At 42.4% G+C, this 72,089-nt stretch overlaps 1 protein-coding gene across 1 annotated transcript; it reads left to right on the top strand.

Annotated features, from left to right (window-relative positions):
• Positions 1-959: 959 nt before the first annotated feature.
• Positions 960-31,898, top strand: LOC149467810 (uncharacterized). The gene is made up of 10 exons (XM_089671164.1): positions 960-1,055; positions 4,037-4,077; positions 6,595-6,660; positions 10,500-10,565; positions 12,325-12,378; positions 13,340-13,372; positions 19,890-19,961; positions 22,070-22,135; positions 27,826-27,985; positions 31,426-31,898. Exons 1-9 carry the CDS (start codon positions 1,007-1,009, stop codon positions 27,973-27,975), a joined length of 597 nt encoding a protein of 198 aa, XP_089527290.1. The 5' UTR covers positions 960-1,006; the 3' UTR covers positions 27,976-27,985; positions 31,426-31,898.
• The last annotated feature ends 40,191 nt before the right edge of the window (positions 31,899-72,089 follow it).

Below are 72,089 nucleotides of genomic sequence, written 5' to 3' on the forward strand. Positions count from 1 at the left end.
GTGTGAAATTCAATGGTACCTCTAGTTACATTTGTAGGAGGTGGTATCATATTAACCCCAAGACGCAGAGCGCATGCAAATATGCGGCCTCTCGGCGTCTGCACCTTGACGACGAGCGGCTGCATATTTGCGTACCATATGAAAATACATATTTCCTGAGAGTATGCGCCTTGCACGCTCAAAGCACATATGTCCATGACTCACGGAAAGGTCCCGATCTCCCCTTGCGATCAGGACCTTTTCCGATCATGTGACCGCCGTGACAGTGAATCACGGCGGTCACATGACCCTAAAACTCTGCCCTGCCTCCCGGCTTCTGAAGCTCTTAAAGGGCTGGGAGGCGCCGGCACAAAAGTGTTAAACACCCCATAATGATATCCCCCTTTCCTTTGGTGGTCAGTGGTAGTTGTATATCCCTTACTAAAAAGAATGACTTGATGGATGACATTTTCAGAAAACTAAAAAAACAAGACTGTATTTAAGGATCTTTCTAAAAACAACATTAACATTGTAGATGTAGCTTCTACAAGAACCTGACAGGCCCCAAAAGCTTGCAGCATTAATTAGCCAATAAAAGGGGAATACTTAAACTTCAAACTCTCAATATACATTGATGGCTATGTTACAAGACTTTACTGCAGTCACTACTTTTCTTTTTGCGGACCTATTCTCACCATGGACCTGTTGAGATACAAAGCAAACTTATTTGTTCAGTTTCATAATCATTGTTTATAAAAAGGAAAGTTGACTTAAATAATTAGATCCTACAAAATGAGAACAAATGCATGTTCTTTGAATATACACATAAATGTCACAACATCCTTTTCATAGAATGCTGGAATTCTGACAATAATTTATTCCTTGCCAATCAACAAATAAGGAAGATGACAAGCTCTTCCTTAAGCATCATTCTGGATGTATATAAAAGGGGTGGTAAAAGCTTTAGTTTTCAGAGAGCAATTCAATTCTGTTAAGTTGAATAGCTTTACGCACATTTACCGCCATCATGAAGATTGCTTTGATCGTCCTTCTTCTGGGCATCTCCAGCTTTATTGGTAAGTATGTCTTGACAATGTATCTTTAAATACTTTTTAATACTTAAACCACTGTGTATAGTAAGCCATTGCCATGTTTTTTTTGTAAATAAGATAGCGTTTTTGTATTTGTTAATTCTTTATTGCACATCAGCACTGATGAATTCCTACAGGGCCCTTTGCATTAATTTCCTGTCTGTAAGCAAGCACTTTAGGAACTGCTGAATGTCATTTCACTCTCCTGATAATAACAATAGAACATGCCTTTGCATTTTACAGAGCTGCCTATAGTCCACTTTAGAACAATGGTTCTCAACCTGTGGAACCTCAGGACCCACATTTGTCCTTGGTCATTAAGTTGCAACCTAAAAATAATTTAATTTCCGAAACATTATAATTTATTCCACAAAACAACTTGTGACGTATTCTATAATGTACATACATTTACATAATAAAAAACTGTTTTTAGACTTTTAAAATAAATAACTATGTTAATCATACATAAAATATCAAAAAAACATCAATACCCCCTAACTTTAAGCAATGTCCCCTCTACCTCACACTAATATCCCATTAAACTGAGCAATGCCTCCTCTACCTGTCACTCTCTCAAAGGCACACTAAGTTAAGAGTATTAATGTCTTCAGTGGCTTTTTAAATAAGCAGTATAATTTGTGCACTATTTGTGTGAGGGTTTACAGTCCCCCCCCCATTTAATGCACTATTTCAATTCCCCTTCCATGCCCTGCTTTAGCCCACCCTTTCATGACCCCCATCCTTTCCCTTTCTATGCTCTTTCCTTATCCCTCTTTCACACTCTCCTTTAATACCCACCTTGACCTCCTTTTCATGCCCTCCCCTTTCATGATTTCCTTCAGTCCTCCCCATCCATGCACACTTTCAGTACCCCCAATATCACCATCACTTTCCTGTTTTCTTTCACTCCTTTCAAATTGCCCTCTCCATCATCCTTCCACAACCCAGGAAAAGTACCTAGCGAAGTCATCTCCTGGCATCCAGCGGTGATTTTCTTCCATCCTGTGTGGCTGGCTGGAAGGAAGTATAGGTATATATTACTTCCTCTCAACACTCCCAGGAGGAATGAGCACGAGGCTCATGGGACCACTTTGTAAGTGCACTCTGCTTCCCACTTAATGGGATCAGATGGCCACAATAATACAAATATTAGTGCTGGCAATAGTTGCAGTCCCAGCCGTCTTAACACTTATATTAGTGCAGCTAGCTGTTTTTATTAAGCTATGATGTCAGGGCTCTGGACGTTTTATTGGGGCATTAAAGAGGCCTGAGGGACATTTGCCCCATGGCTCTGTCCACCCCTGGTCGTGACCCACTTTTGGGTTACGACCCATTACTTGAGAAACATGGCTTTAGAAGAACCTGTGACAGGGTGGCAATGCAGCAGCACACATTGCAGCCTATAACAGTGTTTGCAAAAGGACTTTAATGGCAAGATCAACAGATGCAGATTTTTCAGAAGCTTTAGATTAAAAAAAAAAAATACTTTTGAAATCACTTTAACATGATAAAGCTTGTATGAGATTTCAGTGAATATACTTCAATAAATATGGTTTTTCAAGCCCATCTACAGTACTACAAACAATGTCTGTATTCCAGCTCTCTTTGAAGATCACAAGTCAAAAACTAATAAGGGAGTATAACTAGATGCATGATGGTCCAAAATATTCACTGTTTGGTCTAATGCTAAATTGTAGTTACAGGATCTGCATTAACATTTAAAGCCTAAGTTTGCTTATAAACAAAAAAAAAAACAAAAAGAAAAATCAGTACAAGAGATATTACTCACCCTCAGTAAGATGAGTCTCATGCTATGTCCTGATTTACCTGGTTTATCAAAAATATTCCTCCTCCAATGCTCACACCCTCCACCTGACCACCACCATAAACATGTTGGTGCAGCAGAGCCAAAAGTTGTTCTAAAGGCAGAATATTGTTCTGGTGGAAGTATGGAAGTATTAACCCCCCCCCCATACTTACCTAAATCCTATCTCGATGCATTGTGCTTGATGTCAGGGGTGCTGGTATTTTTCCCCCGCACAGGACAGGAAGGCAGCAGCAGGGGCCATTGGCTCCTGCTGCTGTCAATAAAATCCTGTGAGCAGAGAGTGGGAGGTGAGGCTGAGCCAGGCTGTGTGTGTCTATAGATGCACACAGCCCGGCTCAGGAGTGGGCCTACAGGTGCGCATCCATAGGAAGAGACTTGCTATGGAGGTGCACTGAGAAGAGGAAGAGCCTGGAGCTACAGCAGGAGACCCCAGAGGAGGAGGTTTGATGCTGTTATACCACTGCACAGAACAGGTAAGTATAACATGTTTATTAATTAAAAAAAACCCAAGCCTTTACAAATGCTTTAATTGAACTGAGGGAGTTGAGACAGGCATTAATTAAGAGTGCACGACTATTTGCACCCTTTCCACCCAGCTATTCAATTCATAGAAGCCATTACCACAGCTTCCATGAATGAAACAGGATCTATGAACGGAAGATGCAAACCTTTCAATTAATCATCCATCCTACATTCATAAATCCTGTTTAATTCAAAAGCTGTAAAGCTTATTTATATTGTTACAGATATTTATATATCAATATAAATTTGTGCAGTGCTTACATACTGTTCATTCACATCAGTCTCTGCCCTCAGGGAACTTACAATTTAGGGTTTCTATCTCACAACCACACATACAGTATATAGGGGCCAATTTAGACAAGAGCTATTTAAGCTACCAGTGTGTTTTTGAAGCGTGAGTTGACATTGGTGTACCCAAAGGAAACCAATGCAAGCACAAAGATTCAAACTTCTTGCAGATAGTGTTCTGGAAAGGATACACACCAAGGTTTCCAGTGCTGCAAAAGGCAGGTGCACTAGCCACTGTGCTGCTCACATCAGATACTGACTAAAACATATTCCCTTTCTCTTAGTATGTTTTCCATTATTAATACATCTTTCAATATTTCTTTTTTAGAAACAAGTAATGGACAGATCCCTACACTGAAACCTTTGGATGTAAGAAACCCATAGATTAGTGTGATTTGTTTTTCTATAATGTATTGTATAGTATTTATTTAGTGTGTTACTACTTAAAACCTATAAGTATAACAGAAAATTCATCCTCCTGAACTGAAGTATTTTCATTCACTGGATGATTTCTAATGGGTGCTTATAAGTAAGTATAAACTGTGTTCTGCTGTCCCACCAGAGAAACTCAAGATTCCTATGTAAAGTCTAACTTTCTGAAAGTTAGTATTTGTATCCACGTAAGCATGCCCCCCCCCCCCCCAACCAACATTACAGTGTTCAGACAGTAAGCTGCATTGTAGGATGGGAGAATGGTTCTGACTACTTGGGTTCTTGGGTTTTGACACACTTTACATTAGTAGAGTCATACTTGATATATTAAATAAACACTAATTAAAGCGGAGATCCACCTACAAAAAAATACAGACACTTACCTGTAACTCGGTCCAAAGGTGTCGTCACCACCACTGGTTTCACTGACCGTCTTCTCTTCCTGGTGCCGGGTGCTTGTAGCTTCACAGCCGGGTGCCCACTGCACATGCATGAGAAGCGCTGCACTTTGTGAATAGTCCCGTAGTGTTCTGGGACCTGTCACGTGTCCCAGAAGACTACAGGGAGGGAGGGGGGGAGGACAACCTGTCAAATTCGGTGGAGCTCCACTTTAACCTCTTTGTACAGAGAGCATGCAAATATGCAGCTGCTCGAAAGTTGGGTCTTGACAACAAGAGACCACATATTTGCGTACCAAACAAACCTGTGCCAAGAGCAGTCGCCCTGCACGCTCCAAGCACAGTTATCGGAGCCTATCGGAAAGCTCCTGATTACTGCTTGTGGTTGGGAGCTTTCCTATCATGTGACCACTGTGACAACCAATCATTGCTCACACAATCATAAACCCTGCCTCCCGGCATCAGAAACCACTTAAAGGCTACCGATGTTAAGAAGCTAAACCCAAATTCAAGATTTGCCTCAAACATTGTTCTTTATTATTGTCTGGCTGGTAGAAGGATGACCAATAAAGACTCCATACATTGCCCTCCAGCATTGTGGGTGCCCTACTATAAAATGTCATACTGTAGTGTTCACCAATAGCTTTTTACATTGTGACGTTTCTAACCTTATTTTTTCACCAGTGCACTTATAAGTTACTCCTCTAATTTGTTTACCAGTATTCTGTGAGCCGCAAGGGAAGATGCAACCATAGTGGTAAAAAGCCACTTTTACCTCAGCATCTTCTTCTTCCAACCATAAGTTCTCAAGGACTTTGCTGTTCAATGGCTTTGACTGACAGGAATTAAAAAAAGCATAGAACATTGTGTAAATTATGATAAATCTCATATAGTTTTGCCACTGAAAAATGTGTATTTAAATAAAGAAAGGATTTAATATTTCAATCAACGAATCTCCACAGGATGAGCAAAAACACATGTATATATTTAAAGAAAATTACATTTATCAGTCCATATTTTTCTTTCATATTTTTATATTATCTGATAAATGTAATTTCTTTGAATTTATTTTTTTTTTGTCAACCCATGAGAGTATTATGAAAATGCAAATAAATTATATCTAAGGGTTGGGATAAAAAATACTGATTGATGTTTTTAAAATTTTAATATGGAGAATGTGGGTGACCAGTTATTTTTTATTTATTTATTTATATTTATATGGTAAAGCTATATGTAAAGTTCAGAAGTGTGGGGCACTGCTTGAGGTATTATAATTAAAGCATTACAAAGTCCAAGAGCAAAAATATAATATATTGCAGCTTTCTAGTCCTACGATGTGGTAGAATTTTTTTTTTAAGGCTAAAGCCGGCCATACATGGATCAAATCTTGGCCGGTTACACATGGATCAGCCGATATTAAATACATCTATAGGCAATCAACGAATCTCCACAGGATGAGCAAAAACACATGTATCAAATCTTGGCCGGTTACACATAGATCAGCCGATATTAAATACATCTATGGGCAGGCTGGTAGTACTGAAGATGATCCATTGATCGACTTCAAAACAAATAGCCTGTCAGATCTTTTACAGGTTATTACTGCTGGTGACTATAGACTATAGCAGCAATCATTGTGATCTGCCGGCAGGGAAGGTTCCATACTGGCAGAGCACAATAGTGCTGCTGGAGGCATTCCCCCATCAACACATAGGGGTAGATTTAAATCTGGTGCAGCTGTGCATGGTAGCCAATCAGCTTTTAACCACAGCTTGTTCAATTAAGGTTTGGCAATAAAACCTGGAAGCTGATTGGTTTCTATGCAGTTGTGTCTCCTGTTGTAGTTATCAACCCTTTCACTGTCTTGATGGGTAGAAGTTAAGAAAACTGTATAATCTATGGCTTACTTTGTTCCTGCTAGAACTATAGTGTCTCTAAAGCTTTATGTGAACTGAACTGAATCTCAAACAATTTTATCAGCCCTCTGAGCTATATTTTGTTGTTTTTGTTTGTTTCCCTTATGTTGATATTTAATGTATTTACAATTTGTTTTCAGAAAAATATGGCTCAGTACTATGTTCGTTGTGCAGAGTCCGTTGCTCAAAAAATTACGGTTTTACAGGTAAATGTCAATATAAACATTTTATATTAAATATAAAGAAGGTTTATCACGTGTTACCACAACACATGGCACTTGGTGAAGTGCCATTATTTTACAATGATACTTCAATGCACAACAGCAACTGTTAACAACACAACACAATGGACTGCAAATGTTTTGAAAAGGGAGCTCATGTTGTTGAGTTTTGTCTTTCTTAATGTAAATCTGTGGTTTCACACTTGCCTTCATTGGGCATTAGAACATTTCCTAATGACCTTCTTCTGTGATGGTGCATAAATAGCTCATTTCACACTCTTTGCACTGATCAGACCACAGCTGCTTATTGAATTTTAGACATCAGCCATGGGTAGAGAGCCCTGCCTTTAGAAAAACTTGAAATTGTGCCTGGGTTCACACTGATGCGGTGCAGATTTCGCAACGGTTTCTGTGTGAATTCCGCACCGTATCACAAGCACACCCTGCTCATGCGAACCGCTGTGGGTGTGTATGTTAAGTTAACAACACCCCAAAATCGGTTTGCAAAATGCAGTCCGATGTGCAGAATTGGATTGCATGGGTGTGAATACCCATGCGATCCGATTCTAGTGATTCTAGTGCGGACCAAAAAAGAGTCCTGCACCCTTTTGGTGTGGGTGCGGTGCGATTAGAGCCATACAAAATGTATGGCTCAAATCGCACACACATGTGATTTGCAAAGGAATGCGGTGCGGTTCCTGTGCGAATCACATGCATTATGCCACACCGCAGAAGTGTGAGCCCAGGCTGAATGTTGTCCTGCATAAAATACAATGTGAACAATCTCTAAAAGCCTATGTACATGAACGTTTGTTCACATCAGATCTGCTTCTCTACCAGTCAATGGGAATGCAAAAGCAGCTTAAAACTGGTTAAAATACCCATGTACCGACTCATTGCTGCATGACTTTATAAACTAAAAAGAAAATGAAAGATGGTCTGGCCATATAAGTAGCGAAAATTGTTTTCAGCTGTTTGGTACTCTTTATGCAGACATAAAACTCCACTGAGTGCTTAGATGACAGCTATTGGCAGGATGATGAACATCCATGTGGACATAATAGGGGTTGACTTGATGAGAAGCTTACCTGTATGGATGTTGCCTTCAAAGTGTATTTTCACTTTGTAATTTGAATGTTAGTAAATAAGGCATGTGCCCACTTTGAATATACCATTTAGTGAAAGGAAGAAATAAACAGAAATTTTGCTAGCAAAGGACTGGTTGAATGAAGCTAACACAGTTTCACCTTATTTACTAAGTTCAGAGAATACTCATTTTGAAAACAATGTCTACTCCTTTGGAAAATCAAACCCGATAAATAGATAGATAGCAGTGTACTTACATCTTCATATAGCATTCCCTGTATACCCAGTATAGCCACTTGCCATCCAAAAGATTTACCCCCCCTTCATGACCAGGCCATGCTATGCGGTGCTGTGCTACTTTAACTGACAATTGCGCAGTCATGCAACACTGTACACAAATTACATTTATTTCCTTTTCTTCACACAAATACAGTTTTCTTTTGGTGCTATTTCATCATCACTGTTTTTTTTTATAAAAACAGATATATAAAACATATATACGTATAAAACATATCCAATATGAAAATAAAATTTCTTCATAAATTTAGGCCAAAATGTATTCTGCTACGTCTTTGGTAAAAAAAAATCCCAATAAGTATATATTAATTGTTTTTTGTGAAAATCATAGCATCTACAAACAATGGTATAGATACTGGATTTTTTTTTTAAACTAGTAATGACTGATAGTGGGACTGTGATGTACGGCAGGCATTCTGATACGGACACTGGGTGGGAACTGACCAACTGCCACTGACATTGCCAGTGGCACTAATACAGTGATCAGTGCTAATAAAATGCACCGTCACTGTACTAATGACACTGGACAGGTAGGAGTTAACATCTGGGGTGCTCAAAGGGTTATCTGTGTGCCAGGGATTGTTATTACTGTGTAATGTATGTTGTTGTACTAGGAGATGTGCTGGTTTTTATCTCCCTGATTTGCTGATAGGAGAGATCTGTGTTGTTTACATTCACAGATCTTTCTCCTGTCAGTTGCTCCACCGATTCATGGTCAGAACCTAGTCCATATATACATACAGTCAGTTGTGCTCAAAAGTTAGCATACCCTGGCAGAAATCATTACATTTTGGCATTTATATTGAAAATATAACTGATCATGCCAAAAAACTGTCTTTTATTTAAAAATAGTGATCATATGAAGCCATTTATTATCACATAGTTGTTTGGCTCCTTTTTAAATCATAATGATAACAGAAATCACCCAAATGGCCATGATCAAAAGTTTACATACCCTGGAATGTTTGGCCTTGGTGCAGACACACAAGGTGACACACACAGGTTAATATGGCAATTAAAGGTTAATTTTCTACATATGTGACTTTTTACATTTGCAATTAGTGTCTGTGTATAAATAGTGAGTTTGTTAGCTCTCAGGTGGATGCACTGAGCAGGCTAGATAATAAGCCATGAGATGCAGGAAAAGAACTGCCAAAAGACATGGTTAAAAAGGTAATGGACCTTTATAAAGATGGAAAGGGATATATAAAGATTTCCAAATCCTTGAATATGCCAGTCAGTACTGTTCAATCACCTATTAAGAAGTGGGAAGTTTGGGGATCTCTTGATGCCAAGCCAAGGTCAGGTAGACGAAGGAAATTTGCAGCCACAACAGCTAGAATTTTTGGGGATACAAAGAATAAACCAAAGAAAAGGTAACCTCAGGAGAAATACTGGCTATTCTGGAAAAAGATGGTGTGGTTGTTTCAAGGAGCACAATATGACAATACTTGAATAAATAGGAGCTGTATAGTCGAGTTGCCAGAAAGAAGCCTTTACTGCACCAATGCTACAAAAAAGCCTGGTGAGGCATGTCAAGATGTCAGGCATATTGTAACTGGGCTTTTTTGTGGCATTGGCCCAGTTAAGGCTTCTTTCTGGAAACTCAACCATACAGCGTATTTTTGTTCAAGTATTTTTGTATTGTTCTAAAACCACACCATCTTTTTCCAGAGCACCCTATAATTTATTCTGAGGTTACCTGTGGGTTTTTCTTGTATCCTGAACAATTATTTTGGCAGTTGTGGCTGCAATCCTTCTTGGTCTACCTGACCTTGGCTTGGGATCAAGAGATCCCTGAACCTTCCAATTCTTAACAAGTGCTTGAGCAGTACTGACTGGCATATTCAAGACTTTCAATATCTTTTTATATCACTTTCCATCTTTATAAAGTCCCATTACCTTGTTGTGCAGGTCTTTTGACAGTTGTTTTCCACTCCTTGTGGCTCAATATCTAGCCTGCTCAGTGCATCCACCTGAGAGCTAACAAACTACCTGACTATTTTCTATACACGGACACTAAATGCAATGTAAAAAGTCACAAATGTGACAAATGAACCTTTAATTGCAATTTTAACCTGTGTGTGTCACCTTGTGCGTCTGTATGTACCAAAACCAAACATTCCAGGGTATGTGAACTTTTGATCATGGCCATTTGGATGATTTCTGTTATCATTATGATTTAAAAAGGAGCCAAACAACTATGTGATAATAAATGGCTTCTTATGATCACCAACCTTAAACAAAAGACAGTTTTTTGGCATGATCAGTCATATTTTCAATATAATTTCACGATTTCTGCCAGGGTATGCAAACTTCTGAGAACAACTGTGTGTATATATGTATATATACATATATATCTATCTACATGGGCCAGTCCGCAACTGCATAGTACACAGCGTGTGTTTACAAAATTATTTTAAACATGTATATTTTTGCAGAATTGTCCTGAAAAGGAAAGAAAAACAAGAGAATTATGCCTAACAGAAGAAATGTTGAATATCGTGGTAATTTGGATTACTTTTACTTTTTGATTTTGCAATAAACTGTATGGCTAGGTTCACATCTGTGCAGGTCAGGAACCCATGCACGCATTCCTAACCCACAGGCAAAACAAGCTGCTCTTTTGCAGGTCTTAATAATACCCTCACTCACTGAAACATGGTGTGCTTTTGATAGCACAAAACCACATAGTTTTAAAAAAGGGTTGGGGGCTTTTTCCCTGAGTTTCCTATAGGTGCCCATGCAAATGCGGCACAAGTGTGAACGTAGCCTTATACATTTCTATTCTGAGTAATTGATGATATTTCAATTCCTATGCTATCTTCTTTCACCAGAATACATAGTTTCAATAAATTTCCATAGCAATTGAAAAACCAAATGATAGTTTAATGATTCCGATTTATTCTTCATCATCAGCAAGGCAGAATATATCTGTGAGAAAAGGACATTTTTTGACTTGTAAGAAGAGATCTTTGCCAAAAGATAGGGTATTTTGACCAAAAATGCTTGCCAAAAGCTAAAGTACTAGTTATAAGTGGGCTTGACCTTTAGTTTAATAAACAAGGTATTTTTAAATAAGTAACAACTATCTATTAAATGGTAATATTGTAATAAAACCTACGATTTTAAGAAATAAGTTGCACTCATTTTAATACTACTATAACTTAAAAAATGCAGATTCTTTTTTAAGTATTAAAGAACAAAGAAAGGCTAACTACTAACCAAGCTTTTAATGTTGCATGCACGCTGTCTTTAGTAATTCTCCATACTGTTTGTAATAAATAGTAGTGTGAACACCTTTTTTTAAATCTTTTTCCTAGCAAGCATGTGACTATGCAGTTCTGGGTCATAGGTTGCTCCTGCGGTGGGAGGAACTCCAACAATGCTCAGGGCACTGGCACTTAGGACACATTGCTACTCTAGGAATTCAGTGCCATTGTCAGATCTCACCAAGCAGCTCAAGACCCAGAGTTGTGCTGTCAGGTGACTACTAGGAAAACGATTTTTAAAAAGTATTTACACTGATATGTATCACGAACAGTATAAAACATTACTAAAGGCAGTTGATAGGCAACAGTTTAGGCTTACCTTGTTCTTTAAAGATGACCAATACTGTGAACATGGTGTCCAAAACAAGGCAAGCACAGAACAAAGCACTAGTCACTTGTATTGCCAGGTGTCTCTCTACAGCTGATCTTTTACCTATTTCAGATTTACCAGTGACTGTGTCACTGTTATCTTGGTAGAAACAGAACTTGGATTCCTTATGTCATAGCTGCCCACCTGATTGCTGGTAATCTGATTACTGGTAGAAGCATGGTTAGGAAGCAGTAGAACAGGTGAAGGAAGCGCATATCCACAGGATTGATGAAGCAAATGTAGGGAGGTCCTTGCCTTGCAGGTCTTCATTTACAATCTCTACTCCTGCAAGCTAACAAAGAGTTGCACAGTAGTGGCATCAGTAAATCTCAAATCTTATGATAATAGAGACTTCAGTGATCTCTCACTGCAGATATACAGCAATGGGATTACAGAAGAGTGCCTAGGCAAAGGAAGTGATTGCTATTTTTTTTATTCCAGGCAAACGTATATTTTTTAAGGTACTGCTTAGACAGCATTTCCATTTCTAGATGTTCCCTACAACAGAACAAATCTTTACTTTTTGAGTTCAGGTTTAATGTTAACTATGTTTTAAAAACATGTATGAGTAACAGTGTATAGTTTACCTTTAAATCACGCACTTCTTTGTAATTCTTTTTCTAGCAATTGCTATCCGTAGATCTTAATTGCAAAATGGAAGACCTCCTAGGACTAATGGTATGGTTAATTGGATTGGTTTGATCAACTTTCAACATGATTTAAAGGATAAGTTCACCTTTGGGGTGCAATGTTCAGGTGCAATGCTCTGCAGGCTCCTAATAAATGCACGTTTTACCTGCAAAAAGATGTGTATTTATTATTTTTGTAAAAATTAAATCTTGTCTTTTAATTAGAGTTATTTGTGCTATGTTACTTTTTCACTTACAAGTCATATCAAAGCCATACTACTGCTTTTCAAAAAAGAAAAAGCTTCTGGCACATTCACAAAACTGTGCGCTTTACAAATGTGTTTTCCAGTACCCTTACCTATGTACTCACCCACCAATTGTCAACATTGGGAATGCTACACGTTCCACAAAAAGCTTAATAAAAGTAAACAGACTGTGTCTACTAAGCCCCTCTTCTTCTGTCCTCCCCTTCCTGCCTTTGCCAGCAATTGCCAGCTGTCAAAATGACAGCCAGGAGTTGCTGTTTGAATACTGCAGCTAATACAGGTGCTGCTGTCAAAAAACAGACCTTCTGGCACAGAGTTTAAAAATACTGTTCAGACCTGAAATAGAGAGATACAAAGTAACATTGTTACATTTGTATTTACTATTTTTCATTTTTCTGCAGATCAAAGGATAAACACAAGTAAACAGTGATAAGTAAAGAAAAAAGCTTTTTTTTTTAATGTGTTCCTTCATAACCCTGTATTACCTTTAGCTTACCCTAATAAGCCCTACCAAACTCCTACTACCCCTACTACCCTTTCTTTTATATCCCTCACAGCTAGCTAGGAATCTTTTTTAATTGTTATTCTTTTTGTTCATTAAAAATAAGTAGGAAATCACAGCCAGCTAGGATATTCTAAATCTACCCCCCCCCCCCCAAAAAAAAAAATATTGTTTATTTGTAACCATGCAAACATGAGATGTGTTCTGAATAGAGGATCACTATGTGCTTACTTTTTTTTCAGAAACTTCCAAGTAATGCTCTACAACTCATACAGGTAATTCTGTATTCAGGTTAATAAAAGAGAAGTGTTTTTTTTTTTTTGATGCTGCATCTGTCCCCCAATGGATCTAAAGGTGAGAACTGCTTGTGTCTGCTCTGACCCCCCCCGCCCATGCTCACTGGAGCACTGGGCTGTAGAGGGGGAAGAATCTTCTGGCTCAGGCTCTTAGCAGATCACTGAGAGGCAGAGCCAGGTACCAGGTTTTCCCCAGCCTGGATCAGCTGAGTGACATCAGCCGGCAGTGGGTGTCAGCCAACAGCGAGCTTTAGCCCACTGTCAGCTGAAAACAGGTCACAGGTCACAGGACTGCAGTATGAAAAGAGCTTTGGCTGTACTTCTCCTTAACAAATTTAAATCATATAAAACCTAAAATGCAAAATGTGCATTTATCTTTTATCGTGAAGAAAACTTCTTATTAAAATGCTACTTACTTGGCTGTCATGCTGATCCAACAGCTTTATTATTCTGGATTAGTGACTGAGAAAGCAGAAAAAAACTACTGAAAGCCAGGGAAGTATTATTTTGAGAAGGGCTCAGTATTGGCAGCCTAACTATACACTGTTCAAAAAAAATTAAAGGAACATTTTTTAATAAGAGTATAGCATCAAGTCAATTGAACTCCTGGGATATTGATCTCGCCAGTTAAGTAGCAGAGGGGGTTGTTAAGCAGTTTCAGCTGCTTTGGTGGTGCACTAGATGGGCAACAATCAGACGATCCCAAAAACAGGAATGGTTTTACAGATGGAGGCCACTGACATTTTTTTCCCTACTCATCTTTTCTGACTGTTTTTTCTAGTTTTGCATTTGGATAGGGTCAGTGTCACTACTGGTAGCATGAGGCGACACCTGGACCCTATAGAGGTTGCACAGGCAGTCCAACGCCTCCAGGATGGCACATCAGTAAGTACCATTGCCAGAAGGTATGCTGTGTCTCCCAGTACAGTCTCAAGAGCATGGAGGAGATTCCAGAAGACAGGCAGCTACTCTAGGAGAGCTGGACAGGACCATAGAAGGTCCTTAACCCATCATCAGTAGGGCCAGTAGCTGCTCCCTTGTGCAAGGAGGAACAGGATAAGCACTGCCAGAACCAGGGGCGGACTGACAACTCACGGGGCCCCCGGGCAATAGGGGATCATGGGGCCCATGTGTCCTTGCCCAAACTCAAAAAAACCTACGAAAAAGGTACCAGGGGCATCTCATGGGGCCCCCTACTGACCCCGGGCCCTTGGGCAGTGCCCGAGTTTCCAAATGGTCAGTCTGCCCCTGGTCAGAACCCTACAAAATGACCTCCAGCAGGCCACTGGTGTGAATGTCTCTGACCAAACAATAAGCAATAGACTTCATGAGGGTGGCCTGAGGTCCCGACATCCTCTAGTGGGCCCTGTACTCACTGTACGGCACCATAGAGCTCAATTGGCATTTGCCATTGAACACCAGAATTGGTAAGTCCGCCACTGGCATCCTGTGCTTTTCACGGATGAAGCAGGTTCACCCCGAGTACATGTGACAGATGTGAAAGGGTCTGGAGAAGCCATGGAGAACATTATGCTGCCTGTAACATCATTCAGTATGACCCTTTTGGTGGTGGGTCAGTGATGGTCTGGGGAGGCATATCCATGGAGGGATGCACAGACCCCTACAGGCTAGACAATGGCACCCTGACTGCCATTAGGTATCAGGATGAAATCCTTGGACCTATTGTCAGACCCTACGCTGTTCCAGTGGGTCCTGGGTTCCTCCTGGTGCCCAACAATGCCCGTCTTCATGTGGCGAGAGTATACAGGCAGTTCCTGGAGGATAAAGAAATTGATAACACTGAATGGCCCCCACACTCTCCTGACCTAAATCCAATAGAACAGCTCTGGGATATCATAATGCGGTCCATCTGGCGCCACCAGGTTGCACCTCAGACTGTGCAGAAACTCAGTGATACCCTGGTCTAGATCTGGGAGGAAATGCCCCAGGACACCATCTGTCGTCTTATTAGGAGCATGTCCTAACATTGACAGGCATGCATACAAGCAAGTGGGGGCCATACAAACTATTGAGTACCATTTTGAGTTTCTGCAATGCAATTTCAGCAAAATGGACTAGTCTGCTGCATCATTTTTTCACTTTGATTTTCGTGGGTGTCTGAATTCAGTCCTCTGTAGATTGATAATTTTCCTTTCCATCAAACAATGGGGCATCCTTACATTCCTAACACATTACCAAGTCCATATCAGTATAGATATCCAGCATGATATTTTTCCCCATTGAGATCTGATGTGTTTTCAAAGTGTTCCTTTATTTTTCTGAGCAGTGTATATTTTAGCACAGGTTTCTTTTAATTGTTAAAATTATACTTAGATTGCTCAAAGAAAGTTACTGGATATGGCATGAACAGCACAATTCTAAAATTGGATGTTATTTCTATTAAAAGACCACTATTAAACCCAATATTCCTTTTATGTGTTTCATGTGCATATGTTTTCCCCACATTTACACACCTTTACATATAGGCCAAAAGTGACAGTGACTGGTGTTAGGATAAACAAAAATATGGACAGGGATGCTTACAGCAGTTCTCTTTTACTCCCATTGTTTGAATCTTTAAAATTGCTTAAGCACTCCTGGGTTATACTGGCATGCTATACATAAATATGGTAAATTATATTTAGTTTTATAACCTTACTATTCCTGCAATTGTATAGTAATAAATAAAGTCTGTTCACTTAGCAAAGTTATTGTTCACTCAGCTTAATAAATTGAATAAAGTCATGTTCACTTGAACTAACCAATCATTTGCTAGGAAAAATTATGTTTTTGTTTTTTTTATCCCTCGCACATGATTAGGTATTCAGAGTGAATGCATGTTACCCTTTTTTTATTATCATTCGCTATGCAAAGTGCACATTTCAAAGTGAACATTTACTGTGCTAAGCAAACAGTCTCTACGCCCTATAATATTGAGCTGCATTGAACATTATGTTCATCTTGTATGATGTGGCTGCAATTTAAACTGCCATGTGAAAACTTTGAGGTGTTTGGTTGTATTAAGCAGAATTAAAGTGCACCTGGGGCCATAATATGGACATTACAGTTTTTACATATTCTTAACAAGCATTGAAAGCACTTTAAACATAATCCTGCTTTGGCTGCATGTACTGAGAAATACTTCATCCTCAAAGATCACAACATAAACTCTAAAGCAGTTTGGTCAATATGTTTGATATAGGGGGCATCAAGTGTGGGCCTTTTTTTCACCACAGGGCTGTACATGTTCATTGTATGTAATGGTACCAAAAATGGTCTTGAGGCTGCAGACATAATATAGGCAGAAAAATAATATACAAGAAAAAAAATTGAATGTACAGCACAGAAAGAGTAAGATAGTAATTTAGCGCACACCCCTGAAAGGGCCTGCTGATTTTCCCTAAGCTCCTTTCCCAAGTTGGTGTAGTGGCAGCCAGGCATGAAGCAAAAGTCACTCTTTCTGGCTCAGTAAACAGACTGGGGGTGTCTTTTTGATGCTTTATTACTAAATGAACTTGGATAGGGTGTAGAATACTTCAACAACACTGTACAGTAATAAGAAAACACTCTTCTCTTTGTCAAAGCTTCTTAGTACAGTCCCTTTAGTAGCAGCTATGGGAATGAGCAGCACTGAGACACCTTAATAAATGTCCCAGTTCAAGTAAGCACTGGCATTGATGCACAATGGATAGTAGAAGCAAACAGTCACTAGAATCCTAAACTCAGGTCTGTACTAACAATGTCCCTGGATACTTGGATATCAATATCAGCCAGACATTTCTCCTCTGAACTGTCCAAACCAGATCCTCAGCGAAATCTTGTGAAAATCAGAAAAATTCTCACCACACCAGCCCCCTCCCCCCCTTAGCTATAGAATAGATGAGCACATGTAGAACTTTAGCTGGGCTTCCAAGCATGACAGCAGCCCTTTAGGCTGAGATCTTTGGCTCCTGGACAAAATCAGGGCAGCTCCAGACCCCAGACTACTTATGTACTCCCTCAACCACCTACTGGGCACCCAGCTCTAGGGATTGGCTGGGACAACATAAATATTTAAGCTGTTGAATTGCCTTTTCCAGCCCACTACATTCTAAAATCCTCTAGAAGGCAGGGGGAAGCAGTCAAACTTGTAGACAGTAAATCACAGAACAGCCCAAAGCAATCATAAACTGTTCCATTAGGGAGCTTAAACAACTAAATTTACCTAACCTATGTAGCAACTTATCCAGGAGGGTGTCACATCAGGAAGCAAATAATTTTCCTTTTCTTTACTAGATTATTTTCCTTTATTAGAAGCCCCTTCCAGCTGTAGCTTGCCATACACTTTGACAGGCTGCAAACAGCGAGACTGAACACAAATATGCCAGGAGGGATGTATAGCAACTATACGAGCCTATTTGCAAGGGGCCTAAACTGCCTTAAGCTGTGAATAACGGCTCCAGAATTATTGCTCTCACTCCAGCATGCACATATGCAGTGCAATCTATGTGTTTATATGTAGGTGCCTCAGGCTTGTGTGTTATGTTTGTGTATGTGGGGGTGGGGTCGGCAAAACATTTTTGGGGGGGTTAAGTGCTTGGCAGTAGTTTAATTTTTTTACACCTTTTTTTGCTAAAACTTTATTTTTTATCACATAGGGGACCAAAAGTTCCCTATGTAACACCATTTTGTTGTGACAGGTTCTCTTTATTGAGACCTGCCTTCCATTTTAGCTGACTGCACTCCATTAGCTTTTTTCCTGGCCACAGCTACAGAGGAAAGTGGCAACCGAACGCAGAAGGGATGCAGTGCACATCACTTAAACGTTATTACTAGGTAAGGAAGATCAGCTAAATTCTGTTTTTTGGAATCCCTAGCCTCTACCCAGCAGCACCTATCAGGAAGTCCCCATACCTGTAGGTGGGAAAGTGAAGCTTAAAAAACATGGTGGAAGTGTGCTTGTGGGGGAGGGGGAATAGGGTGTGAATGAACCACGGGTGCATGGAAGCAATCATGAAGCTGTAAAATGAGTTTGTTAAATTTACATGCTTTTTCTTCTCCTTGCTGTAGCCAGAAGTGAGTGCAAAACCCCCTGTTGCTACCAGCATATGACACACATTGATGGCAGTGGAAGGGTTAAAAGAGGAACATCTAAATGCAATTGTAGCACTACCCCCTTAGGAGTTGCTAGAAGATTTGGGTCCCTCTATAATCCTGCACAGCCAGGCATCACACATGTTCACCAAGACTTGAATCCAGAGCCAGAAAATCAGTCCTTGAGCTTTGGTTTTGTTATTTTATTTAGGGGATTTGAACTGGGATAGGGTTAGGGGTGTATAAGATGCCCAATAGAACCGATGAACTAAGGACAACTTCTGGAATTATTTACAAGCCTTCAATGCAGCACAGTCTCTGTTGGAGAGCTAGCCAGAGTCTCTTTAATGTACCACCCCAGACCCTAGATGAACTTCTCTTCACCCAGAAATCTGGAGGTGTCCCTGAACAGGGGATCTGGTTCCTGTCATTTTGAGAGGTGAACAGTCATTGGTAGGTGGCTAATCTGGCTTCCAACCAGAGTGCTCCTTCCCCTATCCACCCAGGGGGTGCAGGGGTACTCACTCAGACCCTCTCCTGTACCACCGGTGGGTTGGTGGCTGCTACCAGGTTTATCAGGTGGGCCGATCCTTCCCTACCATACAGTTAGTCCTCGCACTGGGGGCCAGTGAGATCTGAGCTTTCCTCCTTTTCAGCTCCAGGCCCACAGGTAGGCCCCATCCCACTGGGCCTCCTCATAGCCTCCTGCCTTAAGCCCCACATCTTCCTCACCATCTTCCACCTGACCTCTCTTGCAACTGAGCAGACTCAACACTTTTAAGGGTGTCCAGCCCCTTTCCAAGTCTTCTGTTGGGGATTGGCTAGGATCCTTCAAGAGTGCAAGCCAGCCACTCCTTAGATCCAAACACTGTCTCTAGGCGTTCTTCCAAAGCCCTACAGCAGGGAGAAATTCCGGAGGGACTGGCCTGCAGAGCCTGTCAGCTCCTGACCACAATTTGACCTTCTGACTATCACACCCAGGCTGCTACTCAGCCCTCCTCTCTATCAATTAAACACTAGCTTCCCCTAGCTAACTAGGAGGGGGTTACACAATAACAAGTGACCTGGGAGGCATAAAAGTTGTTTATACTTCCCAAATGGCTAAACGCAGAAGTGCCAGTTTAAATGAGACCTAAGTTTAGTTTCTAACAGTTTATAAACACCTACGTTTTCATTACATTAGACGGGTGACAGGCTGCCAAGAATCTGATCTACATAAAAAGTAAAAGTACAGTTCTAAAGATACATATTTCCACAATACCTATAGATATAAAAGTGGTTTAAGTGCATTTAATATCTGTTCTGAATTTTAAATACTTTTACATGCATAGCTTGACCACAGTTTCCGTTTAAGTATATTGTATTTTCAAATTGTGATACATGATAAAGCAAAATGAATAAAATATCTATTTTTTATTTTCAGTTGAAGGATATTACAGCATTGCTGAATATAATAAATATTGACACAATAGTGTCCAGCTTTTACGGACTATTGGTAAGTAGTTAACTGCACAGTATTATTGGATCTCAGATTAAAATAAAGTGATTATTTATGATTACATTCTTTAACGTTTGTTTGTTTTTTTTTGGAGGGGGGGAGTTATGGCTGTACACAGTGTCACATAATAATACATTTATTATATCCAACTGTAGATGAAAAAAAAATGTTTAGGATAATTGTCTCCAAAAAGGTCTTTCAGTTACTGTAACATAGGTATATACTGTACAATGTTCTTTTTTTCACATTTTGTAAAATTTACCTAAGGTGGCTGATGTATGAAAATTGTGCTAACAGGAAAATATTTGTTGCCCATAGAAACTAAAGAGGAATTTTGGTTCCCTTTTGAACCTGAACTGCAGACATGACAATAGGAAGCTATGGCAATCAAAAATGCGGTTAACATGCTTTTCATACATAATTTCCATTGTGATAAGCAAAATCTGTAAGAAAGAAGAAGCAAGGCTCAACAATTAATGTCATCTGATGCTCTTGAACCAACCCTATCACAGGGTATAGAACTTTAGAGCAGCTAAGCTGGGCGCTGTGCTGAAATGTTGCTCTCATGAAGAGCTCCTGACACTCAGGCTTTCCAACACTCCTGGGTATGTGGAACAGTATGTTCCTCACAGGACACTGTGGTTCCTCCCACCATTATCCATGTATTGAAGGAAAGAAAATTGCTTGATTTCCCCATCAACACAGTCAGTGTTGATGGGAGAATTCCTCCTGCTGCATAGTGTATTCTGACAGTGGGAGGTTTCCCCACCATCAGAATACAGTGATCACTGCTGCTGGCTATAGCCAGTGACAATAATTGTACAAAGAAAACCCAACAGAATAGTTGTACTGAAGGCAATCGACTTCAGTAAAACCAGCCTGCCCATAGGTGGATCGAAATTCATCTGGTTCCTGCTGAACTGGACGAATTTCTATCCGCCGAAGGCTGAATTAAGTTTGGAACAGTGCTTATGTGATTGAGACTCAGGGTCTCTTGTGCAATTCTTACCCTGGGGCCTGGCTGTGTAAAGATACCCAAGTAATTCCTTTTTCTTACCATACTCTTTGAAGCTCTTGGTACTTTTAAGGAATGCAACTTCTGCACTGAACATCACTGGATTCCAGAACATTTGGAATTTTCTCTTTATTCAGACTTTGTTTACTAAACAATTGAAACATCTTAACTATGTTAGACAGACTATGTAAGGGAAATCCTGGAGTGATGGGAAGTTGGAAAGTCCACTTTGATTGCTGAGGCTCAAAGAAAATGAGTTTTTGCCCCTTTATTGACTTCTATGGGCTGAACAAACTGTCAAAATCTCTGATATCCAAACTCTTTGACCCCCTGAAAAGGTGCTCACCATGTCAACTTCCAGAATATGCAACTAAAAACCTATAAAGGTTAACAATTAACTTTACCAATCAGCAAAAGCAGGACCATTGGCATATGGAAGCATCTATTTCTCTGAACACCTGCAAATATACTGTATATAGCTGCAATATTTCCAGCGTCAACCAGGATTCCATGGATAGAACCCCATTATCTCCATAGCTGCAAAGAAGTATTGACTTTCTGGAAATTACTGTGGTTTACCAAAACACTTTATACTTAATCCTGCATGTTTGCTCACACTATCGATGGTCCCGTAATATCTCATTACCTACGTGCTACAATCCTGATTCTGTGAAACATCAATTTTTCTGCAACTCTGTTTCAAATGGTTAGGGAAAATAATTATTGCCTATTTAAGTCCCATGAAACTCACAATCTTTGTTTAATGTGATACACATTCTCTAAAACCAGTATGGATGGAAGCCTGTTAACCTACAAGTATGGCTTGGAGATGTAAAATTAAGCCACGGTATCTGGAAGACTGCAAAGTCAGTAAGTTCAGATGCTCTAACTCTTTTACTAAATATGTAAAGAAGTCAGTAAGCAATAAACCTGTGTCTCAGATGACAACATCACTTAACTGAAGCTGCACAATGTACAGTATGAGACTAAACTAATTTTTTATACCAATTTTTTTCTGGTCAGAAATTATATATTTTTTTAATTTGTACTCTGTGTAAGTAACAAACATACCATTATTTCTATCTTTCAGGAAGGATGTTTGGCACAAATTCAAATTCTTCTGAAGGATAAACTAGAATTCCTTGCTAAAACTCTGGTAAATATTTTAATCACTTGTTATACAGTATATATAAAATAATTTCTACTCTCAGCTATGCTTAACTGCATGCTTTTTGGTAACAATGGCAGTGCATTCCTCTCGCTAAAATCCACCTGCTTGTACATAAATAAGGAGATACAACTTTAGGGCCGGTTCACGCCACAAAATGGCAGTCTAGATGCATTCCGGATGTGTTTCTACATATGCATTTGTATGCATTTTTTATGCATTCTGGTGTGCATTTTCCAGCTAGCAGCATAAGGATTTAATATAGCCAATGTTGATTGAGAGAGTAAAGTTCCATTTTAATGTGATGCTATATAATGTATATCAGCTATACTCACTGTATAATATACTGGTTTAACATTTTTCCACTACCTTTACTAATGATCATCTTGGGTATTATTGATGACTTTGATAAACTGAAGCTCAGGAAAACATAAAAACTCACAAATCAAAAGTGTATGTCCCAATATTACCTCGGCCTCAGATCTGGTTTCATGCCTACAATCCCACTTCCCTTACAAATGGGCTTCCTCTTCTCTTGAATACCTAGGCATTCGCTTGACCCCCACCTATGGCTTGTTGTTTGCTTCAAATTATTATCCATTGCTTCACTCTGTGTCCTTTCTTATGCACTCCTGGCAATTTCCGCACCTGTCTTGGATAGGACGGGTTAATTCAGTGAAAATGACCATCTTGCCGAAATTGTTATATATTTTCGCACCCTCTCAGTGCGGGTTCCTCCTCATTTCCTTTGGTTGATTCAGGCAAAGATTATGCATTTTATCTGGGCCAATAAGCACCCCAGAGTCTCCAGAAATATGTTTTTTGTTCATAGACTCCAAGGTGGTCTTGGGGTGCCTAATGTAACTAAGTATTATCAGGTGAGCCAGATTGCCCCGCTGTCTATGTTGCACGCTTCCTCAGACGTTCCTCTCTGGGTCCTGCTGGGACTACCTAATTGTGCCGCTATTGCGACATCGACTCTTCTATGGCTTCCCCCTGCCCTACGCCCTATGACACTCAGTCAGATTTTGCTCCATGGCCTATAAGTGTGGGACTCGGTACGCTACTCCAGTGGCCTGATGTCACCTTACCTACCTTTGCTCCCAATTATTAACAACCCTCTTTTCCCACCAGGTTTAGATCAACCAAGGGCATTTTCTTGGTGGGTGGCCAATGGTTTTTCGCAGGTGCGCCACTTTTTGACTTCTCGGTCCTTCCTCACCTGGAATTCTCTTCGGGAGTCACGGGATGTCCCTCTGGTGGAATATTTTCATTACCTTCAATTGCGGCATTGGCTGACCTCACTGCGGGGCACTTCCACTTTCCCATATCGGAAATCTGCCTTTGAACAGCTTTGCCAACAGCGTCCGGCCACCCTGGGCCTTATTTCCCTTCTTTATGCAGCTTTGAACAGATGCTCAACGCATTCTTCTCTCTCATATGTCGCTCAATGGGGGCAGTCATGGATCTGGAGGACTGGAATAGGGCCTATTAGTTTAAAGCTAAATGTTCATTTAATATGACCACACTGGAGGCGGCATACAAAGCATTGTTTTGTTGGTATTGGGCTCGTTTGGCCAAGGCAAACCCTGCCTGCTGTGATCGATGCTTTTGGGGTTGTGGCCATCGTGGTGATGTATTGCATATCTGATGGTCATGCCCAAGACTGATTGGTTTTTGGTCTTGTGTGTTTGGTCTCCTTTTTCACCTTGTTCCATCTCCCCATACGCTGGGATGCTCGGTACACTTTGCTTCACTGTCCCATACCGGGCCCCTTGGCTCACCAGCAGAAGTTGGCTTTCTATTTGTTTTTGTAGGCCACTAGAAAAATTGCTCAGGCATGGAAGGGCCCGTTTTTCCCTCTTCAGAGGGGCCGCATGACCATCCCTTCTCTCCATCTTCTCTCACTGGCTCCGGCATCTCAACTGTGGGCACCAGCCTGTGACAGTTTTTGGCTGTACAGCCAGGTACCTTCTGTGCATGCGTGAGTTGCGCTGCGCTGCACATCCTGATTGGTCCAGTAGTCTTCTGGGACCTGTGAAGATACCAGGAGGCTGCAGGAGGAAAGAGTGGTCGAACTTCCTTCCGGCTCACTGCGCCACGGCAAACTGAGCTGGAAGTGGGAGTGGGTACCTGTTAAAACCAAGTATCCGCTCTCGTCAAAAGATGCCAATTGGCAATGGAGGGGGGGAGGAGGCAAACAAGTGGAGTTTCCACTTTTGTGTGGAACTTTAAGTGGCCCTCACTCTTCAAAAGGTTGAGCCCTCCTGCAGTAAAGCCTATGCTGCTGGTAGACATAGCCAAACACAGTGTACTCTGGCTCTACTGCTTAGTAAAACCATTGTTCATTGATGGATTGATAAACAGAGTCCGATCAGTTACATGTTAAATTGGCAGTACCATTTTTGTCCATTGTTTTGCTCAAACTCAATTCACAAGACAATTCCCATATACACCTACATAAATAACCAATTGCAAGGGCTACTAGGACATGTAACCCATGAAGTTTCTGTGAAATTACAACCAATAACTGATTTCTGTATTATACTTTCACAGATTGGCACTTTTTTTTTATAAAGGAGTTGCAGCATGGCATTATGTGACCCAAACTCTAAAAGGATAATTTAATAATAACTACATGTTTACTATTACAGCTGGATCCCTATGTCACTATGCTGTATATGCCTAGAGTTAAGTTTCAAGTTCAGTGAAAATAGAGCCTTGAGATGAACAGGCTTTGTCCAGGCCTTGTAACTTTCCAGTCTAGCCTAGTCTCTTTTGTTGGTAATCTGGTGATCTTGGAACATGCCAATAATGGCTCTAAATCACCTCTACAAGCTCCTTGCTGTCTCTTACATACAGTAAAATATAAATAGACCACATCCACCAATCAAATTCAGTCCTGCCATAAATTTTTTGATGTGGTTGGTGATGAGAGGAGCAGAGAGATAGAGAACGAGAGAAGAAGTTGCATAGCACAAGCTTCAGCAAATGTAACTCTCGCATGTTAGATGATTTGTAAAATGTAGGTGTTGTGCATTACAGGGAATTTAGAATAAATTAAACTTAAGACATTTTTTGATAGTAGCACACTGAAATGTTATTTAGTAAAATAGCACTACCCCCGTAGGAGACACTGATTAGGATAGGTTCTCTGCAGGGGCGTACTGACAACTCATGGGGCCCCCGGGCAATAGGGGATCATGGGGCCCCTGTGTCCTTGCCCACATTCAAAAAAAGCCTATAAAAAGGTACCAGGGGCATTTCATGGGGCCCCCTACTGACCCCGGGCCCTCAGGCAGTGCCCGAGTGCTCGAATAGTCAGTCCACCCCTGGTCCTCTGTTCTTTGCCTCTGTCTTTTTCAAAAAACCTCAGCCCCTCTAACACACCAGGTTGAGTGTACAAACATAAAATATTACAGGAAATCACTGAAGGTAATACCCAGTACTGGCTCTGTATAAAAAAAACAGACACTAAACCAGGTAGTAAAGGCAAGCTTAATATATTGTCTCCCAGTAGGGTTGGTAACTAGGCAAGCATGAAGTGGATTAACAAGGGTAATAACAACATTTAGCATACAAAGTGATTGACAGTAACAATTAATCATCAGATTACATTTGGCATCCAAATCAGCATAAACAGTAGCAAGGCTACCTCACGTGCAGCAGTCAGCAGTAGTAAGATTTAATCTACCTAGTCCTGGAACTAAACTGGCAGAGCACATTTATGACAGTGATTCTAGTCCAAAATAAAAAAAGGGTAGCAGAGAGGGTAGGGGAACAAATGGGGGTTGCAGTATAATTATTATGGGAGGAGCAGTCCTTTGAATGTTCTTCTGTTGGCTATTGTTGGGGCCATTTAAGAGCGTTGGTGCACTTAAGAAAGGTCTCAGTTAACCTGAATGCAGTATAAGTACAGCATAGTTATGGTATAGTCTTGGCACAGGTGCAAGATAGATAGTATAATATGGTAGAGGTGCAGTCTAGGTTTGGTATAACTGCTGTATAAAGTGTAGTATGAATTGAGTACACTTTATGTCTTGCTCTGAGTGGCTCAGTCCCCGCTAGCAGTATTAGCAATGGGAGAAAAACCCTCTCATCAATCCCCAGGATGCTGCGATGACCTCTTACTGTAGAAGGTGGGGGCCCCCTTGGTATCTCCCCGAAGGCCTCCAGGGATCAACTGTGGTAAACAGAGAGTGAGTGGACACACCAGTCTCCCTGAAGCAGCAGTGCAGGTGCTGTGATGTGGGAAGTACTGTGCTGCACCCAGCTGTCCTTACGCCCAGTCTCAGGCTTGGCTCTCCATTGATATGGTCTCCAACTGACAGGTGATTATTCTAACAAAAGTGCTCTCTTTCTAACTCTCTTAGTAGCAAGAGGAAGAACTTTCACGGTCATTTTTAATAATCATCTCTCCATCTACTGCACAGTGCCTATTGGGATCTGTACTGTAACCATTATAGTGTAGCCATTATATGGCTGCCGTCTCAAACTACAACTCTTAGGATTCTCAGCGTTCTGCATAGAAGTCTATGGGTTTGCTTGGCTTTAGCTCTCCCCCTGCTGGTCGAAGGAGGTTGGTGCAGCATAACACAGAGGTAGAGAAGAATACATGGTAATGTCTCTATCTCCATATTGCTGTAGCCCAGGACCTGGCTACAATAACATTGGTATTTTACTTATTCCTTTCCCCCTTTGCCAGGAACTGCAGACCTTGTACCTAAATAGGTGGGTATGCTTTTCAAGTGTGGTCCCCTCACCCTTAACACTGCATAAAACATAAAAACATAAAAAACCTGTGGAGGTGGGAAAAAGTTTGGTGGTGCCTAGACAAGAGTAACATAATTTTCCTTTCAGAAAAACCCTGAGGAATGTTGAGCAGGCCAAATCTCGCTGGTAAGACACTCCTAGCACTGTGCTGCAGTGTCTTATCTGATCTGGAAAACTAAGCATTCTCTGGCAGGGCAGAGGTTCAGGATTGCTGCTCCCCTGCATTTGCTGTGAATCCCCACAATTTACAAAGCTTGCAGGTCACACAATTTTTTTCAAAATGTTTGCAGGTTTGCTGCCAGAAATAAGGCCCAACTTAAGATGCAGTGCATAGTTTTTCTGCAGCTTTTCCCCTGATCAGCTGAGCCACAAATTTGAAGGAGTGGATTATCCAGTCCCTTTTCTATAAAGGGTGGAATCACAGCAGCCATATTTTTGGTGTGTGTGGGCGTTGTTACGGTGAGCTGACAATTATGTTTTTTTTTTTTAAATTTTGGCATTAGTACATATCCTCTATGGCAGTTCCTGGGTTCCCCCTGCCTTTTGTTTTGGCATAGCTTGCTTATTAGCAGGATGATGATGTTAACCCCCCACCCCTTCTTAACACACAAACAGGAAAGGTTGGTATATCATCTATTGTAACTTTAAGTACAGGTACTTTTATATGTTTATATATTTTTATGGCATTTCAGCAAGGGGAAGAAGACCTTAATAAAGTTCTGGCAAGTAGAGATATAATATATAACAGTTAGCATGAGCTGCCATTGTTTATTTTAAATGTGTTTTGAATACTAATTTACTGCATTATGCTACATTAAGAAGATTATGCAAAGGAACAGGAACTTCTTGTGAATATGTGTTTAAGTGTACACCATTGATTTTCATATGTGTGTTTTTTTTTCAAGGGACATACAGTGAATATGCTTGTGATACCTTTGCAAAGTACCATAGGAGCAGTTATTTCTTCCCTTCAAGGGACTGTTTTTGGAGTCGCAACTGGACTTGTTAAGGTCCCAGTCCAACTACTTGGTTCTGTACTGAACGGCTTAGGTTAACTTGATATAGGCAAGTGATTATCTTAATATGTATATATTACATAGTAATAACAATAGATAAGAACTATTTGGTGCCCATTCTTACTTCCCTTGTTACTTTCCTGTAAAACAATTTGACTATATGACTTCCTTACTTAAAGAATACAATGCTGGTTAGGAGGATTACCATATATTAAGCCTTTGTTCCTGACATAAATAAGCAGTCATGTGCAATGTATCAAAAGTCCACTCTCTCGAAAATGTACCCAATCTTCTCCCACAATTTGCAATTCTGGGTTCTAATACAACCAGTATTCTTTTCTACCATATTTTAGAAAGAAAAATGTGGACTGTGTCCCTTAAATGTTACCATTCCAGCACAATGGGCATATCGATTAGTAACCCAATAGCAAGAAGGATAACATCTCCTTGCATGCAGTTTTGCATTATGTGTTTGCTTTAACCCCTTCAAGCCTAAGGTTAAAACAAATCTTAATGCCTAAGCACAATTTTGCAACTTTGACATGTGTTAGCAAAACCGTACATATCATCACAACTACTTTGTGTATCCAGGTGGATGATACCTTGTTTTTTTCAGGACGAATTGGGATTTCATTTGATGGTAAATGGTAATGGATATCTTCTGATTGTTTTATTATCAAAGAAAAACTGTCCCAAAATAGCAAAAAGAATTTGTTTAAAAAATGTAGCTGTATATTTCTTACTACTACCAAAGAACAACCCAAAATAAATTACCCTGCTCCAAACGATTGCAGCAATACCACATACCTGTATGTGTACACTATTCATTGTTGTTTATACCAGTAGTACAGCCTAGAAACAATAGTGTGCAGTTTTCTTTTTTTTATCCTGCCTGAAATACACTGACACTAACTAAGACTAATATTTTAAATTAGTTTAAAAATTAAAGAAAAAAATCCTGACCAAAAAAACCCCCAAAACTGACCCTGACATTTGACCCTGACCAAACATTAACCCTGGAACTGACCTAGATCAAATCTTGATCCAGGTTTTTTTTTCTATTATTATTTTTATTTATTTTACTTTTTTTGTTTTAAATACAGCTGTTTTTTTTCTCTCTCTGAAAGGGCAGAGAGAGATACAATGTATCTCTCTCCTCCATTCAGAGAGAGAAAACACAAGGGTGGGCTTTACAGTGACTGATCCCTATGATAGCCAATCAGAGGCTATCCCATCAATCAGGTGACCCAAAAGCAGGAGTTCTGGGTACCGTTCATTACCATGGGACCCTGGGCTCTCATTGAGACCCTGGTCTCTGTGCTGGGAGCGCTCCCAGCACAAAGACAGGTATACAAATTAGTGGCCCCATGGAAAAAAGCCCAGTCCAGTCCATATTTGCGTACGGGTGGCGTGAAGCGGTTATTATAGAGGCTCAAAAATGTAGGTGCACCAGCAAGGTTCTTATGGGCATCATTATCTTCCACTCACTCTGTGCTGTAAGGGATGGTATGAGAATTTGGGGAATATGTTAATTTGCAGCTTATTTTTGGGCGGCACAGTGGCTTAGTGGTTAGCACGTCTGCCTTGCAGTAAATGGGTCATGGGTTCTATTCCCGACCATGGTGCCTCCTGCATGGAGTTTGCATGCCCTCCCTGTGTTTGCGTGGGTTTCCTCTGGGTGCTCTGGTTTCCTCCCACACTCCAAAGACACGCTGGTAGGCTAATTGGATCCTGTCTAAATTGGCCCTAATATGTCAATGTAAGTTAGGGACCTTAGACTGTACACTCCTTGAGGGTTAGGGACTGATGTGAATGTTCAATATATATGTGTAAAGCACTGTGTAAATTGACAGCACTATATAAGTACCTGAAATAAATAAATAAATATTTTTTCTCCATCTGATAAATCCTTTAAATTCTTTTGATTCCAATACCTTTTCTGGGCCATGAGGTGCAGAAAAGCCTTATGGCACCAATTTTCTGTTTTGAGAAAGGAACCTAAATGTTTTCACTCTCTATCATGAAATGCCACTGGGCTGGTAACTAGGGGAAAAGGGCCCAAGTACTCTTGCTTTACCTAAATACCTGATGTGTCTATTAGTTTAATTAAATAAATGAATGAATGAATGAATAAAGGAAAAAATGACAACCAGGCATTTGGACTGGTATATCTGGAACTATTTACGGATATCTGGCAGCAGCAAATGAGCCAGATCCACACAAATTGAAACCAGGGAATAAATTACTAATTTAAAAAAAAAATACCCAAAACACAAAACAAACAATGGATATAAGAAAAGGGATTAACTGGAGTACTTATTCTTCTCTCTAAGCACATATTTTGTAATGTTTTACACATTTTAATACTTGCTTTGCCATATTTTTGTTAGAGCTGATTCACACACGTGCCATGCAGATTAAAGCTCAGGTTTCACAGCTAATTGATACAGTAGTTGTTCATGTCAGGTTTACATCAGGTTCAGGACAGGATTAGTTCTTAGGATTACACATATGCGGTTTAGAAACGGTTCCCATAGAAGTCAATAGCCTGTAAGCCATACCTGAACTGGACCGCACTGCTCAGAAATCGTACATGACTCTTTTTCAAAACGCACTGAATCCGCACTGCCAATGCACCAGACATATGTGAACAGGCACCATAGGAGGCAATGTTTTTCACATGTCATGTGAATTAGATGCGGTTCAAACCGCATCCAATACGCATATGTGAACCAGCATTAATTGTTTTAAATGTAGAAATTTTTGATAAGCCACTAGTTAAAGTACTACAAAGACTCTGCCTAACTGCATAATAGCTGATGAGATATCAGTCACACAAGGCATGTTTTGATTTCAACTATAGTTAGAAGGAGTAATGGATCCCTGGTTCATATTGCATGCCCTAGATTGATTGGATTTGGGGTGTTTTTCATTAGGCAACTCTTTCAAGTGCAGGGGCTGTGCTTGGGCCTTTGGAGTGCTATGTTGAAGAATAGCAAGAAGAGAAACTCCACACCATTTTTACGATCCAGAAATGGTTTATTGTTCAAGAACATTATGCAGCACAGCCAACACATTTCTGAGTTTCAAAGGGCACCCTTCATAAGGGCTTAATACCTTTTAAAGTAGTGGAGTCTGGATGTAGGGATTATAGCCTGTAATTGAGATAAATAGGCATATTTTAAAGCAGTTAATGTGGCATTCACTAAATATTCACTGCAAGCAAATCTTCCTTGGGTGTGATTGATGAATGTCATGTTCACTGCTTTATAAAGATACCTTTTAATTAGAGTTACAAAATCTGCTCAGGTCACTGTACTAGCATTTGCATCTTAGGGTGCTAGAATCAGTGATCTTATATGGTTTGCTGAAGTCACCCTGCATAATTATACCTCTTTAATTAATTGGCAGATATTCAACTTTTGACTTAATACACTGTAACATATTCATTATTGCAAAGTAATGTTTTCCTGTATGTATATCTTGCAGGTGCTGTCTGTCATTGGATTGGATGGCTACGCAGATCTATTGCTTTAAAGGAATTGCTCTACATTTTCTTAAAATCACCACAAATTATTTTTACTTACTAAATGATTTACCTTAAGGTTCCATGCACAAATGTTTAATAAAACAAATGCTGCTTCTACAGGAGTTAAGCGCTTTTCCTGTAGAAGCAGCTCTATGTTATCCTATGTGTCCATGCACATTAGGAAATTGATAGCCATATTTTAAGCTAAGAGTTTAGAGGCAGGAAAAAAAAACCTCCTATTTTGTGTTTTTGAGAGCAGTTTTCTAGCAGAAAAAAACGCTAAATGCTGGCAGAAAAAAATGCTCATTTTGAGCATTTTTTGTACTAAGGGAACTGGCATTTTTTTAAACTACTGTGCATGGACCCTAAAGAAATTGATTTGCTGATTTTATGTATATCTGTCTACTTTTCAATAAATTATCTCTTAAGCATATCTAATGTGTTTCTGATTATTGCTAAAGGTTATGAATATAAAAATAAACTCTTGTAAAATTTGGTTTCTGGTTTGGCTCAAAGTAACATACAGCAAAGTATGCGTTTTACTGTGTATTAGCAAAGCTCATGGCAATACACATACTGCATTGAGGTGCGGTGCATTGCAATGCCATTTATTCATTTCGATTTAGTAGGGCAGGTTATGTGCAAAATGTTACTCTCTTTAAAAGTACATAGTAGGATTGATTTACTAAAGGCAAATATACTGTGTACAGAAAGTGCACTTGTTCCAAAGCTTAGTAAATGAGGTAAAGCTTCATGTTGCAAACAGCAACCACATGCAAGGAAAATAAAAAAAAACAGAATTTTTGTTTGCACATGATTGCATGATAGAAATCAGCAGAGCTTCCCTTCATTTCAGAGCTTCCCCTCAGATCAAAAACTGCATTTTCAGTGCACTTGCAGTACACAGACCAGGGGCAGGCTGATAACTCATGGGGCCCCCGGGCAATAGGGGATCATGGGGCCCCTGTGTCCTTGCCTAAACTCAAAAAAGACTAAGAAAAAGGTACCAGGGGCATCTCATGGGGCCTCTACTGACTCCAGGCCCTCGGGCAGTGCCCGAGTTTCCAAATGGTCAGTCCGCCCTTAGCACAGACTATTTGCCTTTAGTAATTCAACTCCATTGTGTTTACTTGGCTATGAGTAGAGATGAGTGAACTGGCTTGGATATGGCTCATGCGTTATTCATCAAAACTTCTGGCCATTTTCAAGGCTGATAGGCAATGGATTGTCAAACAAAGCACATGGGGAGCTGGACACTGTCATGGAGGACATGTACCAGTCCAAAACAAAGAATTATTTTGGCAGGATTTTTGAGGCACAATTCACATCATGCAATTTAAAGTTCAAAGAACTTTATTACAAAAATATAAAACATTCAGATTTCCATCAAGTCATATTCATTTGAGTATCTCCAACTACCATATTGTTATTGTTATACATTCAAACACCTCTCGAATAATTCAGATCTGGGTGACAATTGCAACCTCTTATTCATTTGCCATCTCAACAATATTTTTAAAGTTCAAAGCGTTTTTTTGTTTACAGTCCACTTCTTCAGGAAAAGGTGTTGGAGATATTTAAAAAACACTTTACAATATTTACAAAATAAAGACAGTTAGATTCCACATATCCAAGATCATTTATAATATCTGTATTGCAATTCAAGACTCAAATAATAAGGTGTTTTTAAGGTGCCAAAAATGAATACACATATACCACACTACAATAAAACATATTGTTTAAACAAAACAAAAATACTGATAGAAGTAATTCCCTTTAATCTAAATCAGTTTGCTTCATGCATGAATTGACAGAAATCCCAGATAACGGGATATATTGGTGACCACAGGAGAGGCTGTCACGTACCTGAATAGTGAGCCTGATGTGAAGAGGCAGGCCTCCCGTACAACTCCGGCTCAAGGACCGCTGGTGGTGAGACAGCCGTCGCAGGTGCAAGGTGGGGTAAGAGTGCCTGAGATCAGTCTGGTAACAGCTGGTGGGCTGATGAGTTGCAGGCCAGAGCAGGGTGCAGATGTAGCCGTGCTGGATGGATGGATGCTGGAGCACAGCGTGCTGAGGATGCAGGGTCAGACGAGCCGGGTTCGATATTGGCGAGGCAGATCAGGCTTGTAGTGGCAGGAGGAAGAATAGTCGGGTCACAGGCCAGGTCAATAATATAGGATCAATCAGACAGAAGCAGGCAGAAGAATAATCCAAGGACAAGCCAGAGGTCAGGACAGGAGACAATTAAACAGAAGTCAGGAACAGGCTGGCTTGGCAACAGGAATCAATCACGGAAGTCAGGAACACGAGCAGGGGGAAAAGATCATACGGCAATGAGACAACCAGAGCAGACAGTTTAAATAGGCCTCTTGGCGCCAGCATTAGTGACAGGCACGCACGCAGGTGCACTCACCTATGCCCAAGTGCCTGCACATCTGCTCGGCTTGCAAGGACCCTGCGCATGCGCATATTTGTGTGCCATGGAGTTTTACCTGCACTATGGGCAGGCCTTTCCTGACATTGCCCCCTCCCCCGTTGTCAGGAAGGGACTTGCCAGTAATGGTGGGACCCACCTGCCTTGTGGGCTGCAGTACCAGGGCTGGCCAGCGGGTGCTCCCGGCAATCAGAGACTCAACCCTGCAGCCAGCCAAACACCTGAAGTTGATCATGCAGGTGTATTTAAGGGATGGCCAGACCTGCAGTCTCTGCCTTGGTGTGTGTTTTTCCTGGGCCCTGTATCTTGTTCCTGCATTCCTGTTCCTGTTCCTGTCTCTGTCTGATTCGTTGCTGACCCTGCCTGATCCGGACCTCTACTGACTTCTCCTGTTTTATCCCTGGCTTGTGACCCCGACCATTCTCTGCCTGACCCCCTGTACCTACCTGCCCGATTGTTATTGACCCGGCCTGCCTGACGACGCTTGCATTGTATGTACTGTTATCTGTGGGTGGTTTGGTTTGGTTCGTTTGCACTGTGTTATGTTTTAGTATTGCACTGCGTTTATGTTTGTATTGTTAGTCTTTAATAAATTATATTGTTTATAACTTATCTGAAGCCTGCGTTTCCCTGCGTCAGTCACATACCTCTGGTCACACCCCGAAGCCCTGACATTACACCAAGGCCAATCCTGACCAGAAGTGGCTGCACAGGGAAGCCATCTTGGCTTGTTGCTGGGAAGGATGGATCTTGATGAGGTTGTGTATTTATATCTGCTAGTGTTTGATGACAGAGAGTATGCTTATCAAACTCTGAAGGAGTATCCCAGGGATGAACTGCTAGAATGTATACGGCTTGCTCACGTTCTAGTAGATCAGGGCACAGAATTCTCTGAGGTGCAGCCATTGATTCAGGTTTGTGCTGAGTTGGTTTTATCTGGTACCCCCGAATGCAGGGATGAATTTTTGCCGCCATTTAGTGCCGACCAGGTAGAGTCCCTGGTATGGTTATTAGAGGATGATGTGGATTACTTTCTGGAGCGTTATTCTGCATGTTCACCACAGATACTAAGAGATTGTATAAACGCACTGCAGTCATTGACCAGGCAGGCTTTGTGTAAACTGAGCTTTGTTCAACCCATACTGCAGACATGGTCAGACTTGTTGCACCCAGCCTCAGTCAGCTTACAACATCATTCCTCCGCTCAAGGCACTCTTCCTGCATCCCCGACAGCACCCCCAGTGACTGCCCAGTATACTGTAACTACCACATACCAGTCCTCTGCTCCCACTCGCTGCACCTATCCTTTCTTTAACCCTGTAAAGAAGTCCTCTGTAGCAACTGCTCCCTCCTCTGTTCCATCTTCCAGCTCTTCTCTGTCCTCAGCTGCTCCATTCGTTTGCAGACCTGCGTTTACTTGCAGTGCCCCAGTAGTTAAAACCAGAAAAAAGCGGAAATTCTTTCCAACCAGTACCATCCTGCCAGTATCCAAAGCGGTGAGCCTGCCGTCTGAGAACCTGCCTTCCGTGGTTCAGCCTGGTGCCTCGGCACCCGCACTTCAGCCTGATGTCTGTACCCAGCCTGATGAACTGATCCAGCCTGATGATCCTATCACGCCTGATGACCCAGTGCCCGCTGTTGAGCCAGACGATCCGGTACCTGATGACCCGGTGCCCACTGTCATGCCTGGTGACCCGATGCCCACTGTCGTGCCAGACGATCCAATGCCTGATGACCCAGTGCCCGCTGTCATGCCTGGTGACCCGATGCCCGCTGTCGAGCCAGACGATCCAGCGCCAGATGACCCAGTGCCCGCTGTCATGCCTGGTGACCCGATGCCCGCTGTCGAGCCAGACGATCCAGCGCCAGATGACCCGGTGCCCGCTGTCGATCCAGACGATCCAGTACCTGATGACCCAGTGCCTGCTGTCATGCCTGGTGACCCGATGCCCGCTGTCGAGCCAGACGATCCAGCGCCAGATGACCCGGTGCCTGCTGTCGTGCCAATTGACTCAGAGTCCACTGTTGTGCCTGGTGACTCGGTGCCCACTGCCTTGCCAGATGACGCGGTGCCCGCTGTCGAGCCAAATGACCTGATGCCTGGTGACCCGATGCCCGCTGTCGAGCCAGACGATCCAATGTCTGACCCAGTGGCCGCAGTCATGCCTGGTGACTCGGAGCTCACTGTCATACCTGGTGACCCGATGCCCGCTGTCGAGCCAGACAATCCAATGCCTGATGACCCAGTGCCCGCTGTCATGCCTGGTGACCCGATGCCCGCTGTCGAGCCAGACGATCCAATGCCTGATGACCCAGTGCCCGCGGTCATGCCTGGTGACCCGATGCCCGCTGTCGAGCCAGACGATCCAGCGCCAGATGACCCGGTGCCTGCTGTCGAGCCAGACGATCCGGTACCTGATGACCCGGTGCCCGCTGTCGTGCCAATTGACTCAGAGCCCACTGTCGTGCCTGGTGACTCGGTGCCCACTGCCTTGCCAGATGACGCCACTGTCGTGCCTGGGGGCCCGATGCCCGTCGCCCCGCCTGGGGGCCCAATGCCTGTCACCCCGCCTGGGGGCCCGATGCCTGTCGCCCCTCCTGGGGGCCCGGCGCCCGCCACTCCGCCTTGGGGCCCGCTTCTCCGCCTGGGGGCCCAATGCCTGTTGCCCCGCCTGGGGGCCCGATGCCTGTCACCCCGCCTGGGGGCCCGATGCCTGTCGCCCCTCCTGGGGGCCCGGTGCCCGCCGCTCCGCCTGGGGGCCCGGTGCCCGTCGCCCCTCCTGGGGGCCCAGTGCCCGCCGCTCCGCCTGGGGGCCCAGGTGCCCGCCGCCCCGCCTGGGGGCCCGGCGCCCGCTGCTCCGCCTGGTGGCCCGGTGCCTGCTGCTCTGCCTGGTGATCCGGTGTCCAGCTCGATGTGCCTCTGCCCGGAGTCCAGCTCGATGTGCCTCTGCCCGGAGTCCTGCCCGGGGTCCTGCCCGATGTGCCGCTGCCCGGAGTCCTGCCCGATGTGCCGCTGCCCGGAGTCCTGCCCGATGTGCCGCTGCCCGGAGTCCTGCCCGATGTGCCTCTGCCCGGAGTCCAGCTCGATGTGCCTCTGCCCGGTGTGCCGCTGCCCGGAGTCCTGCCCGGTGTGCCGCTGCCCGGAGTCCAGCCCGGTGTGCCGCTGCCCGGAGTCCAGCCCGGTGTGCCGCTGCCCGGAGTCCAGCCCGGTGTGCCGCTGCCCGGAGTCCAGCCCGATGTGCCGCTGCCCGGAGTCCAGCCCGATGTGCCGCTGCCCGGAGTCCAGCCCGATGTGCCGCTGCCCGGAGTCCAGCCCGATGTGCCGCTGCCCGGAGTCCTGCCCGATGTGCCGCTGCCCGGAGTCCTGCCCGATGTGCCTCTGCCCGGAGTCCAGCTCGATGTGCCTCTGCCCGGTGTGCCGCTGCCCGGAGTCCTGCCCGGTGTGCCGCTGCCCGGAGTCCAGCCCGGTGTGCCGCTGCCCGGAGTCCAGCCCGGTGTGCCGCTGCCCGGAGTCCAGCCCGGTGTGCCGCTGCCCGGAGTCCAGCCCGATGTGCCGCTGCCCGGAGTCCAGCCCGATGTGCCGCTGCCCGGAGTCCAGCCCGATGTGCCGCTGCCCGGGGTCCTGCCCCTGCCTGATCCGGACCTCTGCTGACTTCTCCTGTTTTATCCCTGGCATGTGACCCCGACCATTCTCTGCCTGACCCCCTGTACCTACCTGCCCGATTGTTATTGACCCGGCCTGCCTGACGACGCTTGCAGTATATGTACTGTTATCTGTGGGTGGTTTGGTTTGGTTCGTTTGCACTGTGTTATGTTTTAGTATTGCACTGCGTTTATGTTTGTATTGTTAGTCTTTAATAAATTATATTGTTTATAACTTATCTGAAGCCTGCGTTTCCCTGCGTCAGTCACATACCTCTGGTCACATCCCGGAGCCCTGACACCCGTGGGCAGCCTCCGGATGCCCAATTTGCTCCTTTTTTGTGGGTGGCTGAGAAAAAATTCACAAATTAAGTCTGTAGCGTTCACGTTCTGTGCAGGTTCCCATGAATTCTCCTCTGGCCTATACCCCTTCCATTTGATGAGATATTGTGCCTGGACCCTCCTTTTCCTACAGTCCACAACAGCCTCGACCTCAAATTCCTCCTCTCCCTCAATATTTATAGGCTGAGGGGGCCTTGACCTTCGATTAGAAAAGGGATCAGGTACTGCAGGTTTTATTAGTGATACGTGGAAAACTGGATGCACTCTAAGGGATTCCGGTAGTGCTAACTCATAAGAGACATCATTAATTTTGCGTCTTACCGGAAGCGGTCCCACAAATTTAGGTGCCAGCTTTCTCGAAGGACATACCATTTTCAGATTGGTTGTGGCAAGCCAGACCTGGTCTCCTGGGTGCAGAATCAGTTCTCCCCTTCTCCTTCTGTCGAAGACCCTCTTGTTGTCCTCCTGGGCTTTTGTGACCGTCTCCTGTAACAATTTATTGTTAGTAACAAAGAAATTCAGTGTGTCTTGGGCAGCAGGGACAGAAGTCTCCAGCACCAGATCACGCAAAAAGGTAGGGTAAAACCCATAATTAAAAAAAAAATGGAGATTGTTTGGTGGCAGAATGGCTGGAATTATTGTATGCAAACTCTGCCAGGGGCAAGAGCGATACCCAATCATCTTGGACAAAAGAAGTGTAACACCGGATGTACTGCTCCAGGGTCTTATTAGTCCGTTCGGTCTGTCCGTTGGTTTGTGGGTGATAGGCTGATGAAAAGGACAGCTCGATTTTCAAGGTCTCACATACTGCCCTCCAGAATCTCGATGTGAACTGTACTCCTCGATCTGAAACAATGTTTATAGGGATCCCATGGAGCCTGACAATTTCTTTCAAAAAGACTTGAGCAGTTTCAAAAGCGGAAGGTGTATTTTTCAGAGGCAAAAAATGGGCCATCTTTGACAATCGGTCTATTATCACGAAGATAGTGGTACATCTTTCTGAAGGTGGAAGTTCAACTATAAAGTCCATTGCTATCATTTTCTAAGGTCTATCAGGTACCGGCAGAGGTCTGAGCAATCCCCAGGCTTTATTTTGGGTGGTTTTATTTTGGGTGCAGATGGTGCACATTTTTACATAGGTTTTACAGTCTTTTACCATATCTGGCCACCAGAATGTGCGCTGTGCTAGTTCTAGCGTTTTGGAGACCCCGAAGTGCCCTGCTAATGGGTGGTCATGGCAATACCCAAGGACAAGGGTCCGCATTTCTTCATGTACTAAAATTTGTTCTCCTTTCCATAGAAGCCCATCCTTGCTCTGTACTGTAATTCCGGGTGGAATGGATGCTCCCGCCGATGCCTGCTGTAGTTGGGACAAAAGGCTAGTCTTCAGCAACAGAAAATTTCCTGCTGGCAAAATGGTATCTGGCCTTGGGGTATCCTTCGGATCCTCAAACATGCGTGAGAGTGCATCAGGATTGGTGTTCTTGGACCCTGGCCTATAAGTGATATGGAAGGTAAATCTGGCGAAAAAAAGTGCCCATCTGGCCTGATGTGGTTTGAGGCGTTTAGCAGTCCTTAGGTATTCGAGATTCTTGTGATCTGTATAAATTAAAATCAGATGTGTGGCCCCTTCTAGCAAGTATCTCCATTCTTCCAGGGCTACTTTAATTGCCAGAAGTTCCCGGTCCCCTACGTCGTAGTTCCTTTCAGCCAAAGAGAGTTTCCGTGAGAAAAAAGCTACCGGGTGCATCAATTCCTTGAGTCCTTTCCGTTGTGAAAGAACTGCCCCAACTGCGTTTTCTGATGCGTCTACATCAAGGATGTAAGGTAGTAAGGAATCCGGATGGCTTAGAGTAGGAGCAGCTATAAATAGTTCCTTCAGAGATTCAAAAGCAGCCTGTGCTTCAGGGGTCCAGTGGAAACGAACTCCCAGCTTGGTGAGTTGGGTAATACTTGAGATGAGAGCTGAAAAATTTTTACTGAACTTTCGGTAAAAATTAGCAAAGCCTAAAAACCGTTGGATTCCCTTTTTATTCAAGGGGACCGCCCAGTCCAGGATTGCTGAGATCTTTTGTATATCCATTTCGATTCCAGCTGTGGAAATGATCAGTCCGAGGAATGGGATGCTTTGCCGTTCAAAATTGCATTTCTCGGCCTTGGCATACAGTCTGTGCTAATGAAGTCATCCCAAGACATTTTTAACATGCTCTCGATGGATCTCCAGGGATGTGGAAAATATCAGGATGCCGTCTAGATATACTATGACAAAGATGTCAAGGTAGTCTCTGAAGATGTCATTAATGAAATGCTGGAAGGTAGCAGGTGCGTCGCACAATCCAATTGGCATGACTAAATATTCAAAGTGACCGAATCGGGTGCGAAAAGCAGTTTTGCATTCGTCCCCTTCCTGGATACGAACCAAGTTATAGGCTCCTCTTAAGTCTAACTTTGTAAAAATGGTTGCGGTCTTAAGTCTCTGAAAGAGTTCGGGAACCAAAGGAAGGGGGTAACGGTTTTTAACTGTAATTTTATTTAGTTCTCGGTAGTCCACACAAGGCCGTAAGGATTGGTCCTTCTTTTCCACAAAGAATATTCCGGCCCCTGCCGGGGATGTGGAGGGGCGAATGAATCCTTTTTGAAGGTTCTCCTCAATATATTCCTTCAAAACTCCTAATTCCCGTTCAGATAGAGGAAAGATGCGCCCGAAGGAGATTTCAGATCCTGGAAGTAGATCGATCAGACAGTCATAAGATCGATGAGGAGGAAGGGTGTCTGCTCCTCGTTTACTAAAGACATCCAAATAGCCATGATAGACTGGTGGAACTATTTGGGCAAGTTCGGCATCAGAGTCCATGGCAAGTAGTATGGATATGGGTGAAGGTGCCATGGTTAAGAAGTGTTTTTGACAGTATGGAGAAGAGAACTGAATTTTTTTGGTCTTCCAATCGATTTGTGGGTTGTGAGCCTGTAGCCAGGGTAGGCCCAGAATAACAGGAAACAAGGGAGAGGCAATTGCGTCAAAGCGTAATAGTTCTTGGTGGTGATTAGTTATGGTAGTCAGGAGTGGTGGAGTCTCCTTGTTTACCAATCCAGACTTGATACAAGACCCATCAGCAAGAAATATGTTCAGTCCTTGTTCCTTCAGCTGTAGAGGGATGTGTTGTCGGGCTGCAAAGGATAGGTCAATGAAGCAACTGTGAGCCCCAGAATCAACAATTGCGGTCATCGACACAGTTCTTCTGGGAAGCTGGAAGGAAATAGGAACAGCCATGTGAGTTGTGCTGGTAGAACATGGTGGAAGGGTAGCAGAAGAGATGGAGATGCACTTACGCAGCTTAGCTGGGCAGGAATGCACATAATGGCCAGTTTCTCCACAATATAGGCAGAGGTTATTTATTCGGCGGCGCTGGTGTTCTTCCGGAGTCAGTGCTGGACGAATCAGCCCAAGCTGCATGGGTTCGGGAGCATCCGATGTCTCTGGATCAAAGCTTCTAGTTGGAGGATTAGGTTGGGCCGGAATCTTAGGTAGCATCCACGTAGGCCTAGGAACTTGGTTGGATCTTTCTAACCTGCGTTCATGTAGGCGATGATCGATCTGAATGGCTAGCATGATCAAATCCTCCAGAGAGTCTGGTATGCCAACTCAAGCAAGTTCATCTTTGAGGGGCTCAGCCCTGGTGACGCAGGGTGGCATCGTTCCAATTTGTTTCCCCACTCCAAAGTCCATGACGTAGTCCTCGGCTGCTCAGCGACCCTGTTGGAGTGCATGTAATGCTACTTCAGCTGTGGTGGTCCGTTGTGGATCATCATATAGTTGAGCCATTGCGTCAAAGAAAGTGGTCTTAGTGTTTAGCTGTGGGTGATGATTTTCTAACAGACGATGGGCCCAAGTTTGTGGCTCATCTTGAAGCAGGGAAATAATGAACCCCACTTTAACAGTCTCTGTAGAGAAGGTTCTTGGCTGGAGGTTGAAGTAAAGTTGACATGTGTTGCGGAACGCTCTAAACGTGCTTCAGTCTCCATTAAACTGCTCAGGAGTGGGTACACGGGGTTCAGGTAATGGCATTGTGACGACTGTGTTAGCAAGGGATTCTGTGGGAGCCCTGGCTGTGGCTGGAGTAGCAGAATTTGCAGACACAGGAGCAGGTGTAGCCAGGGTTTGCATGCGATCCTCTAGGTGCGCATATCCATCCTGCAGAGTCTTAACTGCTTGAGTGAGTGCTGCCAGGTGATGACATATTTCATCCAGGGGTGAGGGACCTCTTGCAGGCTCAGACATGGCCTTATGGTACTGTCACGTACCTGGATAGTGAGCCTGACGTGAAGAGGCAGGACTCCCGTAGAACTCCAGGTCTAGGACCGCTGGTGGTGAGACAGCGGTTGCAGGTGCACGGTGGGATATGAGTGCCTGAGATCAGTCCGGTAACAGCTGGTGGGCTGATGAGTTGCAGGCCAGAGCAGGGTGCAGATGTAGCCGTGCGGGATGGATGGATGCTGGAGCACAGCGTGCTGAGGATGCAGGGTTAGGCAAGCCGGGTTCGATATTGGCGAGGCACATCAGGCTTGTAGCGGCAGGAGGAAGAATAGTCGGGTCACAGGCCAGGTCAATAACAGAGGATCAATCAGACAGGAGCAGGCAGAAGAATAATCTGAGGACAAGCCAGAGGTCAGGGCAGGAGGCAATCAAACAGAAGTCAGGAACAGGCTGGCTTGGCAACAGAAAATATAAATAAATAAACAGCACAAATCAAACAACTCATTCAGTACATGTTACAAATAAAATTGTAGTGAAAATAACCAATTTAAATAAAGTGCCAAAAAAATATTATGTTATTGTCCGCAAAAAATATATGCATAAAGTCCTTTTTAAAACATAGGTATAATGATTTCTCCCAAAAAACAGTGCTTCCACCATCCACCAGTGTGAAATCAAATTCAACCGCACTCACCAGATGTTGCTGAGTTATGTGCCTTTTAGAATTTAAGGGATCCTAAACCCCCTCTATATCCTCCAGAACTCCTAAATCGCTTTGCAGGACTAGATGATTCCACTCACTCCTCATATGAACTCCACCACAGTCCAAAAAAAGAAAAAACATATACCATAGCGTGATACTGCTATACCTAATGTAGTATTAGAAATAATACCAGGCCACTCACATGTTAAAGATAAATAGAAAGCATTGATTTATTGCCTGCATAGGCTACCAAAATATCCAAGGGATCACACTCCAATCCAGAGACCTCACAGCCTGCTGATTTGCAGAGGATAGAAACCCAGATCTAACAATCAAGATGGCCGCTTGGAATAACAGCAAAATGCGCATCATGTATATGGGTGCCCGCAATTCCAAATCACCGCAAATGTGCATCATGTATATGGGTGCCCGCAATTCCAACTCACCGCAAAATGTGCATCATGTATATGGGTGCCCGCAATTCCATATCACAGCAAAATGCGCATCATGTATATGGGTTTCCCGCAATTCCAAATTACAGCAAAATGTGCATCATGTATATGGGTGCCCGCAATTCCATATCACAGCAAAATGCGCATCATGTATTTGGGTGCCCGCAATTCCAAATCACAGCAAAATGCGCATCATGTATTTGGGTGCCCGCAATTCCAAATCACCGCAAAATGCGCATCATGTATTTGGGTGCCCGCAATTCCAAATCACAGCAAAATGTGCATCATGTATATGGGTGCCCGCAATTCCATATCACAGAAAAATGTGCATCATGTATTTGGGTGCCCGCAATTCCAAATCACAGCAAAATGTGCATCATGTATTTGGGTGCCCGCAATTCAGGATGGATGGCACCCCAAATGCGGTGTGACTTTGGCATGATTGTCGAGCAAAAGAATGTGTGAAAATTGCGGCATGTAAAATTGTGCCTGGCTCAGGGTCAACATTTGGTCCCTGAACTTTTTTGGTGCGACAAATGCTCACAGGGCAGCTCTTTCAAGTGAATGGACTGCCCTATGCGAGACACAAAGAAACTTGTGTGAATCACCTTTTTAAAATCATGCACGGGAACTGTTATGTGATATGTGAATTGGGCCTTAGCCCACTGTAGGCTGATTCTGGGTCACAGTAGTATGCAGGTAAATGCATCCTGTGGCCCACAGGAGAAGTATGACCAAAAGAGCTTAAGCCACAATTTTTGTCACACTTTATTTGTGTGTTTGTCGTGCAACAGCATTGGGAAGCCCAAGAATGGGCTAAATGCACGCCAACATGTCAAAGTAGCTACTGCACATTTTTTGGCAGTGAGTCTCATTTTTGTAATGTTTTTTTCTGCTAATTTTTCATAGGATTTGTCGTGCAACAAAATGCGTGTGGTCGCCGCATTTAGGCTGTCATGTACATGATTTGTGTATGTACTTTATTACATTGTATTGTATTGTATATATTTTATTTATTTAATTATTGCTTTATTTATTTTATTTATTTAATTTTACATTGTGAAGTATTTTATTTTACATTCATCATCTACATCATCTACTTTTTGGGTAAATTATGTATTATGATTACATAACTTAGCACATTATAATACGATATACAAGTCCTTGCTCACATGGCTGATTATAAGCTTGCCCCAAAAACAGTATAGTGAACAAAACTAAACAAAACTCACTTTTTCTTTTTTGAGCAGTGTTGGTTTAAAAATATATAGTTTTACTGCAGATAAAAAAGTAAATTTTATACAGTAATTTATCCTGTTTAATTGACACTAAAATTATGTTTATGGTACAAAGCATTTCAAAGTTATCAACAAATGGAAGAAAGTGCTTTTTGTTTTATTTTTCAATTTTGCACTTATGTAAATGTATATTAAATGTGTAAAAATATTAATGAACAAAAAAAATTTTAAATACTACTTTTCAATATGAGCATTCCTTTGCGACCCAAAGGCAGTTCCTAGTGTCCTTTAAATCCGTTTAATTAACAGCTGACCTCCAACTTCTTTTTCTTTGTATAAAATGGCATGGAACCCACCAAAATACACGCTAGAACCTTGAGGATCTGGAAAATATTTTTGGAGATCTTTTGGCGAGGTTCCTATGCCATTAAATAAAAAAAACAGACAGATGCGCAATGAATTGTCTATATTGCCGTAGTGCATTGTACATCAAGAATGAAAATAAAACCTAAACAAAACAACTTTGTGGTGCTCTACCCAAGGCAAAAAAGCAAGACAAAAAAGTGCAGATTTCCCCCTTCCCCTCACTTTGGATCTGGAATGCATTTTAAGGGGGAACCCTAATGCAAAAAAAAAAACAAAAATAGCATGAGATCCCCCCCCAAAAAAATCTACACTGCACCCTCAATCACAGCATGCAGCCTGACTGCTTAGGGAAGGGGGGATAATGAGTGAGTAACCCCTCTCCTGAATCACACTGGGCCATATGTCCTCAAAGTACTTTGTGCCCATTTTGTTGTGGACAAGAGCATCTTCCCCCACAACCCCTGCCAGCACCCGCCACGTCCTCAGCAACCGTTGACATCATACAACCCATTCACTTACATGACCTGAATTCTTAGCCATGTAATTAACCATTTCAATACCGTGCAATTTTACACCTTCCTGCCCAGGCCATTTTTCAGGTTTCAGCGCTCTCACACTTTGAATGACAATTGCGCGGTCATACAACATTGTACCCAAACTAAAATTTTATCATTTTCTTCACACAACTAGAGATTTCTTTTGGTGGTATTTAATCACCGCTGGGGTTTTTATTTTTTGCTAAATTAACAAAAAAAGACTAAAAATTTTGAAAAAAAAACACATTTTTCTTTGTTTCTGTTATAAAAGTTTACAAATAAATAATTGTTCTTCATAAATTTAGGCCGAGATGTATTCTGCTACATGTCTTTGGTGAAAATAACCCAAATTAGGATGTATTTTTTAGTTTGTAGGAAAGTTATAGAGTTCACAAACTATGGTATAGATCTGAATATTGATCAATCCTGAAGTACTGACAGCCAATCTAATTTCTTGAGGTCCAAGAATGTCAGAATAGTACAGATATCCCCAAATGACCCCTTTTTGCAGAGTAGACAGTCCGACGTACTTCATAAGAAGCATGGCGAGTTTTTTGAAGTTGTATTTTTTTGTCAGAATTATTCAGAAAATGAAAAAATGAAAAAAATTATTTTCACTATTTTTTTTTTTACATACTGTCACCAGTGCAGTACAGCATCATCATATAACTGGCATGGCGGTGCACAGGGACACTGACTGGTGACAGTATGAAAAAAAAAAATATATATATTTTTTTTTATTATATTTAATTTTTTATTACATTTTTTTTATTTTTTTTAAGATTTTTTTTTCATATTTTACTATGACCAAAGTAGTACAATGTTACCATAGTAACATTGTACTACTTTGGGGAAGTGATCAGTATTTTTTTTTTACACAATTGCTTATATCAAAGAATTACTTTGCTATAAGCAAGCATTTACCTGAATGAAATCGATTCATTCAGCTTTTTTTTTTTTTTGTGCTTAGCTGTGATTTGGTCACAGCTAATCACATGACATGTGCATGTGATTAGCTGTGACCATTCACAGCTAGGCACTAGTATACAATGGATGGCATCATGAATGAAGCCATCCATTGTATACAACTGTCATGTGACCTGCTGTGATTGGTCACAGCAGGTCACATGGTACCAGCAACGGGAGCCGGCACTCGGATCTGTCATCGGCCGTGTCCGAGGTGCACGGCCGGTGACAGATCGCACTGCTGCACCGCTCTGCATTAGCGCAAACTGCGCATGTGCGGGAGCACGCCAAATGGCGTGCACCCGGAGTGCAGAGACACTTTTGAAGCCGCCAAACGGCCATTGGCCGGGCGGCTAATGGTTAAATAGTCCAGGGTAAGGCACTAATTGTTAAGAATGTGAGGGGTGTAGGCACCTGCTGCTTCCTTAGCAACCATTGACAGCAGGAAGTTGTCCCCCTAAATGTTCAGTGCTTGGACGAACTTACGTATAATGAATGCTCAGTCTGGAATTAGTTTTGGACCAAGCATTCTTAGTCACCACTGAAATGGCAGGTGATGCATTCTTTGTAGAGAGACGATCAGTGTGATTAATTTGGAAGACTATCTATGTCCATGTATACTATGTTGTTAACAGGTCGTTTTTTTGAACACACCAGTTTGGATCTGTCTTTCAGTTTTTTCAGATGGATCAACATTGAACCACAAAGGCACCAAGGCGAGGCATGTCCAGTAAAGCCAAGAGGGAAATATAGCCAGCTACCGTACCTGGGGCCCGCTTCCAAGTGCAGGAGACACTGTCTTCCCCAGGACAAGGGATACTCAGCCCATGGTACATGGATGATGCTGGAGGATTAATCTCTAGGCTGCTTCTCTGTTCCTGCACCCAGATGTGACAGATTGTAACCAATGCCTGCTTACATTTAATTTCTGGTGAGTGTACACCAATCAGAGGTGGTGGACTCCCTTCGTGGATATACGCACATCTGCACTTTTTTCACTTGGATGTATTATGATTTAACCCGAGGACTAATACTGCTCATGTTCTGCTGATGAGATTTGAGATGCATACGGACATTTATTTATTCACTTTATGCACAATTGCACTTAATAGCACTTTATTATATTGCATTGATATTTTACATGAATTATCATTTATATATCTTTTTATATTATTTATATGTTTATAGCGCTGCACTTTATCCATTTACATATTTCTATTGGGACCGTTACCTCTGCCCTGAGGTGCTTGCAGCTGCCTGTATACACATATATACATTTGCGCTCGCTTATATACTTTTTTGATATTGATTAGGTTTACTTGGGGCAGTACATTACAAATATTTTCTACCTACCTCCAGGATAATTTCATTCCAAACTATTGACTATAACTGGATAGTTATATTAATTTCTTTATTTTTTGCACTGTACATAGCTGACATCTAGTGGTACATTGTTAGTACTGCTCTTTCTGAAATGTCTTTAATCTTTGCAATGTTTTTCATATTATGATGTTTTATATAATTTTTTTAAACATTTATAATATTTAACACATATATATTCAGTTTTTACTACAGTGATATTTTGTGGGAGTTAATTATTTCTTGCCTACATTGTTCAGTCCTTTTGTTGAAGGTTTCTTTGTTTAAATGTTTGGATACTTGTAGAGGTATGTGAAACATGTATCAGATTTAAGGCTCCATGTACACTGCAGCTGATAAACTCACATTTAGGAGCTTTTGTGTGTTTTTTTTCAGCAGCCCCTGAACTCTCCTTTATGTTTTCCTATGTGTCCATGTACACATCGTCGTTTACAGTCGTTTACAGGCAGTTGAGTTTACAGTTGTTTTTTTGAATGCACCAAACTTGCGTTCAGGAGTAGAATTTATCAGAGTTAAAAACGCCAAATGCTTGTAAACGCGGCTAACCCTGTTTATAAGCGTTTGTGTTTGGAACATTTTGGAACATTTTTTTAACTCTTCCATTTCCAGATGCTGTCCAGAGCCTTTTTTACATCATGAAAAATGCATGCAAAGCATTTTCCCGGAACTCAAATGGACCTGGTACACCATACTTTGAGGTTTCGCATGAAAGAAAATATGTTAGACACTGCTGCAATAATTTCTGCACAGAAATGAGCTGGAACACATCCAAACACCACAAAAAAAAAAGACAGCTAATCTCAACAAATACTGCTTTCTCTGCTTCTGCTCCCTCTATTTCTCTCAAAATTCTTTGCTGTTTTTAAGTGCATTCTGGGCATTTTGGAAGGTCTCCTGAGGTTATCTTTAAAAAAAGCTTCTAAACGCAAACGCTCATAAATGCGCATAAACGCGGTATGCAAACGCAGCTAAACCTACATTTTCCAGCAGACAGTTTCCATCATTCAGAAGTGTCCCGTGTACATGGAGCCTAAAGCAGAACTTTACCCATAACAACTTGAAAAAATAATGTTCTTTAGCAAGGAACATACATTGCACATTGATAATTATGCCAGAGATGTGCATGAAGAAAACATTTGATTTGTTTCGTTTTGGCTTAATTTGTTAAATCAACCATTTAGTTTTGTCATATTCATTGTGTTAGAATGATTCATTTTTAACATTTGGTTCATATGTTTGGATTCATTTTGTATATTTGTGGCGCCAAATCAATTAATTGTTTCTGATGTTTCCAGTGTGAATTTGCATTGTGGCTTGCTTGCGACTTTGATTGCTTGCAAAATCAATGTGACTTGCTTGAGACTTTGATGTGGCTTAGTTGCAAATTTGCAAAAATCATACTGAAGGGAAGATTTATTAAATCTGGTGCACACATAATCTGGTGCAGCAGTGCATAGTAACCAATCAGCTTCTAACTTCAGTTTGTTCAATTAATCTTTGAAAATAAAACCTGGAAGCTAATTGGTTTCTATGCAGAGCTGCAGCAGATTCTATGTGCACTAGTTTTAGTAAATCTCTCCCAGAGTGTGACAAGTATTATTTAATTTACAAAACCCTCTGAAGTGGCAAACCAATGAAACCAATGAATACCAATGAATTTGTTGTTTTCGTTATAATTTATTTTGAAGTTGTTGAAATTCATTACCATTGTAATTTGGAGATTTGGATACATCTGTATGTCCGAATAACACAAATTTCATCAGAATTTTGATTCATAGCAAAACGAATCTCACATATGTAAATTTTGCTACCAAAATTACTGTGTTCTTTAAATTGCCTCAAGCATTGCTCCTGTCTCTTCTTGCTGGAGGATGCCATTTTGCTGAAGCCCAGAGCCCCTGAGCAGCAATAAATCTTTAGACTATCAACAGATTGGACTCTAGTGACTCTGATTTTCAGTACAGTGCCATAAATGGAGAGCAAGAGCAGGGTGGGTTTTACATAACGATATCTACATGAGAGAGTTACTGTATACTTACCTGCACTGTGCACAGCTATTGCACAGAGCTGCCCTAAACTCCTTTTCTGGGTTTCCCCACTGGTGCTCTCAGCTACTTGCTATGGGAGTAGACATGCAGGCTTGCTCCTGAGCCTGGTTGTGTGTGTCTATAGATGAACAGAGCCAAGCTCAGCTTCCCCCCACTCCCTCCTCACTGGATTTGATTGACAGCAGCAGATGTGAATGGCTCCCACTGTTATAAATATGCCCTGTGAGACCAGGAAGAAAGAGCAGCACTGCTGCATATGGGCACAAACTGGATCAATACAGGGCTCAGGTAAGTATTTAGGGAGGCTGCGGGGGGAGGCAGGCAATTACCTTAATGGTAATACATTAAAGTTAAAAACCTAGAACCACTTTAGTTCATGTTTATTAGTCAAAACAAATTCATCCATCCCTGTATCCATGGGGTTATTTTTGCTGAGAAGTCACTTTGAAAAACACGCTACTAGCATTTCTGGCCATGGCCATCTTAAGTAAGGGCAGATGATTCATGCATCATTCACTTCCTGTAATCCCACTACCCTTAGCTCAGACATGCAGACAGGGGGGTGTGATTAGCTGAGAAAATCCCTCCTCCCCACCTGAAGACTCCTGAGATGTATGACATCATAGCCTAGGCCTGAAGAAATGTAAAAAAATGTTTAAAACAAGTTAATATATATATATATACTGTATATATATTTGTTATTACATATATTATTATTATACCGGATTTGTATAGCACCAACAGTTTGCTCAGCACTTTACATTATATAATATAATATACATCTCATCTATTTACGAATGCTAGCAGCATAAGGATTAAAAATAGTCAGTGTTGATTGAGAGAGTCACGTTCCAATGTAAATCCCCTCTGGGTGATCTATGTACATTGCAATGATTTTAATAAACTTTGTTGCAAATTCTTACCTGTTTTTGATCTGAAGAAATAACTCTTTTTTTAGATCATATCTTGTGCACAGTAACTCAAAAAGGGAGTGACTAGTTCATGATAAGCAGCTGATGCACTTTCTGGGTTCTGGTGAGAAAAGTTGCAGTGTTTGCATCTCTTTAGATGTGTTTATAAATGATTAACCCTTAAGCCTCCTTCACACGGGGACTACTATACTGTACATCCATGCAGGGCAATGTTTGCCCACTTGGGGATGCACAGGTGTTCTATGCATTCCTGTGCAGACAGTCTCACTGATGTCAATAAGGATGTAGCAGCTGCACAGACACAGATTTTGAGTCCTGATATGATATCCATGTGGGTGTGGGTCCCCGAATGCAGACATTGTGAGTTCAGGGACACATACCTGCATGCACCTGCGCTCATATGGTTCTCTTATTGGGTGCAACTGCTGTGTCCCAATTGACATCAATAGGACTGCCTACGTGGAGATGCATGGGACATCTGTGCATCCCCTTGCAGGAAAATGTGGCTCTGCATGGGTGTACAGTATAGAAGCCTTAGGGAGTATATGGCATTTTTGTTGCAAAGGATGCCTATAACCTGACTTGTATGTTAAGCAGGTAATTTCATTTTTGAGGGTGTCCTGTACACCAATTGTGTACAGTACAAACAAATGGAAACCACCCCAACCTATAACTAGTCTTTGCAGCTAGAAGCACATGGAAGGGCAACGTATGTCATAAATGAACACAAAACCCCAGGTCACTTACCAGCTAGCATGCAACAAAACCAAATGGACCCTGTCGAACAGTTCACATTAAAAACAAGGGGTTTAATCGCACACATTTACAAATATATGTGTGAACCACAGTGGCGATGTCAAGGCACTCCAATGTACTGCAGTCCTAACTACAACTGTGTACAGAACGCCTAGACGTTGTCATCTTACATTGAATTGTACAGATAGTCAAAGCATTGAAGTTTAAAAAAAAGGTAATTTTTTAATTACATTAAATTAGAATATTTTTTGTGTAGCAATTGTATAGGCTATATTATTATATTTTTTCCTAACATAAATCCCCCCCCCCAATTGCCACGCCTAGCACAAATTCCCCCCAATCCCCCTTCCTAGTACACATCCCCCCCCCCCCCAAATCATGCCACCTAGCAGAACAACATCCCTCAATCCCACCTCCTAGACCAAATTCCCCCCAATCCCCTCTCCTAGAACAAATTACCCAACAATCCCCCCTCCTGGCACAACTATCCTCAATCTCCCCTCACAGCACTAATCCTCTTCCTTCAATCCCCTCACCTAAAACAAGTCCCTCCTCTAGCTAAACCCCCTCCAAATGACCCTTCCCAGCATAAAATCCTCTCACCTTACCCAAATCTCTCCCCTCTTTTGGCACAAATCCACCCCAGTCCCCTCCCCCAAACCTCCCTCCTACTCCTAGCACATATCCCCCATTCCTTCTCCTAGCACAAATCCCTCCCCCCGTTATCCCCAATACCTTTTCCAGCACAAATAACCCCCTCTCCTGCACAAACTTCTCATCTCAGCACAAATGACTGTTACACCCCCCCTCTTCATTGTGTACAGCCTATAAGCTACCCCATCCCCCCCCCCGTACTTACAGGTGGGTAACTAGGTAGAGGTGTGGGTTGTGCTGTGCTCTCACTCCTGTCAGTGGAGTGATCTTCCATACAGCAGATGACAGAGGATCGCTCTTGGATCGTTCTGTACACAGTTTGATTACCCCACCCCCTATCTCCTACAATGGCTGCTCTTCCCTTGACAGCAGGGAGCCAGGAAATTAATCAAACACTGAACATGCCGATATAAGAGAGATCTTCTGTCATCTGCTTTATGGAGGATTGTTCCACTGACAGGAGTGGGGACTGTAGCCCACACCTCCGGGCTTTTGTCATTTCAACTGCAACTCCCTTCTCACCGGCCTACCTCATCACAGACTATCCCCGCTTCAGTCTATCCTGAACTCACTGGCCAGACTCATCCACCTTACCAATCGATCCTCTTCTGCCACCCCCCTCTGTCATTCCCTCCACTGGCTCCCGATTGCCCAACGCATTAAATTCAAACTACTAACACTGACATACAAAGCCATTCACAACGCTGCCCCAAACTACCTCACTGACCTGATACCCAAATACCACCCAACTCGTAATCTTCGCTCCTCACAAGACCTCCTACTTTCTAGCTCCCTGGTCTCCACCTCCCACGTCCAACTGCAGGACTTCTCCAGGACTTCCCCTATCCTCTGGAACTCTCTACCTCAATCGATCAGACTGTCAACTACCCTCCTCACCTTTAGGCGCACCCTGAAAACCCATCTCTTCAGGGAAGCCTACCCCACCCTCACCTAACAGCCAATCTCCTCCACTCCTCCTAGCACTCCATCCCCCACAGCCACTTCCTCCTGTACCACTTTCCCCTCCCTCCTAGATTGTAAGCTCCAAGGAGCAGGGCCCTCGAACCCCTTGTGTATTGTTTTGTTACTGTATTGTCTCATGTTCTGTCCCCCACTATAATGTACAGCGCTGAGCAAACCTTTCTGGCGCTGTATAAATACTGTATAATAGTAATAATAATAATAATTTCATCTTTGCAGGCTTCACTTCTCCAGGCTGCTCTCCCCTTGTCCCAACCGTGAGTTCAGGGATGGGGGAATGCACTTAGCACCTAACACCGTGTCCATTGAAAGACCGACCTGGGGGAAACAACTGAAATGTGGTGGGGGGTGTAGCCCACCCCAGCACCCCCCTAGATCCGACCATGGAGAAGAGGAGGAAAACCAGTGGCTGTGGCTGCGCTCTAGGCGGCAGTGAACCATAGGAAGCTGCCTAGTTCACCTAGTAGTAGTGCTGGCCCTGCTTGGGGCACATAAATATTCCATATCAGAACATACTTTTACAAATACACTGAAAGTATACAGTACATTGCACACATCAAGCATGTGGCTCTAAAATTGTATGAGTGATGCTTCAAATACTGACTGACAATAACGGTACTGTATATTAACAATTGACTGGATATGGCAGTTTGATAAAATATCTACTGTACTTTTCAGTGGAAATTTTACTGTGGATATTTTATCATGCATGCCTCTCAGGAAGGAAAATGTCCATCCACTAACATGCTGCTGTCTTCCACTATTTGTGTTAGAGCTCTGTGAAAATAGAGAAGCTGTGCATGTGAGGTCAGTATGGTGTCATCATGAAGATCTTTCAGCAAGTTATGTGTAATAACAATAGCCCTAAATGAGCTGTAGGTGTTACCATTGTAGCCCAAGTCCAGGATATTGAACATAAATACAATAAGATAGAATACATTTTTTAAAGGGTAACTTTACTTTCATGGAAAAATATTGCAAATAAAAAAGTAATATTGCAAATAAAATAAGTAATAATAAATCATGTTGTAATTTAATGTTATTAAAAAATTACCTTTCCTTTTCAACCTGCAGCACTGTCATTTTCTGTAAAATTCTATGCAATATGACATACCGGAGGCATTCTGTACACAGGTGGTTTAAGGAACATCCCCCCCGCCACAGAAATATTCACATCCTGCTGGTGTGAATGGCTTACTGATTTTCCCAGATATTGGCACTAAGGTACAAGTACCCTGCAATAGGAATTTCAGTTTTTCAAGGGTTAAATAAACCTAAGGCTATACGGCTTTTTTCAGTAGAATACTAAGAGCACATCAGTTGATTATAATGAACCAGCCACTACCGTTCAGAATCAATATGCAAAGGACATGGTAAAACAAACAGCTATATCTTCAGAGCAACAAATATAGGACTCTGCTAAAAAGTTTAAGTTCTCTACAAGGCTCATTGAAGCAGCCCCATACTGCTTCAGCAAAATGGTGTAATGGCTACTGTAGCAGTAAATGGAGAATTGCCTACAATATAATGGATTGGGCTTCAACAAAATAGTGCTGGCTGCCATAATGGTGTAAGATGTCATCCAATCACGATCCCCCTAAGGAAGTCATGTGTCCCGATGATGAAACACTTAAGGAACGGGGCTCACGTCATCATGTATGGCAAAACAGGAAATGTGGCATCTATACAGCCGGAGCTAAATACCAACACAGCATTTGTCAGTGTGTCATTTACATGTGGGTGCATTGCATGTTCCATATAATGTGACTGGTTTTAGAAAGGTGAAGCACTATGTGTCTGTAGCACCCTCCTAGAGTAGATCCTAGAAGTGAGGCAAATTTAGCTTTTCGGCTCTGCTTTTAGAAGTAAAGATTTAGGTGTCCGTTTATGACACAGAGAATAGCTGCGATTCAGAGGATCGCAGCTATTCTCTGCTCATTCACAGTTTATGACACTCAGGAGATCAGTGGAGAACTGTTCAGCTCTTCACTGGAGATCTGTGTTCTCCCTCCAGATTCTCCAGCCCAGAGCTGGAGAATCAGAGGTACCGCAAACTAAGCAGCGATAATTTACCTCTGTTTAGTAAACTGATCTTTTACTATAATCTTGCGAGATTATAGTAAAAGCAGCCTTTTTCCACCGTTTGTAGACCGTTCTCCAGCATTTGGAGACCGTTCTCCCTTCGTTCAGGGAACTGCTTCATAAAAGGCATTCACAGGAGAACTGTGTTCTCCAAGAATGCCGGAGAACTGAGCAGCGATCATTTATCGCTGGTTCATAAACGGACACCATAGTTGTGTCTTGCCTACTAGGCGTTCTGCAGCTGCAAGCTTACCTGTCTCCCTCTGTCTTTGCAGAATATTCTGGAAACACAGTGAGCAGGAGAGGGTGAAATCTGGGCTGGCCTTGGATACTGTCTCAGCCAAACTTTGGTCGAAAAGAATGGCCATCAGGGGGCTTTGAGGGATATATAAGGCTGAGAGCAGAGAGTGGCAGGGTCTTTCACCAGCATGAGATTGACCCAGCCTGCAAATGCTGTCAAACCTTCCTAGGCTTAGGAGAGGCCTAAAGAAACAACAGATGTCTCTAGCTCACTAAGGAGTAGAAGAGTCATCCTTTTGAGCTCACTAAGGAGTAGAAGAGTCATCCTTTTGAGCTCACTAAGGAGTAGAAGAGTCATCCTTTTGAGCTCACTAAGAAGTAGAAGAGTCATCCTTTTGAAGTTGCAGGAACATCAAAACAACGACCAGAGTGGATCTTTCTGGAATACCTTGTGTGATGGATCACAGTGAGAACGCCGCAGAGAATCATGGTAGAGTGACTATTGCTTGTGCACCCTTTCTGGATAGAGGGACCATTTCAGACCTAGCTACCAGGGCTGCATCACAGAGAAAGCCCCCCTGTGCTAAAAGCTGTTGCTACCTTTTTGTGGAGGAAAACTCTGCCTTGTATTGTTCCTTTATTTCAAGATAGTGTCTTCAGCAAGATTCCAGGCACCCAAAAGCTTTTTTTCCCAAACCCTATCCCAGTTCTACCAAAACAAATAAAACAACAAAAAAGAACAACCTCTGCCTGGTGACTGTCTGAAGAGTGAGAGAGATTTGATACCCCTAGTTGGAAATACCTTGTGCCTGGCTACTTGTACACTTAAGGGATCAGAACATGGGATCAAATATAGTTGGACCAATCTGAATGTATAACACTGGTAACGTTAGCTGTGTAAAGTCACGTTAAAAACATGATTTTTTCAGCTTTTTTTAGCATTCTTGCGTTAGAGTTTTGATGTGCTTAGCAGCGTTTTTGTTTTTCAGCTTGTTTTTTGTTTGTACAAAAAATGTCCAAAAATGCCGGTTTGTGGTATTTTGCCACATTTTTCAGCGTTAGTGCATTTTTACAGCTAAAAAACTTCTCTAGAAAACCATTAGTTCTGGGTTTTCTTTCCAGCCAAAAAACCTCCCTGCCAAAAAATGTTGACTACAGTCTATGTGTGCATGGACACATAGGATAACATGCCGGGGAGTTTACTGGTAGAAAAAAACATCAAAAGCCAAAAACAGCAGCTGTAAAAACGTCCAGTGTGCAGGAGGTCTTCATTTACACATTAAATGGATACACTTTATACAACTATAATAATATACTGAATGTCACAAAGGAAGAAGCACAGAGACTGATGCACTTGGACTTTCTTTATTTGCATGATATACACCTTTTTCATTTACATTTTAATTTAGTTATGATCGTTTATGATTTGTATGGTCTTAATGGATTATTATATATGCATAGTGCTACACCAATTTATGTTTATATATTGTTTAGGCACAGATGAGAGTGTTATAAGGTGCAACAGCTGTTCACGGAATAGTTATTGGAGGTAGTGTATAAATAACAGAGTATAAGTTTTTTAATTACACAAAATAAAGTGGTTCTGCATTTGCACATTTACCATTACAACATGCATTAAAAAGCATCAGCATATGAAATTGTGTAAAAGTGTACACATTTACACATGCACATGGAGATGCCCTGTGCTAGTGTGCTGTTTATATAGACAAAGGTGCAACAATCTTTCTGAAGACAAAGCCTTTTCTGACACTTTTTGTTTACTTTTAAAAATCAGCTTTTTTTGCTAGTAAGTTACTTAGAACCCCAAAACATGATTTTTTTAGTAGAGGCCCTAGAGAATAAAATAGTGGGTTTGCAATTTTTTGTCACACGGTATTAGCGCAGCCATTTTTCAAACAAACATTTTTTGAAAAAAAAATACACATTATTGAAGTTTAATGCACACAAACACAATATAATACCCATTTTTTTGTAAAATATAAAAGATGGTGTCACACCAAGTAAATGGATACCTAACATGTCATGCTTTAAAATTGCACAATTGTGGAATGGTGCCAAGCTACAGTATTTAAAAATCTCCATAGGTGGCAATTTAAAAGCCTTTGCAGGCTACTAGTGTAGCGTTGCACAGGAGGTCTGGTGCTAGAACTATTGCTATCGCTCTGATGTTTGTGGTGAGATCTCACATACCTGTGGTGTGATCGCCGTTTACGTATGCAGGTGAGACTAATGTTTGTATTCGCCTTTTCATGCAAGCATGGGTTGGTAAAAGCTGCTTTAAAAATGTTATTATTATTATTTTTTTAATTTTTACACTTATTTTTGCATCATTTTTATTGCTGTCACAAGGAATGTAAACATCCCTTGTGACAGCAATAGGTATTGACAGGTACTAATTTAGACTCCAGATGTCTCCTCTGCCTGTAAAAACATCTGATCACACCAAGATCGGTGTAATCAAATTCTTTCTTATTTTAACCACTTGCCCTCCAGAGGATTTACCCACCTTCCTGACCAGGCGATTTTTTGCTATACAGCACTACGTTAGTTTAACTGACAATTGTTCGGTCATGCAACGCTGCACCCAAATGAAATTTGTGTTCTTTTTTCCCACAAATGGAGCTTTCTTTTGGTGGTATTTGATCACCTCTGTGTTTTGTTTTTGTGCTAAAAACAAAAAAAGACCGACAATTTTGAAAAAAAACCCCACTATTTTTGACTTTTTGCATAACATATCCAGTAAAAAAAAATTTAAAAAATTAAATTTCGGCATAAATGTAGGCCAAAATGTATTCTGCTACATGTCTTTGCTAAAAAAAAAAATCCCAATACATGTATATTAATTGGTTTACATGAAAATTATAGAGTCTACAAATGGCAATATATATATTTTTAGTTATTTTTTTTTTATACTAGTAATGGCAGTGATTAGCGACTTATAGCGGGACTGTAGCGGGCATTTTGACACTGGAGGGGGAACTAACTGCCACTGACATCCCCAGTGACACAAATACAGTGATCAGTGCTAATAAAAAGCATTGACACTGTATTGTTGACACTGGGCAGGACGGGGTTAACATCTGGGGTGATCAAAGGGTTAACTCTGTGCTGTGTGTGTTTTACAGTGTGCTGTGCTTTACTGTGTAAGCATGCTGCTTTGTATTGCTCTGCAATGAAGAGCAAAACAAAGCAGCGTGCTGGAGCTGACAGGGGAGAGATCTATATTGTTTACATACAGAACTCTCCCCGTCAGGAAGGGGTTAACATCTGGGGCAATCAAAGGGTTAACTCTGTGCTGTGTGTGTTTTATTGTGTGCTGTGCTTTACTGTGTAAGCATTCTGCTTTGTATTGCTCTGCAATGCAGTGCAAAAAAAATCAGCGTGCTGGAGCTGACAGGAGAGAGATCTGTATTGTTTACATACAGACCTCTCCCCCATCGGTGATACTCAGCGATCGCCATGTACCAGTGGGGAAACACTGGTCGAGACCTGGTGATCTACAGCTGAAGCTGCCAATGGTGGAAATACAAAATCAAAATCACACATATATTCGTGATTTTGAACAGCCCTGTCACCCTGTAGCAGTAGTTTTGCTATAGGGCGGTCGGGAAGCAGTTAAATATTGGTGCTGTTTACATCTGGGGAAACCGGAAGTGACAAAGTACAGGCTGCTTCCGGTTTCTATACCATAGAACTGATCAGGGACTGTCCGATCCTCAAAAAGCATGGTAAGCTGGCACCTTCAGTTCCGGGTCCTCTGGTGGGACAGAGAACCCGGAGAGGCACCGGCAGGCAGTGTAGCCTGCAAAAGCAATCCCGCAGCTAATTAGCTACTAGGGTAACTTTTACAAAAAAAAGTCAGGTGCTCACAGAAAAAATTCAATACTGGAAATGTGCCTGTAGCGGCAGGCATCTTCCCGGTATACCACTTGTAAGCTGCAACATAAATATATGTATTGTGGTCTTTAAGTGGTTTAAACTGTGATTAATAATTCAGCCACTAAGTGTTAGTATTCTGGTATAATGGAATGGTACTACATGGTTATGACTGTATTTCATGTTCCATGTTCCTTTTGTTTGCGAAGAAGGGCCCAGCCATGAGTCTAGCAACATCTGCAGAAGCTTGGGGCTGTTTCCCCCACTCCACAGCAGCTAAGCCCCTTTTTACTCTACCATTCCACCCTTATTCTGTAATGGTACAATACGTATACAGGCTTGGGTTCTGTCTCAGCTGTCTGATATACTACTCATTGTACACAACAATGCTCTTTGGCACGCACAATATTTTAATGTTTTATTTATTTGTTTGTTTGTTTGCACACTTGTTTAGCATTGTTATAGTGGTAAGGATGCATATCATATCCAATACTTTGCCTAGGAGTTCTTTACACATCAGGGTTGATTTTCTAAAGTTAAATAGGCTGTTTTCTTTGGAAGAGAATGTTCCCTTAGCTTAGTGAATGTGGTACATTTTTGCTTATAAAAGAACTCAATCACATGCAATGAAAAAAAAATATGTTTGCTTACATACGATTGGATGATAAATTCAACTCTCTTTGCCTTTAGTAAATCACCTCATAATGTTCTTTCTTTACAAGTGAATTCAGCCTAAATTAGTTATTTATTGATAGGTGTATACATTTGAATTCTGTCATTAAAGATATGGTATTTCCTTTATATGTATGCAACAGGGGCCGACTGACCATTTGGCTTTTTTGAGTTTGGGCAAGGACACAGGGGCCCCATGATCCCCTATTGCCCGGGGGCCTCATGAGTTGTTGGTCTGCTCCTGGTATGCAAGCTGTATAAATTGTGCTGCATTATAGCTCAGATACTAGAGCTCCTTATAGTGGGACAGCACACGCACATTGCACTTTTACTGCTGGTAAATATTGAGATACTTCCCAGATTTTGATTAGTTGTTCTTGGACGGACAATTCGAATTAAAAAGGATTAAAAAGATCCTCTCTTTCTGATTGATAATACTGCGAATGCAAAATAATGCATGTTAAATGAAAATCAGAGTGCGTGTTTGTCGAGTAGTTGTGTTTTTAATTTACATTAATATTATAATTTTAAAACAAAGTGCTTTAAAAACTTGGCCCCAAATTAATAACAAATCTTCTTAAAAATATGTATTTAGCGTATGAATCTCACAGTGGTTAACACCTTCCCGCTCAGTCTATAGCAGACTGACAGCTGGGTGAGACACTCGCCATTGTGACTGGGCGTCATATGACGTCTTGTCAAAACGAGCCGCTCACACGGTAGCGGGGATGCGCAGCAGAACGATCTGTCACCAGCTGTGTCCACGGGACACAGCTGATGACATATCACTACACTGGCCCGTTGCCAGTGTCATTTGACCACTGACCAATCACAGCAGATCACATGTCAATTGTATACAATAGATGGCATCCTGCCATGCCATTCATTTTATACAATTATGTTGTTAGCTGTGACTGGTCAAGACAGTCACATGATGCAGACAGGGCCAATCACAGCCCATCTGTATCATGTCATGAGCTTTGCCCACTCACAGCTAATCACAACAAAAGACTGAATGAATCAGTTTCATTCAGTAACAATGATTGCAAATATCAATGAAATACATTGGTATTAGCAATCATGTGTTAAAAAAAAAATCCTGATCACTTGCCCAGAGTAGTTCAATGTTACTACGATAACATTGTATTGCTTTGGTCACAGTGTGCTGAAAAATGAAATAGTAAAAAAAAAGAAAAAATGTAATAAAAATATAAAAAAAAATAGAAACATTTGGAAAAAAAATACAAATTCAATTATTATTTTCACCAAAGAAATGTAGCAGACTACATTTTGACCTAAATTTATGAAGAAACTTTATTTATTTGCAAAATTTTATAACAGAAACAAAGAAAAGTGTGTTTTTTTCAAACGTTTCAGGTGTTTTTTTGTTTTATTTAGCAAAAAATAAAAAAACTCAGTGGTGATTAAATACCAACTAAAGAAAGCACTATTTGTGTGAAAAAAATGATAAAAATTTCATATGGGTACAGTGCGGCATGACCACACAATTGTATTTCAAAGTGCGACAGCGCTGAAAGCTGAAAATTGGCCTGGGCCGGAAGGGGGTATAAGTGCCCGGCAGGGGCGGACTGACCATTTGGAAAATCGGGCACTGCCCGAGGGCCCGGGGTCAGTAGGGGGCCCCATGAGATGCCCCTGGTACCTTTTTCATAGGCTTTTTTGAGTTTGGGCAAGGACACAGGGGCCCCATGATCCCCTATTGCCCGGGGGCCCCATGAGTTGTCAGTCCGCCCCTGGTGCCCGGTATTGAAGTGGTTAAACATTGTAAAATGTATGCACTGGGACTGGCACAATAACCATATATAAACACACCCAACCAGGATGTATATGTGTGTACATGGGTGTGTCTAATTGTTTCTGCCTCTATATATAGTAGGCCTGGCATACTGATGTGTTAAGTATGGGTAAGTGCAGTGGATACAAGCAACCTATCGTGTGCAGGAGATTAGAAAAACAAAAAGGTCACTTCCCTTGCTCATGATTAGAGTTTGATGTAAACAGATTTACTACACATCAGTTTCCTACACAGTTTAGTAAGCACATGTATAGATGTGCACATGTAGGGCTTCATTCACACATGCATACTACAGGGCCATGTTTGTCCACATGGGATGCACAGGTGTTCCATGCATCTGCATTCAAATAGTCCCATAATGGAGGCCACTGTGCTCATTGGGATCTTGAATGCTACAAAAAAAGTTCTGTACCCTTCCCCAGGTCTGTGCCATGATACAATCCTGTCTCGGAGGTTTATGGACAATTCCTTGGACTTCATGGCTTGGTTTGTGCTCTGACATGCACTATTAACTGTGGGACCTTATATAGACAGGTTTATGCCTTTCCTAATTACGTCCAATCAACTGAGTTTCCCACAGGTAGACTCCAATCAAGTTGTGGAAACATCTCAAGGATGATCAGTGGTAACCGGATGCACCAGAGCTCAATTTTGAGAGTCATGGCAAAAGCTGTGAATACTTATGAATGTGTTTTTGCAAAGATTTCAAAACAAACTTCTTTCATGTTGTCATTATGGGGTATTGTTTGTAGAATGTTGAGGAAAAAAGAGACTTTAATCCATTTTGGAATAAGGCTGTAACATAACAAAATGTGGCAAAAGATAAAATGGGATGCGGCGGTACTACATGCAATAATAAGTGGCAAGTGTGTGCTATTATTGATAGGCAGCGCACATGTTGCGGGCCAGTTTAGAGACCATTAATCAAGATGGCAGACAACAGCATGGACCAGCGTGTGGTGATAAAGTTTCTTGTGAATGAAGGCGTAAAACCTGTGGATATCATCAAGCACAGTGATGAGACGCTCAGCTGAGTAAGACATTTGAATGGTGTAAATGTTTCAAAGATGGCCACTCAACCGTCAGTGACGATTCCGGATGTAGTAGTTCCCAGTCCACAGCAGTCATTCCTGAGAACATTCAGCATGTGGAACGCCTGATCCTGGAATATCGACCGGCACAGAAGAGTTGAAGTCTGCACTGCATTGAAGGAATGTTTTGACAGGGAAGGCCAGGATTTTCTGGATTGCATCATTACATGTGATGAAACCTGGGCACATCATTTCACTCCGGAATAAAAATGAGCATCAAAGCAATGGAAGCATGCGAACTCACCACCACCAAAAAATTTTCGAACACTTGCATCTACAGGTAAAGTGATGGTAAAGTGTTTTCTGGAACAAATGTGGCGTTATGTGGATTTTCTACCCTGAGGTGCTACTATCAACAGTGAATGTTACTGTCGTGTTCTGAGTGATCTGCATACGCGTCTATGTGAAAAAAAACAGCCTGGTTTGATCACTAAGGGCGTCCTGTTTCTCCAGGACAAAAGCACAAGCTCATACTGCTTGTCGCATTACTTGCACATTACAGCAACTCGGCTGGGAGGTATTGTTAAATCCCCCTTACAGCCCAGACCTCGCTCCGAGTGATTTCCACATGTTTGAACCCCTAAAAGAATTCTTTGGAGTACAGCATTACAGCACTGGTAAGTGTATAAATGCTGGGATAAGTGTATAAATGTAGCAGGGGAGCATGTTGAAAAATAAATGCGGTTTCCACTAGTTGAAATTTGTTATTTTATTATATAAACTCAAAAGTCCCAGCTTTATATATATATATATATATATATATATATATATATATATATATATATATATATATAATACAACTATAAAGATAGATAGTTTGATAGAGGTATTTTATATATATATATATATATATATATTGTGGGAACTCGCTTCAACGTGGTAGAGCTTTTAAACGCAAACAGCTACTCGCTTTCTTTTTCAAGGGCCTTTTTAGCCCACTTTTATTTAAATGAAAATGTCCCATAACATAATGCTTCCCTCGCAGGGGTATCCACCAACAAAACAAAGATTCAGCCTCCTGGCTTACACACAGTTCAATGTCTGTCTCCTGCAGACTCTTCCCAAATTATAGCCACTAGCACACAGCTAGTCTGGCTTCCACCTGACTCCAAGGCAGAGACCTCCCGTCTGCCGGGGTGGAGCCCTCCTGACTCCTAGCTGCCGGGGTGGAGCCCTCCTGACTCCTAGCTGCCGGGGTGGAGCCCAGAACCCTGGTCCTGACTCTCTCTAAAGGCCTGCACACACCTGTGCAATCAGTCTCCTGGCCTATCCCAAAACCTGGTCCCAGGATTGGAGATTTCATCCCTCCCAGATCTCTTTGAAATCTCCAGGCTCCAGATCCCAAAACAGACCTTACAAACAAAGGAGGAAAATGAAAAGCCACTTTCCTCCATATCAAACCTTTACCCTGGAGCCCCTCAACCTGCCTTGTTGAGAATCCAGGGTGACAGATCGTCACACTGTCACATATCCCCCCCCTTTGTTTTGATCCCGTAGGGGGCAGAACACACAACTTATACCTTCTGGCACCTCTGTGCCAGCTCTCACTTACAGGGGTCCAATCTGGTCTAACCATACTTTTCCTAAAGGGGAACTCTACCCAATGACTCCTTTGGTGTCTCTCCCCAAGCCCCATTGTCACTCTGCTATGGGCTCTAATCAGACCTTGCCTACTCTTTTTCCGGGTGCACTTCCATAAACACTTTCTCTCTTGAAATCCTAACAGGGTCCCCCTGGCCTTTCTATTGACCTTTCTGCCCCTTTGCTTCAGGTGCTTAGGTTTCCTAATACCTCTCTCCGTATTACTGTCCCAAGGCTGTAGGGGAACTATTTCTACTGTATTTGTACCCGGACCACCCCCCTGATTTCTTGTACCTTTAGCTATCAAACCTGCATGACTCATTACCACAGCATTCAGTTTACCATGAACAGATAACGTCCAGTCAATATTACACCTTTCAATATATTTTCCAGCATTTGTTAGGACAGTGTCTGCAGAGGGCACACACACCATAGGGCAGCCATCACCCACGTGAACCTCACAAAATGCCACTTCACCTGGTGTCATGCACTCTGCAGGCGGCTGTCCAACCATTTTAACTTCTCCTACACCACTTGGATCTGTATCCAAACCCGGTAGAGATGAGCTCTCTTTTGATCTATTTTGCCAGTTTTCACATACCATTTCTCCCTGTATTTCAGGTGTCTTATCAGACCTGCTACATAAACCTCTTTTTGGCCCAATGACCCCGATTTCTTTATGCACATCCGTTTGAGCCCTGGTCAGGATCTCTGCTGTTCTCTGGTCCATGCTCGGCCCTTCCATCTCATGTGGTTTGTCCAATGGTGCAGTCAACACGCCCTTCACTGACAACTGATCAGCACCATCCTGGACCATAGCAGCAGAAATGCTTCCCACCTGGCTGTTAGGAGGTGAAACTTTTTTTGACTCATTTACAGGTAGTCCAGCAGCATACCCTGATACAACTTTTAACACCATCAACAAATTCAGAAATAAACCACTTTCTTGTTCCCGTTTGATCTGTACAGCAAGCCATTCGGTGTTCCACCTAGAGGTACTCCACAGTACCAGACCATCTGACTGTGGAGGAGACACCCCAGTATACATTGGTTGTACATTCCAAAGTTCAAGCATCTCCTTTAATACTTTGGTTACAACCCAACCACTTGACTCTAAATCTAAGACCTTCCTGACCATATTTAGGGCACTGGGAACGCTGAGAGACTCACCTGCTGAGACTTGAGAAGCTGAAACTTTTAAAGGGACCTCCTCCAAGCTGGAGATAACCACAGCCTGGTGCTCCACCAGAGCGCTGCCATGGGCTGGGCTCACTCTCAACATCTCAGACTCAGCATCCACAAGCTGCCCCTGATCATTCCCAGTGACAACATCATTTTGACACTCCATGCCAACATCACTTTTGTGGGTCACAGACAAAGTCTCTGCTGTATGCATGCCCTTATCTATAGGCTGTTCTATAGATCCTCCTGCTGGCACAGCAGAAACAGTGTCCACCTTATTTTTTTGCATAAAAACCTCATCTATCAATGAGATTAGCCTTTTACCCCAACTATCCCAATCCATTGTATATGTGCTCAATTCACCAGTGCTCCTCAGCACCGAACCATCCGCCCAAGGAGACACATAAGAATAGACGGGCTTAGTTGCAGATCCATTGCACAAATCACTCTGGATCACGTCTGACTTGGGTAATACCTGTTTTCCCACTGCAGGTTGCAATACCTCACATCCACCACTTTGCTCTGGTGGTGCTTCCTGAATTACACACACACTTGCATTTTTGCCAGGCTGCATTAACCTGCTGTTCACCTGAACACTTTCAGGATTATTAGACTGCACCAACACACTCCTATTGCAAGGTGCAGTTCCACTCTGCTCCACCAGAGTGACATCGCAGTTGTCCAGGGCAACCTCCAGCTCCAATACACGGAGACCCCTGGAGATGTCCAAGGACACCTGTGCTGTCTTACCACCAGTTGCTATGGGAAATGACCCATCTTTAATTACAGCTTTTGCACTGCAAGAGCTCAGGGTTTTCCCAACAGCAGTACATTTCTCATCAACAACAACCTTAGCATTTTTAGCTCTTGTGGGCTGTACTAGCCTACTACCAACCTGTGACTGGCACACATTAGTGACATCACTTTCTTTTTGAGAACCATGCACAGGTTTTACTTTAACCCCTAACTCCCCACCGTACAAGGCACTGCACAGGGAAAAGTCACTCTCAAAAGCACATTTAGTGGCCCAACTAACTGGGGTCACTCCTACATCAGAATGGACAGTCTCATAACCAGTCCTCAACATGACAGTCCCAGCCATGGTTTTATCACACACAGTCTTACCCACCACAGTAGTAGGTGTCACCATCTTCATTTGAGTGCGTTGTCTCATAAACGCATCCTCAACTGCACTTTCCTTGACAACTTTTCCCTTGACCCAAGGTGAAGTAACAGACGCCATCATAGGCTCCATGGACTCTCTGGCACCCCCTGCAGGCCCAACAGGAACTTCCCTGTTGCCAGAGGTGGCTGCCAACATTTTCAAACAAGAATCTGGGCTTGATGTTGTAGACATTTGCCCAGTATCAGCGGTATTCCAGAGTCTAGGACAGGAAAAGATCCCATGCCCCCACTGACCACATTCCACGCAGGGTATATTTCTACTCTTATCTTTGTTGGGACACTGAGCCACATCTTCAATGCAGCTCCTCCTTCCAGGCACTACCTTTTCTCCGGTCGCCATGGGAGATTGCACTCTCCAAGCAGAACTTTGCTGGCTCTTTCCAACACGCTGTATTGGCTCCTCTTGATGCCACTTGCCATGATCCTTGTACGACATAGCCCCCCGTACACAGACAGCCCGACTGGCCTCCTCTGTGTTGCTATGGGCCTTCACTCTTGGTCCTGGCCTCTGGTCAGCCCCTCTCCTTGCACATAGCATAGGCTTCTCTCTGCTGGACCCTCTTTCAAGCCGTGACACATTCACATTTTTCACAACAGCTACTGGTTTAACTGCAGCAGCGTTGCCAGGGGCACCAACACCCCTCTCCCAGGTACGGACATCCTGAAGCTCTCTCCTTGCACTGAAGGTGGGCTTGCTTTCCTCTGTAGGTTGGTTCAATGCTGCCAGGTGCCGCTTGCACCAGTCCACAGCAGACTCACCCACATCTAAATTTCCCGGCTTGGCTGGGGCATGCGGTATATAACCCCCTAGCCACAGGGCTCTATCTCTCGCTTCAGCAAACATTGCCTCCTTTTTCTGTTTTGACCGCCCCATCTTTGCAGTCATGCACACAGCAGTGTGTTACACAGTTCAGCAACACCATGGAACACTGTCTCTTTAAGGCAAAGTCCTTTTCTTTAGCAGGTTCTCCTCACCTGCACACACAGGTCATGCAGACTTATGCACCAAACAGTTCATATAACTGATGAACTTACTTCAATCGCCGGGATCTCCAATTCTGCCCACTGCATCCTCCACCATATGTGGGAACTCGCTTCAATGTGGTAGAGCTTTTAAACGCAAACAGCTACTCGCTTTCTTTTTCAAGGGCCTTTTTAGCCCACTTTTATTTAAATGAAAATGTCCCATAACATAATGCTTCCCTCACAGGGGTATCCACCAACAAAACAAAGATTCAGCCTCCTGGCTTACACACAGTTCAATGTCTGTCTCCTGCAGACTCTTCCCATTATTATAGCCACTAGCACACAGCTAGTCTGGCTTCCACCTGACTCCAAGGCAGAGACCTCCCGTCTGCCGGGGTGGAGCCCTCCTGACTCCTAGCTGCCGGGGTGGAGCCCAGAACCCTGGTCCTGACTCTCTCTAAAGGCCTGCACACACCTGTGCAATCAGTCTCCTGGCCTATCCCAAAACCTGGTCCCAGGATTGGAGATTTCATCCCTCCCAGATCTCTTTGAAATCTCCAGGCTCCAGATCCCAAAACAGATCTTACAAACAAAGGAGGAAAATGAAAAGCCACTTTCCTCCATATCAAACCTTCACCCTGGAGCCCCTCAACCTGCCTTGTTGAGAATCCAGGGTGACAGATCGTCACACTGTCACAATATATATATATATATATATATATATATATAGTATATATCTTCATTTGTGTATTGGATGTTTTCCTGGAGTTCAGATTTTAAGGAATTTCCTATGTTCTTTGCACGTGTCATCTATAAGCTCACAGAAAACTGTGTACCTAATTTTTACTTTTACACAATAAGATGAAAGATTTGCACAGGCAGTGGAGCATATGACATCTGCAAATGTAAAATATTGCAAATTGAAAACAAAGTGGAGTTAAAGTCACTCAACAGTAAATAGACACTGGATCATCAATAAGTAGAATGTTCATCAAACCTTTAAAAATAAATGTACAGTATTAAAGCAATGAAGCCACTGTGCTAGATTATTATCCAGGATGTTTAATCATGTCCTAGTAGCAGCTATGCTGTTTGCACACTGAATACTGTTTAAAATAAATACAGACTGAATTGAATATCAAACAAAGTAAATTATGCCAGGGATTAGCTGAACATTGTTATAACACAGTTTCCCTCTAAGAGGCAATATTGTGCTAGGACAGTTTGAGCTAAAATATTATTGCTGTTTTATTAAAACGGTCTTTTTATTCAAAGTAAATGTAAGCCATACATTATTCACTTTAAAAGTGACGTTAAAAATTCTATTCAAGTATGTATTCTTAACTCAAAAGAGTACCTTCTATTGGTCTTAACTTCCTTTAAATCTCTAAATTCTTTTTTTTCCTGCTGTGATTCGACTTGTAGTTAGAGCAGTGGTTCTCAACCTTCCTAATGCCGCAACCCTTTAATACAGTTCCTCATATTATGGTGACTCCCAACCATAAAATTATTTACCAAGTAATTATAATTCATGAAGTGTCGTTTTACCTGCTGCTTTCAACACAGTAGCTGCTTTTAAGAGAGTAGCTGCGTTCAACACAGCAGCTGCTTTCTACACAGTAGCTGCTCTTTACACATCGGAAATATGTGTTTTCCGATGGTCTTAGGCGACCCCTGTGAAAGGGTCGTTCGACCCTCAAAGGGGTCACGACCCACAGGTTGAGAACCACTGAGTTAGAGGGTGGTTATACCTGTTCTCCATTGTCCCACTATATACAGGAATATGGCCACTCTCTTTTGCTAGCCCTGAGCTGCACGAGAAACTGTGGTCTATGAGATGTGTAGCGTGCATTGAGCAGTGTACACGACGTGAACTAGCGTGCACTTCTCTTTTAAAACAAATGGGTGAGAGGGGAAAGGAGAGGTTTGGGAGCTCAAGGAGGATGTTACAAGGAGGCAGAGACACACAGTAAGAAACAAATTCAAGACCAGTATAGTGTTTCGAGATATTTTAACCCTTTCCCTGCCAGGTCCTTATGACGTACGGACCTACATCCCTCCTCTGCTATAAACTCACCTTCACTTCAGTGACCATGAACTTATATCAGAACCGTTCAGCAGACTCTGTTGACAGACCAATAGTTCTATTAGTGGCTAACAAGCTGCTGATCCAAGTTATTAACCTAAAATGTGACCCCTCTCCCCAACAATTACCACTCCTTCTCTGCTTCTCACCCTATAAAATTACCAGCTTCCCTCCTCTACCTCTCCCGCCAGTAATTGCAGAGCCTCACTGCAGCTGAGATCTCTACACCCTTCCTGCACCCCCAAAAGCTCCTCCCTCCCCCAGCACGGCCAAATACCCCCCCCCCCTCCCCTGCCAGCACCGATCCCCTGTGGCTCTGCAATTACCAGCTTCCCTCCTCTGCCTTTCCCGCCAGTAATTGCAGAACCTCACTGCAGCTGTGACCCCCCACACCATTCCTGCACCCCTGCAAACACCTCTCCCCCCCAGCATGGCCCATTACCCCCCTGTCCCCTGTCAGCACTGATCCCCTGTTGCTCTGCAATTACCAGCTTCCCTCCTCTGCCTTTCCTGCCAGTAATTGCTCAGGCCTCAGTCCCTTTCTCTGTCTTGAAAAAGTTTAGACCCCTAACGTCCCTCCAAACCCCCTCCCAAAAAATATTAAAAATAAAGAAAAATAATAAATAAAATTGTTTTAAAAAATCCCTTGCCTCTGAAGCCTGATCCGCATTCAGATCGCGCTCCAGAGACTACTGGCGGGATGAGGAAGCAAGTCCACACCTCCCCACCATCAATTTTAGCCCCATTTTTGCTGAAAATTGTGTTGCAACCACATGCATTGCATGCAGTTGCAGGGCGTTTGTGGCTCCCCCCTCCCAAAAAAAAAAAGTTAGAAGATATTAATAAAAATGTACCTGCAAATACTGTATAAATGAAATTGTGAAAAAATGTAAATAAAAAAGCTAGTAAGGGTAGAATAAGTCATGCGTTTAAGTCTCACTTGCCTCTGAAGCCCAATTCACATTCCGATCATGCTCCAGTGGCTACTGACAGGTGGTAAAGAAGTGGGTCGACATCCCCTCACCACCTGTTTTAACCACATTTTTGCCAGCAATTGCACTGCAACATTGACTTAAATGTGTAGCATTTAGAAGGCTGCATCCGTGAAGCATTCAGAAGTCGGGTCAACTTTGCTGTGGACGCAATTGAAAACACCCCCTTGCAGCTTAAGGGGAGCAGTTGGTGGGCTGCAGAAATGCTCATTTTTGCTACCCCCACAGCCACAAGTGTAGAGCCATTTTGTATGGCTCTAATCGCACCGCACCCGCAACAAAAAGGTGCAGGACCCTTTTTTGGGTCCGCACTAGAATTGGATCACATGGGTATTCACACCTATGCGATCCGATTCTGCACATCGCACCACATTTTTTGTGGACTGCTTTCGGGTTGTTGTTAACATACACACCCACAGCGGTTCGCATGAATGGGGTGCAATGCTGATTCGCACAGAAAACACTGCAAATTCCGCACCGCATCAGTGTGAACCAGGGCTCTAACTTCCCTGCATGTTAGCCTATGTGTCCGTGCACACGTAGGCTTTTGGAGGAGTTTAGAGGCAGAAAAAAGCTCACTGTCAGTGCATCCAGGAGCAGCAGCATTTAGAAAGAAAAACAACTTTAGTGATGAGCCAAATTAGGTTTCAATTTGTGGCTTTCTATGCAAGTTCAGATGCCAAATCCAAAACCCCATTGAAATTAATGAGAGCCAAAACTTAGAAATTAGTAATTGCCATTTTCTAGGCTAACAGGCAAGGGCATGAAGCTGTGGGAACTGGCACATGTGCCAATGCAAAAACTGTTTTAGAAAAATCAGTTTGGCAGAGAGTTGTAATTTTAGGGTCAGTTGGTCACACTAATGAGATGCGACTTTGGGACATATTTAAGTGTAATTATGTAGTGCAACTTTGATGTGACTTGGTTGTGTTTTTGCATATTCTATGGGATCAAGCTGCACTGTAATTCAAAGTAGCAAAGGAAACTTTTCCAAAATCATACCGCGCTGAGTCGCATTATGGAGAACAGGTACAATTGTGTCCCTTGTCATGCGACTTTGTGCAACTCAAGTTGCATCGGAAAATCACATTCATGTGAATAAAGCCTTAATAGTGCTTAAACTGAAACATTAAAAATCCAAAATTC

Source organism: Staurois parvus, unplaced genomic scaffold, assembly GCF_062004578.1.
Source record: "Staurois parvus isolate SC_StPar_1 unplaced genomic scaffold, SC_StPar_1.0 ptg000099l, whole genome shotgun sequence".
Classification (NCBI taxonomy): domain Eukaryota; kingdom Metazoa; phylum Chordata; class Amphibia; order Anura; family Ranidae; genus Staurois; species Staurois parvus.

Excerpts from the sequence above, each read along its gene's own strand:
- LOC149467810 (XM_089671164.1), top strand. The coding sequence starts at position 1,007 with ATGAAGATTGCTTTGATCGTCCTTCTTCTGGGCATCTCCAGCTTTATT. Across the intron at positions 13,373-19,889 it reads ATGCTCTACAACTCATACAG|TTGAAGGATATTACAGCATT; the intron begins GTAATTCTGTAT and ends TTTTATTTTCAG. Across the intron at positions 19,962-22,069 it reads CCAGCTTTTACGGACTATTG|GAAGGATGTTTGGCACAAAT; the intron begins GTAAGTAGTTAA and ends TCTATCTTTCAG.